Source organism: Malaclemys terrapin, chromosome 7 (genome assembly GCF_027887155.1).
Source record: "Malaclemys terrapin pileata isolate rMalTer1 chromosome 7, rMalTer1.hap1, whole genome shotgun sequence".
NCBI lineage: Eukaryota > Metazoa > Chordata > Testudines > Emydidae > Malaclemys > Malaclemys terrapin.
This window is the reverse complement of record NC_071511.1, coordinates 108,240,849-108,312,937: the sequence shown is the minus strand read 5'-3', so window position 1 is coordinate 108,312,937 and position 72,089 is coordinate 108,240,849. Positions and strand designations below refer to the sequence as shown.

Here is a 72,089-nt window from a genome sequence, read left to right as displayed (position 1 = left end):
CGCTGTTCCCAATTCAGCAAGCTACTTAAGCCTGTGAGTGGCCCCAGTGAATACAACAGGAGCACTTGTAGGCTTAAATCTAGGCATGTGCTTAAATAATTTACTCAACTGGGACCTTTACATGTAACTTTTGGGTTTTTTGAGTCTCTTCCAGAGTTTGGATCCTGACACATGAGTCCAGTTATATGGGTGACATAAGCTACCAATTGCCATGATGGCCAGGTGAGGTGTTACAGTAACCACACAGTACCTTGTAAATAAAATTTTAAAAACTCAGAGTAAAGCTATGCAGCTATGATACACATTAGATACAATTATTCAAAATAAAATGCTTGCCTGCGTTGCTAATAGCACCTAAACTATTAAACTGGAAAGAACTTTTAAAACCTAATGGACTTTGAGCCAGTTGCCCTGTACACATTTCACTCATCTGGGTCAGTGAAATTAGACACCTCATTTTCACATTTCCTCCACCTGAGTGCCTGCAGTGTGACTTTTGCCAAAGCTCTTCATGCAAAGCGATGTCAGGTTTGGGGTATATTGCTGTTTGGTGTAGGAGGCAAAGATGAAAATCCAATGAGCAGTGACAGCTATGAAATCTATTGTTTATGAAGTAATCTTCACATCAGTGGTGAGGCAGTCTCTTCCACTGTCTCATGCCCAGTGACAGCTGAGATTTCTGATCTATAATTGTATATGCTTCTTGGGAAAGCTATGGAAGCAAAGATACTTTCAATGAGGTAAAGAACAGCAAAGCCCTCCTGTTTCATGCCTTATTATATTTTTCTGTTGGCATGATGCATATTTGTCATAATTCTTTTATAGGGGATACTAGTCAAAAATGTAATTAGGGCTAGAGGAAAAACAAAATCGTATTTCTCCTTTCCTATCTCATTACGTGTGCATACGTGTTGCTTCCTCTTCAGTCCCTCCCCATGATTGCTTTAATGTTACCTAGTGTATGTTCTCATGCATAAGGATCCAAAGGGAAATCCTGACATGTAGAGAGATACTGGCAGCTGCAAGAACACAAAAATGTTATTCTGCTCTGAAAAGTGACTGTAAAATTGGCATGTTGGGTTCCATGTTTGTCATTTCTCAATAGTTTCCAGATCAAATGGGGTCTGTTTGCAAATAAAAAGCTGTTCTTTTCTAACTGCCAGCCCTTAAGACTGGGACCAGATAGTTAAACTTAGTTGTTTTCTTTTCTGATCATCATCAGTGATATGGGCTCTGCCGGCCAAATTTTTCCTTTAGTTACAACTCTGCAAACCCTTTGCCTGGAGAGTAACTGATTAGACCTGCAATTGAAACTTTAGTAATTAGTTCTATTGATGATGCACAAGCAGGTATGGGAAGCCAGCTGACTTATAGCCATGAACTGGCCAGCCAGAATAGCACTGCCAACCGGAGTAAAAATGAGGAACAATTTTTTCACTAAAACAAGCAGCTATGATTCTGAATCCACCCAGGTAACAGATCTATTGAACAACAAGGTGTTATTCTCAGGTCACTTTCAGAGTAGAATCACACTTTTTTTTTTTTTTTTTAATCCTTTGGCATTGAGGGTAGCTCTCACTCTATCTAACATGACTGGCAGGTTTAGCATATTGTCATCTGGATTTCCATATAGAAAACAACGGTCTGCAATAACTTATCTTTCCCATTAAAATATGTAGATCTGACAGTGATATTGCTGGCATATTGCTAATACTTATAGTGCAATGAACAGAAAATTTAGGCTTGATTCCTAGTTCCTTCATTTCTTGTGCTTGGGGTAGGGATGAGAGGGGAAAGTGAGGCTATGGAGGTACCTGCCCAGCCCTCAGTATAAATTAGAGCAGCCCTTATGGCTCAGGGCTGCTCTAACTTATATTCTGCTTCCCCGAGTCCCAGAATAGGCCTTGGAAAGCACAGAGCAGCTACAGTCTAGTGCACTCTGACCAACCCTCAATCTGCAGCTGAATTCAGGGGCTGGGATCAGGGCTAGTATAGAGTCCCTAAACCAGTTCTTACACTGGGTGGAGAGGGCTCCTCCATGGGGGGAGGGAGGTATTCTGAGGGGTCAGCTTCTGCCCATTGTAAGCCCCCTTCACGTTGTCAGAGTGGTGCAGACTTCTGCAGTTGCACACAACCAGACTTTCATGGGGGTCTGCAAACACAGAGCTCATTGCAAGTTCAGGATCCATCCATGGGCAGCATGTGAACCACTGGCTGGGAGAGGTTAGCCCCCAGCTCCACCCCTTCTGCCTGAGGCCCTGCCCCTTCTGCACCCCCGACAGACCAGAGCCCTCCCCCACTGCAGCCCTGGGAGAGCAGGCAGGTGGTGCGGTCCGAGCCAGGGCCACAGGGAGACTGGAGTCATGCCAAGCGGAGGCGGGGGAGGGGGGTGTCCGAGGGTGGAGTGTGGGCGGAGTTATGCCTGGCTGTTTGGAGAGGCACAGCCTCCCCCAGCCTATAATACTCACCACCCATGGAACCATCTGACTGAATGTAAATAGAAAAAAAAAGATCTCACAAAACTAAGTGATTGGGCAACAAAATGGCAAATGAAATTTAATGTGGATAAATGTAAAGTAATGCACGTTGGAAAAAATACAATATGATGGGGGCTAATTTAGCTACAACGAATCAGGAAAAAGATCTTGGAGTCATCATGGATGGTTCTCTGAAGACGTCCACGCAGTGTGCAGAGGCGGTCAAAAAAGCAAACAGGATGTTAGGAATCATTAAAGAAGGGATAGAGAATAAGACGGAGAATATATTATTGCCCTTATATAAATCGATGGTACGCCCACATCTTGAATACTACATACAGATGTGGTTTCCTCATCTCAAAAGAGATATACTGGTACTAGGAAAGGTTCAGAGATGATTAGGGGTTTGGTACGGGTCCCATATGAGGAGAGATTAAAGAGGCTAGGACTTTTAAGCTTGGAAAAGAGGAGACTAAGAGGGGATATGATAGAGGTGTATAAAATCATGAGTGATGTGGAGAAAGTAGATAAGGAAAAGTTATTTACTTATTCCCATAATACAAGAACTAGGGGCCACCAAATGAAATTAATAGGCAGCACGTTTAAAACAAATAAAAGGAAGTTCTTCTTCACACAGCACACAGTCAACTTGTGGAACTCCTTGCCTGAGGAGGTTGTAAAGGCTAGGACTATAACAGTGTTTAAAAGAGAACTGGATAAATTCATGGTGGTTAAGTCCATTAATGGCTATTAGCCAGGATGGGTAAGGAATGGTGTCCCTAGCCTGTTTGTCAGAAGGTGGAGATGGATGGCAGGAGAGAGATCACTTGATCATTACCTGTTAGGTTCACTCCCTCTGGGGCACCTGGCATTGGCCACAGTCGGTAGACAGGATACTGGGCTAGATGGACCATTGGTCTGACCCAGTACGGCCGTTCTTATGTTCTTAAAATGTTTCCCTGACCTCTGTCTACCCAGGTTCATATTCCATGCCCATCACAGTTTCTAGCTAAGGCCCCCACTACCATAGAATCTGAGTACCTCACTCCTGAATATATTTATCCTCCCAACTCCCTTGTGCTCCAGTGAAGTGGTATCTCCATTTTACAGATCATAGAATATCAGGGTTGGAAGGGACCTCAAGAGGTCATCTAGTCCAACCCCCCGCTCAAAGCAGGACCAGTCCCCAGACAGATTTTTGCCCCAGATCCCTAAATGGCCCCCTCAACCTCAACTCACAACCCTGGGTTTAGCAGGGCAATGCTCAAACCACTGAGCTATCCCTCCCCTATAAAGTGCTGAGGTCCAGAGAAAGAAGTGCCTTACTCAAAGTCACACAGAAAATCTGTGGTAGGGCAGAGAATTTAATTCAGGCCTCTGAAGCACCTTAACCACTGGACCATCCTTTCTCTCAAGTTGTATGAGAATGCTTTACTCTCCATTCACAGCTATAGAGGGGCTTCTGTAGATTTGAATCAGTGGTTCTCAACGTGAGACCCAATCATCACACAGTTGCAGCCCATGTGACATCTTCAGGACCATACAGGTAGAATTGGATGTGGCCCACAATGGTAAATAGGTTGAGAACCACTGATTTAGAGTATGGGCAGGGTAATTCCAGGGAGCTGGTGTGCCCTGCAACGCAGCTGTACTAGATTCGGGTCTCCCGCTCCCAACAGCAGAGGATCCTAACTCATAGCTGAGAATCTAGAAACTGTGGATACATCTACACAGCCTGTGGAAATGAGCCTCCCAACCTGGGTCAATAGACTTGGGCTTGTGGAGCTCATGCCACCATGCTAAAAATAGGAGTGTAGACATTGCAGCTTAAGCTGGAGCTCAGACTCCTGAAGCCCACCCTCCTTCCTGGGCTTCAGAGCCCAAGCTCTAGCCCGAGCTGCAACTTCCAAGTACTGTCTACACCGCTATTTTTAGCCTGGTAGTGTGAGGCCTGTGAGCCTAAGTCTGTCAACCCAGGCTGTGCGTTCTGCTGCCGTGAGATGTTTAGACATCCCCTGTACGATTTATCCGTAGCAATCCCAAAATAGCCTTTGATCTTTAGCTTTCCTCCCACTGTGATGCATTGTTCAGTACAGTGTGAGGCAAGTGCTCGAAAAGCAATTTGTACTGGGGAAAACCCTACAGTAAATTTTCAAAAATAGCCAACAGCAAAAGCTACTGCCAGTGTAAAGCTTTTCACACAGCTTTACTTGCCATGCTTCCCTTGGTGATTAATACTTCATTCTCCTTTACAAGGGATAGCATATTCCTTATTAGGGGCTGACATTTTACAATTTTCATAAATTCCTTCCTTTAGGCAGAATGCCACAAATAGTTAGGTTCGCTCACTAACGTGAACTGTCACATAAAGAGTAAGTAGATCAACAGATAGACAAAAGATTATAATTATCCACTTCTTTCTTCCTATTTAAGTATCTAGATACGTCTGGATCAATCTAGAGCTATATGTCTATTTATGGGTTTTCCATCACCATAGTATTTAAAAAGCTTCCAGCCATATGTAACAGCAAGTTACTAATAAGTATAAATAATTCTACCTGTTCATTAGGTATCAGTATTTAGAGCACACATGAACTAACATTGAAGACTATAGAATTTATTTGTCTGCACACATTACTTGTAGTTCTCTCTTGCACTAAACTATTACTATACTGTGTATAGATATTAGTATGTAGTATATACTGTCCCATACCTTTGACATCCCTGCAGGCAGTTAAAGGAAATGTGGGGCCTGATTCACACTGCTCAACTGTTTTATACACATATATTAAACTGACTTCAATGGAGTTACTCCCAATTTACACCAGCATAACTGAGATCTGGAAGAAGGCTTTGGTGTGCAACCTGCAACAAGGGTGAACACAAACCCACCAAGGAGTTGAGAGACAGACATGAGCTACTGACACATGCAAATTCTTCTCTTATAACCAAAGCCAAAAAATTCCAGTGCTTCAGTTAAACTGGCAAATTTCAGCTAATCAAATTCTTAGGATGCTCTGAGCACCACTTAATTAACACTTGATAATCATACCACGTACACATTCCAGGAATGTAAGATTCCAGGAATCAGAAGACTTAATATAATTTCAACAAAACCATTTATAGCAGTTAAAATAATTTAACCCATGCCTACCTGATTCATATCTAGGCAACATATTATGCAACTTAAATTCCATTTTGCTTATTACTATAATAACTCATTGAGATGGCTGATTATAAAATGGGCTCAGTCAGTGGAGTGCAGATCAAGGGTACTACTTATTTTGACCCATCTCTAGTCTTTTAGGGACGGCAGTTCTAAGACCAATTGAATCATGACAAATATTGAGATGATTCAATGTCCTATTTCCTGGCTATTGGACACATCTAGTGCCTTTTAAAAAGTATCCTATTTAATCATTTAATCTGCATGCTTGTATTTGTCATATTGCCATATTGGGTGAAATGTTACTATATTTACTTTATCACTGTCTGTAACCCTTGATCTTGCTTAATCCTTCCTTTCCCTACTACTAGTTATCCTCACTTATTACTAGACCCTGATCTGTAGCGCCATTGGACTTCAGTCATCACATCTTTCTATTTGTTTGTAGGTTATAAAAGTAAATAATAATGAGCTAAGGCGATTTACAAGTCTCCTATGTCAGAGGGAACAAATCAAATATTTCAGTGAATATTATCACAGTTCAAGGTAACTACACCTGTATTTCCCCTCCATGGTCCCTTCAAGGACACCCACTCTAGGGTCCTGGCTCCTCAGCCATCACCATTCCTGGATAGAGACTCATGTCTCTCTCCCTCCTGACCAGGGGATCTTTAAAAGCTGCACAGTTCTCTGCTGATACTATGATATTGCCAGCAAGCCAGATGGACAAAAAGACCAGTATCTGAACCTTGTTTTCTCTCCAGAGGCTATACCCAGTGTATTGCTCAAAGTTATAAGTTAACACACAGCTCTTTATAAGCAAGCACATCTATTCTCAAGATGAATACATTACAGAGAAAACATTAAAACAATTAGGAGGAAGAGATGAAAGTGACTGCAACAGTATTTTTGTTAAATGCACTAACCATATATGCAGTGGAAAGTGGCAAGAGAAACACCACAGATCTTATATGTAAACAAGGGACGCTAAGAAGAAATCAAGACTGCTTTTGAGAGTGAGTGATCAGGCAAGAGGGGTGTGGGGGGGAATGAAGTCTCCCAAGTGTATTCTTGGAGACTGAAAGGAGATGGTAGTGAATAGTTTTTAAGGGATTAAAAATTGTGTGAGTACTTGTATAATCTATGAACACAATTACACTTGGTAAAAGTAAGAAGGGACCTGGGAAAAATAGACCTGGAATTTTACTGCACTACATACTCCATTAAAAAGATCTAAGAAGATTTATAGAGAGATTGAATCTAGACATTACTTACTGTATATTTACATTGCTTTAGCAACAAGGTCAAAGCCGTGAGTTCAATGTTTCTGCTCTCAGGCTTTGTACAATTTGCTTACTGAGCTGAAAAAATACTTGCACACTGTAAACAGAAGACCAGACCCTAAGGATGTGAGAGAAGCTGCATCAGATGGAAAAGCCCCAACATAATAATCTTTTACAATATTAAAACCTAGACAGACACAGGGGATAGGGAGAGATAAATAAATTATACCAGGTATCCCCATAGGCGTGCTGCTTGAGTATTTTTTCTTTTTACATTCTTTTTGGGAAAGTAAACTGGAAGCCTATACAGGATGAGAGTCTCTTTAAAAGATCACTTAAACAAAAGGGAAAAAGCTGAGAAGAATGGAAACTCCTCAGTAATATAATTAACAGATGGAAAATTCATGTGAGGATTGTGAAATCATGTCTGAAAGTTACAAAAAATCGGTTTCACACATAGCTACTTGCCCCAATTTTCATTATTGCTGTTTCTCCCTGTGCATTACCATGGAGCAGTCAGACATGGTGCATGACTCTGCTCAGGGTTACGCTCTCTGCTCAGTGACTTGTACTGTGTTTCAGTATTTGATGGATCTGTTTTAGAAATCAAAAACATAGAACTCAAAGAAGGCCAAGGTGGGTGGGAAAGGGAAGGGATTTTTGTGGCACGTAGAAGAGCATATAAGGAGACCAGAAATGGTTGTGGAGAGTTCACAGGGTCCCAGAGAGAATGGAAGAATGGTGGATTGGAGCTTGTAGGAAAAGATGGTTCTGGAGAGACCCTGATTGGGGTAATTTTGAGCAAGGTTGAACATTTCAGAGACTTGTAAGGATCTGTTTTCCCAAGCTTCCCTAAAGGGGGAACACTGCACCACAGATCTCTTGGGGGTCAAATTTCAACCATTTTTCATTAGGGTACAGCTCTAGCTCCCATTGCAATCAATGGCAATCTTTCCATTTTCTTCAATAGGAGTTGAAACAGGCCTTTAGCCTTTAACTTGTGGATAGTAGTTTAGAGTAGATTTAAAGTCTCCACCACCACTTCATTACAGTAAATGAGGACCATCAATATGAAGAGAACATGTAATTCAAAAGTTCAACAGATATTTAGTGGACGGGGTGTGTGTTTGAGCCCAGCCCCTATGAAGTACAGTGCTCACAAAACAGTTGACATACATGGATACCATAATTCAGGACTGGTAAATGTCTAGGATCTTTTAAACTCCCCATATAATTTTGTTTTTGTTAAAAAGTCCATGAAAATTTCAGCAAAATGAAAATGTTTGTTTTACTTAAAGAGCCATTTTTCATTTAAAAAGTGTTTTGTTGAAAATATTTGGACCAGTTCTATGTTCCCGTGTTAATTGTGCTAGTGGATCCCTTTACCTTATACTTCTCATCAAATCACCCCCTGGATCTTTGCTTTCCATTTATTTCAGCTTCCAAAATGAACTAGGGAATGCTTACCCCTAGCAGAGTCACACACCAAGAACATGGCTCAAGCCAGTCAGGACCTCAGCTTGCTGACTTCAAGTGAAACTGTAGATGTTCTGAAAGACAGGACGTTAACCCAAAAGCTAATATTGATATTTACATCAGAAAAAAAATCTATGCATCCACTGTTCCCTTGGATCAGTGATGGCAATTGCATTCAAATTCATCCTTGATGTAAGTCCACTAAATTCAATAAAGAGAAAAGGTGAATTTGGCCCTTTGTATGTATTAGTCACAATGTAAAGGATGTCTAACTCTAAATGACTCCATGTCTGTTGATCAATAAGGAGAAAAACCAAACCAGAGAACCCAAAAGGAATTCTCTAAGTCTTTCATGTTTACTTTTCACTTGTAAATTTTGCTTTGACAGAGTGCTGTGAATAAATTCACCTTCAGTGAACCTAATATCCTCCTTTGACAGGCGTGACAGAATATACCCATGTATTCACACCCTACGTACTATTGTGATAATCTTTTTCAGTAATGACAAGCAAACTCATAATTTGCTTGTCATGATTGTTCTGATAAAATGTGCGTGGCAACATTGTATATGAAGTTATAAGATTTCATTGTATGATACTAACACATGTTTCAAAACCCACAGCCTTGAGAAAACTGAGATTGGTAAACAGGTTGGTCCTAAACAAAGAAATATGTGCTGTGCTTAATTTGCATTTAAGCAGTAAACAGAGTCATCAGGCTAGGAGGAGAAAAAAAAGGAAAGCTCAAACAGGTGAGAAAAAGCACCAGGAAACTCCTTCCACGCAGACTGCCTGTTGCCTTGCTCCGAGCTGGAAATGCTCCTCAAAAGGGGGGAGCAGGACTATGAAAAGAAGGGGGCAGACACCTGTCTCTTTCCCCCGTCCATCATATTCACTGTATCTGAAGTGAAAAAGGAAGCAAGAGTTGGATTCTGGGGGTATGTCTACACTACGGGATTAATCCGAATTTAGATAATTCGGATTTGAGAAACAGGTTGTATAAAGTCGAAATGAGTGCGGCCACACTAGCACAGTAATTCGGTGGTGTGCGTCCAAGTACCGGGGCTAGCGTCGATTTCTGCACCGTTGCACTGTGGGTAGCAATTCCATAGCTATCCCATAGTTCCCGCAGTCTCCCGCGCCCATTGGGATTGTGGGTTAAGATCCCAGTGCCTGATGGGACAAAAAACATCGTCGCAGGTGGTTCTGGGTACAGCCTCACTTCCTCCCTCCCTCCCTCCCTGCATGAAAGCAACGGACGGCAGACAACCATTTTCGCGCCTTTTTTCCTGGGTGGGTGAACACTGCAGACTCCATACCACGGCAAGCATGGAGCCTGCTGAGGTCAAGACAGCACTCATGAATATTGCAAACACCTCGCGCGTTCTCGTGGAGTTTATGCTCAGCCAGGACCAGAAAAACGAGGCGAGGAGGCAGCGGCGGCGGCAGCGCAGCGACAAGCATGATGAGGACATGGACACGGACACGGACACAGAATTCAGTGAAACCACAGGCCCCGGTGCTTTGGAGATCATGTTGTTAATGGGGCAGATTCTATCCATGGAACGCCGATTCTGGGCAAGGGAAACAAGCACAGACTGGTGGGACCGCATAGTGTTGCAGGTCTGGGACGATTCCCAGTGGCTGCGGAACTTTCGCATGCGTAAGGGCACTTTCATGGAACTTTGTGACTTGCTGTCTCCTGCCCTGAAACGCCAGAATACCAAGATGAGAGCAGCCCTCACAGTTGAGAAGCGCGTGGCGATAGCCCTGTGGAAGCTTGCAACGCCAGACAGCTACCGGTCAGTTGGGAATCAATTTGGAGTGGGCAAATCTACTGTGGGGGCTGCTGTGATGCAAGTAGCCAAAGCAATCACTCAGGTGCTGCTACGAAAGTTAGTGACTCTGGGAAATGTGCAGGCTATAGTGGATGGTTTTGCTGCAATGGGATTCCCTAACTGTGGTGGGGCAATAGACGGAACCCATATCCCTATCTTGGCACCGGAGCACCAAGCCACCGAGTACATAAACCGCAAGGGGTACTTTTCAATGGTGCTGCAAGCACTTGTGGATCACAAGGGACGTTTCACCAACATCAACGCGGGCTGGGCGGGAAGGGTTCATGACGCTCGCGTCTTCAGGAACACTACTCTGTTTAAAGGGCTGCAGCAAGGGACTTACTTTCTGGACCAGAAAATAACCGTTGGGGATGTTGAAATGCCCATAGTTATTCTTGGGGACCCAGCCTACCCCTTAATGCCATGGCTTATGAAGCCATACACAGGCAGCCTGGACAGGAGTCAGGAGCTGTTTAACTACAGGCTAAGCAAGTGCAGAATGGTGGTAGAATGTGCATTTGGCCGTTTAAAAGGTCGCTGGCGTTCATTATTGACTCGCTCTGACCTCAGCCAAAGAAATCTCCCCATTGTTATTTCTGCTTGCTGTGTGCTCCACAATCTCTGTGAAAGTAAGGGGGAGACCTTTATGGCGGGGTGGGAGGCTGAGGCAAATCGCCTGGCTGCTGATTACGCGCAGCCAGACACCAGGGCGATTAGAAGATCACACCATGAAGCGCTGTGCATCAGAGAAGCTTTGAAAACCAGTTTCATGGCTGGCCAGGCTACCGTGTGAAATATCTGTTTGTTTCTCCTTCATGAAAACCCTCCCCCTTTACTGACTGATTTTCTGTAAGGAACCCACCCTGCCCCTTCCCCCATCTTTCTTTCAAACCAAATAAAGTCACTATCATTTAAAAATCATTTATTCTTTATTAATAGATTAGAAAAAGAGGGAGGGAACCCGGGTGGTATTTGGGAGGAGGATTGCTGGGAAGGAAAAATCCACAAAGAAAAGGTTAAAAAAATGACAGCCTTTTGCTTGGGCTGTCTACTGGGGTGGAATGGGAAGGTGTACGGAGCCTCCCCCCCCCGCGTTCTTACACGTCTGGGTGAGGAGGATACGGAACATGGGGAGGGGGGAGGGTGGAACAGGGGCTGAAGCGGCAGTCTGTTTTCCAGCAGCCGTTCCTGAACCTCCACCAGACACCGGAGCAGCCCCAGCGTTGCATCCTTCATCCTCTGGTGTTCCTGCCGCCATCTCTCATCTCGATCGTCTCTCCTCTCCTCACGTTGGTCCCTCCTCTCCTCACGTTGGTCCCTCCTCTCCTCACGTTCACTGACTTCTTTCCTATACTTTGAAACTGTTTCCTTCCACTCATTCAGATGAGCTCTGTCACTCCTGCTGGATTGCATAATTTCAGAAAACATGTCCTCCCGCGTCTTCTTCTTATGACGCCTTATCTGTGATAACCTTCGGGATGGAGGAGGGAGGCTTGAGGAATTTGCAGCTGCTGTAGGGAGGGGAAAAAAGAGAGAATTGTTTTAAAAGCTACATTTTGCAGAACAATGCTTATACTCTTTCACGGTGACCAACACTGTTCACATTACATAGCACATGTGATTTCTGTGCAAGGTCGCATTTTGCCTCTTAATGCTGAGTGCCTGTGGCTTTGCTGCTAGAGATCACAGGTCTGGGCAACAGAATTCGGCTTGCATGCGGCCATGGTAAGCCATTGTTTTACAGCTTCTGCACCCTCCTTTCCCACATACCAAGCATAGCCTGTAGAGTGCTGCAGAAGCCTGGCCAATCTCAGCCAGTTGGGGGGGGGACAGTGTGGGGAGGCTTGTCTGGGCCCCTTCAGGCAAGTAGAGTACTGCGGATTTTCTGTTAACATTCAGCAGCACCAGAAAACAAACTAACCCCCCCCCCCCCCGCCATGAATTCTCTGGGATGATCACAGTACCCCTCCCCCCACCGCGTGGCTGGTATCAGGGAAGATCCCTGCAGGCACCAAACTACCCCCCCCCCGCCGCCGACCCCCCCCCTCGCCATGAATTCTCTGGGATGATCACGGTACCCTCCCCCCACCGCGTGGCTGGTAACAGGGAAGATCCCTGCTAGCAAAACGCGAAAAACTCAGGGCCAATTTCCCATCTGCGCTTGGCTAACTGCAGGGAAGGATTTATTTTCCGCCACAGGCAAACAGCCCAGTAGGAACGGCCACCTCTGTCCCCTTAATTAAGTTCCCGTATTTCAACCAGGTTACCAGGAGTGATATCACTCTCCTGAGGATTACACAACAAGATAAAGAACGGATGTTGCTTGAATGCCAGCAAACACCGGGACCATACGCTGCCAGGCTTTGTCAGGCAATGATACCAGATTACTTGCTGCAAGCATGGCGTGGTCAAGTGTCCTACCATGAAGGAGGGAATAAGGATGCACTGCCCAGAAACCTTCTGGCAAGGCTTTCGGAGTACCTCCAGGAGAGCTTCATGGAGATGTCCCTGGAGGATTTCCGCTCCATCCCCATACACGTTAACAGACTTTTCCAGTAGCTACAGACTTTTCCAGTAGCTGAACTGACCGCGAATGCAAAGTCAGGCAAAGTAATCATTAAAAACCGTTTGCTTTTAAAACAAGTTTTATATTTTAAAAGGTAAACTCACCTGAGGTCCCTTCCATGGGGTCAGAGTCTTGGGTACTGGCTTGGGAGGCTTGGGAGGGTACTTCAGTCAGGGTGATAAAAAGATCCTGGCTGTTGGGGAGAATGGAGTGCTGTGTGCTCTCTGCAAGCTCATCCTCCTCCTCCTCCTCTACCCCATCGGCAGAATCCTCAGGCGTCGAGACTATCCCCGACCCAGAATCCACGAACAAAGGTGGGGTAGTGGTGGCAGCCCCCCCTAGAATTGCATGCAGCTCGGCGTAGTAGCGGCATGTCCGCGGCTCTGACCCGGAGCGACCGTTTGCCTCCTTTGTTTTTTGATAGGCTTGTCTGAGCTCCTTGACCTTCACGCGGCACTGCTCAGAGTCCCTATTGTGGCCTCTCTCCATCATGCCCTTGGAAATTTTTTCAAAAGTTTTTGCATTTCGTCTTTTAGAACGAAGTTCTGCAAGCACTGAATCCTCTCCCCATACAGCGATCAGATCCAGTACCTCCCTCACGGTCCATGCTGGTGCTCTTTTTCGATTATCAGCCTGCATGGTTACCTGTGCTGATGAGGTATCTGTGGTCACCTGTGCTCTCCATGCTGGGCAAACAGGAAATGAAGTTCAAATGTTCGCGGGGCTTTTCCTGTCTACCTGGCCAGTGCATCCGAGTTCGGATTGCTGTCCAGAGCGGTCACAATGATGCACTGTGGGATAGCTCCCGGAGGCCAATACCATCAAATTGCGGCCACACTAACCCTAATTCGAATTGCTAAAATCGATTTTGGCGCTACTCCGCTCGTTGGGGTGGAGTACAGAAATCGATTTAAAGGGCCCTTTACATCGAATTAAATGGCGTCGTTGTGTGGACGGTTACAGGGTTAATTCGAATTAAAGCTGATAAATCCGAATTAAAGTCGTAGTGTAGACCAGGCCTGGGAGAAGTGATCCTGACCTACAGGGTTTGTTCAGTAAGACTGATGAAAGCATATGGTGAGAAACTTTGCTTGAATCTGATATCATTAAGTTAGGCATTAGTAAACATCTTTATTTTTCTTGTAACCATATCTGACTTTTATGCCTCATTACTCATAGTCACTTAAAATCTCTTTGTAGTTAATCAACTTGTTTTATCTAATCCAGTGTGTTTAAACTGAAATGTTTGGGAAACCATTTTGGATGACAAGTTGTGTGCATATTTTAAAAAAGAGATAATGGACCTAGTATAACTTGTATTGTCCAGGAGAGGACTGGGCAGTACAAAGCATATATTTCTGGGGGAAATCTAAGACTGGGGGTGTGTTGGGGTCACCCTACAGTATAACCAAGGCTGGTGAGAGCCAGAGTGTAAGTGTGGCTGGCAGGCTGCAATTACATGCAGACACTCAGGGTGTGGTTCACAATCCCCCTCCCGCTCTCTGAACTCCTCGGTCCCAGCTTGGAGCACTATCCTGAACCCCCCAACCCCACCCCAGAGCCCACACCCCCAGCCAGAGCCTGCACCCCAACCCCCAATTTCATGAGCATTCATGGCCCGTCATACAATTTCCATACCCAAAATGTTTGCCCACCCACTTATGTTAAACTGCCTGTTCGATTTTGTATTTAGCTGTGACACTCTATCTTTCCCAAACCTGAGGAAGAGCTCTGTGTAGCTTGAAAACTTGTCTCTCTCACCAACAGAAGTTGGTCCAATAAAATATATTATCTCACCCACCTTGTCTCTCTGTATTGGTTTAGCCTATTGGAAACAAACAGGAAGGTCATGGAATAGTTCATCAAACAGGGCCGGCTCCAGGCACCAGCTTCTCAAGCAGGTGCTTGGGGCGGCCGCTTGGGAGAGGGGCGGCAGGTCCAGGTATCCGGCTCGGAGTGAAGGACCTCCCGCCGAATTGCCGCCGCAGATCGCGATTCACTTTGTAAATCAGGCCCTACGGTCCTAGTTTAGCAACTTGCCCAACCAAGTGCCTAGTTTTCAGTATATATGTCGGTTGGACTACTCACATGTGTGCACTTAGACACACCCTTCAGTACCTTGCTGAATCAGAACCAGAGTGAAAGTTTCTCTTTTACACCAACTGTATGAAAAAGCAAACGTCATTATTTTTCCTCTCTGCATGAAACTCTCTCAAAACTTCCAGCGTCGATTATTTGTGTTTATAATTTTAAAAACAAGCATAATTGAAAACATTAATTTCAGCACTTTTACAACATAGACTGGGGGGTGTAGGATGGCTTTGAGGGTATAGAGGAGATGTTAGTCATATTAAATCCTTCTGCTCAACTAAGAGATATGAAAATATAATAATACTTTGAACTTAAACAGTGCTTCTTATCCATAGATCTCAATGCCCTTTACAGAGGAGACATGTAGCACTATCATCAGTTTGCAGGTGGCAAAACTGAGGCAGAGGGAAGTGAAATGACTTGCCCAAGGTCACACAGCATGCCCATGGCAGAACTGGGAATAGAATCTAGGACTCCTGGGAATGGGCGACAGGGAATGGATCACTCAATGATTAACTGCTCTGTTCATTCTCTCTGGGGCACCTGGCACTGGCCACTGTTGGAAGACAAGATACTGGGCTAGATGGACCTTTGGTCTGACCCAGTATGGCCATTCTTATGTTCCTCACTACCAGCCCAATGCTCTATGTACTGCTGTAATCATATCCCTGCCACTCAGGCACTGGTGTACCTTGGTTCCTCTTATACTTTGCCTGTGGCACATAATAGCCCAGTCTCCTGTGGGCTGCAATATTTTGGTCTAACTTTGGTTGTTTGGTTGAGTGTGTGGGTGCTGGGGTGGTGGTGGTGGTCTGTGATCTAAAGGATGTCAGACTAGATGATCTTGTGGTCCCATCTGGCCTTAAACTCTATGAATGTCATTTTCTTTGGGAAAGCCAAGAGTAAGTTAAGCATTTAATCTATGAATTTCTAAATGCCTATCAATTGAGCAACAAGGGTCCAGGTACACAAACATATTTTTCTGTCCAGCCAGACCTTACTCTCCACTCCAAAAGCCTTTGATGCAAGCATTATTTTTAGTCCCATTTTCAATCCTGTGCAAAATTCTGATACGTTAACATTTGTTTTGGATTGGGACAAAAAAATCAAAATATTGGGTATTTTTCCAGAACAGAAAGTTCAGAGAAGTTTAGATTCAGAAATGCTGAAACATTTAGTTTCAACATTTTTGATTGAAAAGAAAAGTTTTGACATTCCGAAACCAAGATGTTTAATTTGGATTTGTCAAACCAAACAAGCTCTTCATGTCAGGTTTATTTGACATATGTCTACTTGAGCCACCAGGATGCTTCACTGGAGTTATAAGTTTGGTGCCTCATGATCCCATTCTTCCATGGGCCAGGATCTCCAGCTAGACTACATCTCCTGTGATGTATCATAGTCATGGGAGACCACTCAGCCAGATGGGAGACCATTGTGTATCACTATCATCTGAGATGTAGTTCAGCCTGGGAGCCCAGTTTTAAACTTGTCCAACAACATTAGCTCAGTACGTACCAAATCCAGTTTCCAGAAACACCCACTTGAATACATTTTTTTCCTCCCTGTCCCCTCACATCTGCCTGGCAAACTTGAAACCTATGAGAGAAGAGCAAAATATCAGTCAGGATTCACCCCTCATTTCAGCACTGAGAGCACCTGCAACTACCTGTTCTGGCACTCCTTGTTTTTCACTGTTCGAAGATGGAGGATTCAAAGAGTGACATCAGTTTATACCAGCGAAGGATCTGACACTTTAACTAATTCTAAAAAGACAGAAAATAGCATAGGCCAAAGATTCTCATGTCAGTTCATACTCTGTGTCTGAACCCATGGTAGTTCTTGGAAATCTGGTCACATTGTGGTCATCCCTTCTTGCTTTCAGCTGATGAAACCACATTAAAAATCAGCTAACACCACACTAAATACGTTTTCTAATCTTGCTTTTTTCATGCAAGCAATTGCTACAGTTGCCACAGGGGAGTAGTGCAACCACAAAATGGAGGGGAAATCAGCATGGCTGTGAATGGAAGAGTCAGTGATCCTCAAGTCAACCTCTGTATTAAATGTGATCTGTGCAGCGAGTAATGCTGAGAACTCCTGCCATAGAGTGTGCCCTGTTTTTGGCATGACATTTTAATTACCTTCTATTATACAGTGTAGAAGAATTTTTCTTACATGTCTATATAGCACATATACCCTGGAAATACATCAGCCCTTATTTAAAATGCTCTGTGAAGTATATTTCTGATTAATTTCTAATGGCCATCTATGCCTACACAGTTTGTTAAATACTGAAGCATTACCTCTACTACAGAGTATCCTGAGGCTGATAAATTTAGGATAAGCAGCTGAATAAAATGCAAATGTACAATTAGAGTTTTTAAATTAACACTGAACTTTGTAATGTGTCTTAGCTAGTATATACCATATTGTTGATTATTTTATGTTCAAAACTCATGGCTAGAAGGAAAAAAGTGACAAATTCACTCACACACAGATAATACTTATTTTGTCAAAGAAGTATTTGCAATTTAGGAAGGTAATTCATATTTCTGAAGAATATACAACAAATCTTTAAGAAACGTGAAGCCAAAAGGTGAAAATATCATGATTTCCACTGGGTTAAAAAAGAAATCCCTTGTTTAGTAAAGGACAATGCTTGCATCTGATGAAGTGGGTTATAGCCCACGAAAGCTTATGCCCAAATAAATTTGTTAGTCTCTAAGGTGCCACAAGGACTCCTTAATGTTTGTTTAATCGAGAGTTAGAGCTCCCTAATGATGATGTGGTTTGTGCTGTATTTTAGGCTACGGTTTACCTTGAGCTTTGAGCTTTCAAATGTAGAGGACAGATCACAGTCTGCCCTACAGGGAACCAAGGGGCAGATCCTGAGTTGGTGTAAAAACTGTCATAGCCCCATTGAAGTCAATTGATACCTTGCCAAGGATCTGCTCCCCAGTGTGGATTACAGATAACAGTGAAGGAGGGGAGAGCAGTCAATGCAGAGCTGCTATTCCCCAAGGCATGTGGGTAGGGAGTGGGTGGAGCCTTGTTCACATCCCCACAACATATTGGCCAGCACAACTGAGCTGGTGTGTCAGGTGAAGTAATTTGTGCCAGGTAAAGGGCTAGTGCAAATGACTCCCTCGCCCTATTGAATAAAAGGGAAACTGGAACCAGACTTCAGAGTAGCAGCCGTGTTAGTCTGTATCCGCAAAAAGAAGAACAGGAGTACTTGTGGCACCTTAGAGACTAACAAATTTATTAGAGCATAAGCTTTCGTGGACTACAGCCCACTTCTTCGTATGCATATAGAATGGAACATATATTGAGGAGATATATATACACACATACAGAGAGCATAAACAGGTGGGAGTTGTCTTACCAACTCTGAGAGGCCAATTAATTAAGAGAAAAAAAACTTTTGAAGTGATAATCAAGATAGCCCAGTACAGACAGTGTGATGATAAGTGTGAGAGTACTTACAAGGGGAGATAGATTCAATGTTTGTAATGGCTCAGCCATTCCCAGTCCTTATTCAAACCGGAGTTGATTGTGTCTAGTTTGCATATCAATTCTAGCTCAGCAGTCTCTCGTTGGAGTCTGTTTTTGAAGTTTTTCTGTTGTAATATAGCCACCCGCAGGTCTGTCACTGAATGACCAGACAGGTTAAAGTGTTCTCCCACTGGTTTTTGAGTATTTTGATTCCTGATGTCAGATTTGTGTCCATTAATTCTTTTGCGTAGAGACTGTCCGGTTTGGCCAATGTACATGGCAGAGGGGCATTGCTGGCACATGATGGCATATATCACATTGGTAGATGTGCAGGTGAACGAGCCCCTGATGGTATGGCTGATGTGATTAGGTCCTATGATGATGTCACTTGAATAGATATGTGGACAGAGTTGGCATCGGGGTTTGTTACAAGGATAGGTTCCTGGGTTAGTGGTTTTGTTCAGTGATGTGTGGTTGCTGGTGAGTATTTGCTTTAGGTTGGGGGGTTGCTCTCTGAGATATAATCTGGTTTCTAGATTCCTTCTTGGGCAGCACAACTACATGCTGACACTTGTTGAGGGCTTATAGCAAAGCCTCAATTTAGTCCTTAAAACAGCACAATCTAGATTTATAATCAGTGCAGCTATGTTATAGCTGGCGTCTGTATGTTGCATCTTAACTGCCATTGTTACACAACAACAAAGTATAGAAAAGGTCAGTGAGAAAAGATCAGATCAGATCCAGTTAACTTCCAGACAATAAACTGTAACAAAATGAGACTTTCTACAAACATAAAAGTTATATAAAACCTGTTCCTCTTTCCAGGAGATGGGGACCTATCAATATAAACACTTCTACTGCACTCATAACCATGGTATTTGGGATAGGAGCAAAGAAAAAGACACGTTGAATGAAACAGTAGTGAGCATAGTAAATATGACTCCCTTCCTTCCTTCTAATGAAATGTAAATTTTATCAGAGGCAAAATCTGAAGATACAGAATTTGAGATTCATCAGCTAACTGGACAAGTATAATTATCCCTGTTTTCCAGAGGGGAAACTGAGACCCATACAGGTTAGGTGACTTGCCCTTTGGGTTCTCCTGCACAAGTATAAAAATCTATCACTGTGTTTTCCACCAGTGATGTTAATGGTGGAAGAGGGCCAGGAAGATAGATGTGCATGCCCACATTTTTGTACACACAAGTGGAGAACAGGTTGAGACTCCACTTAAAATCAAATTCTAAAATAGAAGTGGTCATAATCAACCCCCCCAATATTGACGTGCTCCATTCCCTCTGAATTTTTTGGAAGTTCATATGTGTATCTAGATCCAATGTTTGCATCTTAGGCAATAAAACAGGATTAAGTGTGCTTAAAACTCCATAAATTGGCCTGATTCTAATCTTACTTACACCTGAACTATCTCTTAGTGGAGGAAAAGGATTTAAAATGACTAACATCTCCTCTACACCCTCATAGCTACCCTACACCCCCGGTTTATGTTGTAAAAGCACTGAAATTAATGTTTCCAATTATGTTTGTTTTTAAAATTATAAACACAAATCATCCTGTTGTATACTGCTGGAAGTCAGACCCACTATATTTAAGTTTATTAAGAATTCAAAACAGAAGCACCGGGTGATGGAATTACATGGGAGAAAACATGCAAAGACTCAGTGATTCTTGAGCTGCTAAACAGCTTGTATTTGCCAACACATTCTAATCTCTGCCTATCTCAGTTTACAGCTTTCACAATGAAACTGAACGCAGAAAAGAGCAATAGATTTTGCAGTTGGGTGCAAGCAGTTATGGATTGTTCAAATACCAGACATGTGAGATAGCAAGTGTAACTGAATGTAGACTGATAATGTACAAACACCTGTTGAGATGAAGAGGAAGAAAGAGAGAAAGAGACAAAGCTCACACTGTCTCAAAAATAAATAGTAAATTAAAGTCCCTAAAATCTCCACTTAACACACACCTCTATTAAATGAGTGAAATGGCTGTTGAGATGCATTGCTGGAATAAAATAAAATAGAAATCAATTAGATGAATATCATATACTACAGTGCAAGGCATACTGTCAACACTTTATCTAAAGTACAGTATAGTATCTTTTGTGGTTAAACTACTTCAGGAAGGATGCATCAGCATTTACTTTAGATGGGTACAGCAAAGACGATCAAGAGTGGAAGCCTAAAAGATTTGAATTATAACACAAGATTAAGAATTTATTTTCCCGTGGAAATGGAAAGATTTTGACAGGACTTAGTTGAAGATTTTCAATTATGAAGGAGATAGGAGAAAATTGATTGAAGAAAATCCTTCAGGCTGGCAAAGAACCTAGCAGAGAAGGAACTTGTTACGAGTTGAAAAAGCCTTTAAAGTCACTTTCAGTGGCTGCCATCCATCTCTCTTTTGTACTCCATGGAGAGCAGCTATTAGGGAGATTGGGAAGCAGATATGTGAAATTTGGTGCTTTCAGTTTGCAGGGAGCTTGGCAAAGCATTTTGGTCTCATTTTGTATGGATTTCCATGCCTTGCACTGCAGTTTGAAGTTCTGGGATTAGAACAAACCCAAATTCTCAGTGAAATCAGCTGAACCCACCAAATTTTACCCAACTTCAACTTCGACTCATAAATTTCATTTTTTATGCAGATTCATATAAAGCTACTTTGCTCTCATGTACATCCCAGGTACTGAGACCAGGTACTGAGAAAGCAAAATCTTGTAAAAACGAACTGCATCATCTAGGTCTGAAGAAAACGAGCTATGGAGCTGCATGTCCTTAGTATACTGATGGCACTCCAGCCCAAAGCGTGAGACCTCTCAGAAAGGAACTATAGAGGGAATTGCTCTTTTTACTTATGAACATCTCATAATTAAACGTAACATGGCAGTGATGAAAAATCATACCATTCACTTCAAATTATGTGAAATGTTTCCTTTGTTTGTTTTGTTTCTCCTCTATAAAACCTTTGTGGCAACATTTGAATTTGAAGAATAATAGGATTTAATTGACATGCAGTCTTCTTCAAGCTGAGCTGTAGATTGGCATAAGGAGCTACATGCAGCAACTGTAATAGTTGTGTGTACATTGTGTGCAGTTAGTGGCTCCCATCTCCATTAGCTCATCGGTATGGCTCTGGAGAGTTAGCAGGGCAATCAGGTAGTAAAGTCGGGAGAGAGAGTGGACATAGGATCTTTCCTAAAATATGGGTCTAGATTGTGCCATAAGGGCACAACCCATTCCTAAGGGGGAAGTAATGATACACCACACCGGTAGAAGAACTATGCCCCCATGGATCTGGGAATTATGATCCAGCCCAGGATTCATCCCCCTACAGCATGCACTCCTCTTGCATGGGTTCATCTCAGCTTCCTAGTATGGAGCTGGGGGGAGAAGGAAATCAGGCCATAGATTTCCTTTGGAAAGTCTAGAAGCTTGCAGGAGTCTTCCCTAAGTACAAGGCCAGGAGCTGTGTCTGGTCCCTGCAAAAGAGCACAATGGGGAGGCAAAGGGCTCTTGTGCTGTCTCCTCCCCACTCCCAAGTCCAGCAACAGACTTAATCTGGGGGTAAATTCAATAACATCTCTGCATTTTCATGAAAACTCAGCAACAGAAGACGTTTGTCCTGATTGTCAGTCACCTCATGGTCATGAAAGTGTCAAAATTGCCTATCAGTTATTGGGGTATCTTCTATAAGGTGATTGGAAACATATGCCCTTTGACCTCCTACCTTACAACATCCACACCAATGGCTAATGAGTGCACACCCTAAAGTACCTTAATGCTATAAAGGAATTTGAGTTCTGAAAACAACAATGTTAATATCTTACCCTTAAAGAGGGAGCATAAATACAGCAATTTCACAATCATAATGATTTATCCATATGATGCATAAGACCCTACACAGGAAACAGATCACTACATAAAGAAATAAATCCAAGGAGAAAGCATCTATTTTATTATTAGGAGTTATAGGATTCTGTTCAAAAATTACAATCCATTTATGCTCCAATTTCATGTAGGTTATACAAAAATATCTCACAAATATCCTCTTATGAAAGTTATACAAAACTGAAAGGCAATTTATTCTCTTCTTGATGAAAAGCCCAATAAGGGTCTGATTAAAAGCCCATTCAAATCAATGAAACTCTTTCGGTTGACTTCAGATCAGGCCCCAAGTACTGTTTGCCATAGATGTAGAAGTCGCAAAATGAATAAAGAAAAGAAAGTGGAATTAGCATGAATGAATGAATAATGCTGAAGGGAAAAAAATTCCTAAAATGTCAAAAACACATTAGACCTCTGCTTCCCAATCTCCTTCTTACATGACAGATAACTGAAAATCACATATAGTAATAGTCAACCTCTCTCTGATACCTCCAAAATCACTAGGACAATATTTTTTCCAAGAATTAACTGATCTTGAACAGTTCTTCTGCACCATAGGTATGCACACACTTTTCTTCAGTATCAGGCTGGCATGCCTTTTGTTACCCATGTGTTTTCTCTGGAAAGCAATTTTTTATGCCATTGTAAGCAAATCTCACACTCCACTTATGTGTGACTTATCTTGCCATATTAAAGAAATGGTCAAATAGAAGTAGAAGTTTTGGAAGCAATAGGGAAACAGAACATTTAGGGATACTAGATCCTGAGCTCAGCAAACTTGAAAAAAAAACTAACCATGCAAACAAGCCACCACATTTTAAAAAGTTCTTCAAGTTTGCCAAGTTTTTCAAGACTAAATTCACTAAGTCAGACACAATGGGGAATTTAATAATAAGCAGGATCAAATATACCCAGACCATCCTTGACAGGTATTTGTTCAACTTGTTCTTAAAAACCTTCAATGACAGGGATCTCACTACCTTTTTTGGAAGCCTATTGCAGTGCTTAGCTATCCTTCTTACAGGGAGAAAGTTTTTGCTAATATATAACCTAAATCTCCTTTACTGCAGATTAAGCCCATTACTTCTCCTCCTACCTTCAGTGAACAAGGAGAACAATTGAACACCATCCTTCTTATAAAAGCCCTTAACATATTTGAAGACTTACCAAGTCCCCCTCAATCTTTATTCAAGACTAAACATGTCCATTTTTTAAAAACAAACAATTTCCTCATAGGCCAGGTTTTCTAAACCTTGTAGCATTTTGGTTGCTCTCCTTTAGACTCTTTCCAATTTGTTCACATCTTTCCTAAACGTGGAGCCCTGAACTGAACACATTACTTCATCAGAGGCCTCACCAGTGCCTCCTATGTCTTGCAGATGATACTTGTGTTAATATACCCTAGAGTTATATTAGCTTTTTTTTACTACTGCATCACATTGTGACTCATATTCAATTTGTGATTCACTATAACCCCCAGATCCTTTTTCAGCAATACTTCCCCATTTAGTAGCTGTGCATTTGATTGTTTTTTAAGTGTAGTACTTTGCACTTGTCTTTATTGAATTTAATCTTATTCTCCAATTCATTAAGGTCATTTTGAATTGTAATCCTGTCCTCCAAAGTGCTAGCAACCCCTTCCAGCTTGGTGTCATCTGCCAATTTTAAAAGCATCCTCTCCACTCCATTATCCAGGTCATTAATGAAAATATTGACCAGTATGGGACCCATGACAGATCTCTGCAGGACCCCACTAGATACATCCTCCCAGTCTGACAGCAAACCATTGATAACTACTCTATCAGTACACGCTTTCAACTAGTTTTGCACCTACCTTATAGTAATTCAATCTAAACTGCATTTTCCTAGTTTGCTAATGAGAATGTCATGTGGGACTGTCAAAAGACTAACTAAAAATCAAGATATATCATGTCTACAGCTTCCCCGGCTATCCAGTAGGCCAGTAATCCTGTCAAAGAAGGAAATTAGGTTGGTTTGGCATGATTTCTTCTCGACAATTCCAGGTTTCAAAGTTGATAGCAGAGATGAGGGCTGACTGGTCTATAGTTCTCCAGATCTTCATTGCTCCCCTAAGACAAGTACCATGTTTGCCCTTCTCCTGTCCCCTGGAACCTCACCTGTCCTTCCAGGAGTTCTCATAGATAATCACTACTGGTTCTGAGGTTACTGAGCCGCTTCCTGAAGTACTTTAGGGTGAATTTCATCAGGCCTGTTCTTTCCCTATTTTGGCTTGCATACCTTCTCTCTTGTTGTTAATATTAATACTAATTGCATTAAATACCTGTTCATAATTTACCTTTTTCTTGAAGATCGACACAAAATAGGTATTAAACACCTCAGACTTTTTAGTGTTGTCCGTTATTAGCTCTCTTTCTCTTTTAAATAGAGGACCTACACTTTTCTTCATCTTTCTCTTGCTCATAATGTATGTATAGAAACTCTTCTTATTGCCTTTCTGTCCCTTGCTAGGTATAACTAATTCTGTGCCTTAGCCTTTCTGATTGTGACCCTACATGCTTGTGCTATTCTTTTGTGTCATCCTCAGCAATTTGTCTGTTTTTTCATTTTTTGTAGGATACATTTTTTGATTTTCAGGTCATTAAAGCACTCATGATGGAACCCTATTGACCTCTTACCATTCTTCCTAGTTTTCCTTCGCATCAGGATAGTTTGCTTTTGTGCCTTTAATATTGTCTCTGAGAAACTGCCAGCTCTCCTGAACTCTTTTTATCCCTAGATTTTCTTCCCATGGGATTTTACCAACCAGTTCTCTGAGTTTGTTAAAGTTTGCTTTTTTGAAGTCCATTATCCTTATTCTGCTGTTCTCATTCCTTCTTTTCCTTAGAATCATCAAATCTATCATTTCATGACCATTTTTACCCAAATTACCTGCAACCTTCAGATTTGTATTCAATTCCTCCGTTAGTTAGAATCCAGTCTAAAATGACTGTCCCACTGGTTACTTCCTCCGCTTTCTGAAACAAAAAATTGTCCCCAATACATTCCAAGAATTTATTGGTCATTTTGTGTTTTGCCGTATTACTTTTCCAACAGATGTCTGGATATTTAAAATCCCCTATTACTACCAAGTCCTGTGTTTTGGATATTTCTGTTATTTGTTTTAGAAATGCTTCCACCTCCTCCTCCTGATTTGGTGATCTATAGTAGACTCCAACCATGACACTATGTCTGTTTTTTTTCCCCTTTAAGTTTCACTCAGAGTTTCAACTAGTCTGTCTCTTACCTCTTTCTGTACCACAGAACAAGTGTATATATTCTTGATGTATAATGCAACACCTCCTCCCGTTTTTTCCTTCCTGTCATTCCTAGACAAGCTATACCCCTTTATACCAATATTCTTGTCATGAGATTGGAATATTTCTGGAACATGCCTTCTTATCAGATTTCTCTTACTTCCAGATTCCTGCCTTGTAAGGCCCATCTTGTCAGGCACCATCTTGCTCCCTTTGAAGCAAAAGGCAGCAGGACCTGGCCCAAGATTCCTCACTTTTATACTGTTTATCTTGTGTAGAGAATTTGTCATTGTCTATTTGTGTGGGATGCACAGTGGAGTATACTTGATTCAGGAATTACTGAGTGAAAATCTATGATCTGTGTTATGTGAGAAGTCAGACTAGGCTAGATAATCAAAATGGTGCTTTTTGCTCTTAAAATATATGAATCTATACACAGTAGTGGAAGGTGCTACACATGTGTAACTAGAGTTGTAGAAAAAAAGAAAGTTAGCTATTATTTATTGTATTAGAAATAGGGGGACGGATTCTCACCTGGTGTAAATCATCCTAGCTCCATTGACCTCAAAGTAATTAAACTGATTTATGCCAGCTGCGTGTGTGATCATGGTTATTTTTTGATTATGCATCACACACAAAGGGCAGCGTTAGGCTTGCGCATGAACCTTAACTCTGGCATTTCCTGACTTCTGAGGGGTTAGCTGGGCAACCTTAACATACTCTAATCATGGTTGTTTTGATGGGGAGTGCATTCCTTCTAGCTCCACTACCTGAAGCCCTTTCTTTGTGCAGTGAAGCCACACAAACCTCACATGTAAAGATGAGGGGGACAGAATCAGGCCCTAAAACCACCAAACATATCCCACATCTTGTAGCCACATTTTTCATTCCTCCTTTTTATGATGTCCCTTTCCCACCAGCAGTACCTGTCTGCCTTTATGACAGAATGCAGGAAGGGAAAAGTCATTGTTCTTTGACGTGGTGGTGATGGGTCAGGGGATTAGGAAGAAAACACCCTCAGAACTGGAATAAAATAATTTTAGCAGAAATAGGATGAAGCCAAATATAATAAAGTACTGAAGGACTTTTTCTTCTTTTATGCATTGAAAATATAGTATCTCTTCCCACTACTTTTTGTAATCCACATTAAAAATACAAAATAGACAGAGAAAGCAGTGTCAGAATTTTTTAACAGAAATCCAAAAAGGCTTTATTCCTGGTTGAAATGAGACAGAAATGTTAAATATACATTAAAAACAGATTTGAAAGGTGTGCCCTGATTTACATCTTACATTTTAAAGTATGCCAAAAGTTTTCAATAAAATTTGCTTGACTTTTGAAGCTAAAGCCCACCTCTAATAGGCAACCAATTTTTGACTGTCCATGGACAGTAGTTTAAAATCATACATGTTAGCATTACGAGAAGCATATCTTGACAGATCAAACTTTTTCCTCAATGTTTTCATTTGCCATTTTTGACCCTGACTTGGTATTCTTGTGAATTAACTGAGGGAAGTCAAGAAAAAGTTACTTTATCCATATTCTGTTCCTCATCTCTGCCTTCACAGCCTCACACAGAGAAGTCTAAAATAATAATGTCTGAATAAAACTAGCACTGACATTGAAAAGACTTCAAGGGAAGCTTTGCATAGAGCACAGTAAAGTGAGAAACATCCCGCTACACCATGTCTGTTTAAATGTGAAGAGGGGCACTAACCCAAGATACCTATGAAACTACCAGAGGTATGGGCATTCTGATACCTGCAGAGGGACTGTTATCCCCTTTAGAAAACTGTATAGTAAATAGAAATGGGTCTCAATTAAAACCTTGCACCTGCACATTCTTGAACTTTGGGCTCAGGGTGATTGGAATCCAGACCTGGATCAGAATCTCCCAGAAGGACCCATCTCTGTTGTGGGCCAAATCAGAACCCCAGATCCAACCCTCTCACTTTCCCTCCCAAAAAATAAAATAAAATAAAAAAAACATTTGTGGGATTTAAAAATCCAGTTTCAAAAACCTTGGTGACCGGCGGTAGTAAATAGGATTTTGTATTTCTATAGAGCCTTTCTTTAAAGTCTGATTAAGACTCACAAAGCAGACAAGCAGTATCTTTCATTCAGCTCTGGAACTTGGAACTTAGCAGCTGTTTAACAATTATGACGGACAGTAAGGAAGAACGCCTTATCCACTTGAAATTGAAGGCGCAATTTAAATAGGCAAAATATGATTATTTGTCTGGCGTTAACACACCTAAGCTTTTGAAAAATGCCATGGAGTGTTTAATGACAAGTGGTCAGGACTCAGATTCATCTGAAAGATAATGTCTCCAAGACCATATTGTCTATTGCTCCTCCTTCCTCAACATAGAGACCCTGGAGCTTCAGTGCTGACTCAGAGGAAAAATGCCTTTTCTAGGTATTATTCCTGGGTCTTTCATAGAGGTCTCCCATTCAGCTATGTACCAAGCCTCACCCTGTTTTGCATGAGACCTGAAAGGATTTGATCAAAAAACCAAAGCTAAAAAAATCCTGGGTGAAATCCTGACCCCACTGAAGTCAATGGCAAAACTCCCATTGACTTCAATGGGGAGAGGATGTAACTTCATAAGCGTGTGAGGTGATTTTCAGTCACATCTCATATTATTTAAGGTTAAATACCCAGCTCTCTTTTTGTTACATCTTTGCTCATTCTCTTTCTTTGAGTATAGCAGCAGCTGTTACTTTCCAAAAATCACATTGTATAATGATCAATATTGCTCTATATGGTTAGTGAAAAGTCCATTGTAGTTTTGTCCAACAGTGTCTGTCTAGGAAAGTGCAACCCGAAGTTTTAATATACAAAATCCAGCATTTTCCAATGGGTCAATAACAAATGTGAGCAATCGAGAAAATGTGCTTTGTTACTGGAATTTCTTAGGATTAAAAGCTCAATTTAGATAATATATCATCACAATTTTTTTCTCAGGATCTAGTCACCTTCCTCCCCGCCCCACCCCGCAATCTAATGGAGCTTCCCATGGTGAAAATCATCCAACATAGTGCTTAATAAAGTCTCACAGTAAGTAATCTTATCCATTAGAGAATAAGAAGATAAAGGTATTATCCTTGGAATTGACTATATATGAAAAAAAAAGAGCAATTTACCAAGAAAGGCCACAGAAGCAAAGGAAATCATTATGTTCAAGAAAGAAACAGAGTTTTATTACAAAAGAGAGGGGTCCAAGAAGCATGTACAATTTGGGAAAAGACAAGTATCTCTGGTCCAGCTACACGGGGTTCAGCTCAGGACTGAAGTGGAGGTGAAGGCAAAAAATGGCTGCAGGCTACCTTTCATGACTCCCCAATCCAAGGCCCAATTATTAGTTGATTTTTGTCCCTAAAACAAATTAAAGCAACCTCAGGGGTTTTTGAAATTAAACCCAGTTGACTTTGGCCCCAAGGGATGTTCCAACAGCTGGGGGATCAGCAGAGTGCAGGTTTGCACTGGCCATGGCAAGATCTGAAAAAGGGTGATGAACAGCTAAACACCAGCTCTACTACACCTAGGGATGTAGAATCCTCAGATAGCTGGTTAAGTCAGTATTTCATCCCCTTTGCATGACTAGAACAGTTGCAGCAGGACCAAAGATCTGGCCCATTCTATCCAATTGTGCTTGATGCTTATTACAGGCATTGATAATTCAAACCATTTTATGTATTTTCTGAAAAAAGAAAGTAGAAGCCTTGTTCAAATTATAGATTACAAATTTAGTGAATTTCACTAAGAAAATCTAATTTGATTTTGAATGACACACATGTAAAAACTTTGTCTCAATAACATGTTTCTGTTCAGTGTTACTGTCACTGAAGTTTCATGTTTGTGATGCTACAAAGCTGTGTCAGCGTTTTCGTTATGAGCCCGTCTTTTCAGTGGTATATTTCTTGTCAGAAAAATTACTCTTAAGGCTGAGAGATTTGGTATTCAGCCCATGGGGTCTCTCTCTTATTGTAAAATGTCATTAAAATGAAAATATTTGTTTCAGATGCTTTATAGCTCAGTGGAAAAACATAAATGTATCCAGGATTCTGGGTTCCTGAGCATGTTTGGTTTGGATCTGCTTACTGCTGATGGACGCAGGCTGCCTATAGAGTTACACCCTCAGTAAATTAATCCAATCACACTGTTTTGTTGATAATGCACACAAGTTTGTCATGGGTTTGTCTTATCATCATTTCAGAGTAATGGCCTGAGCTGTCAGGTCTAACTCGGTTTTAACGCAGCCCTACCACAGGTAAATTCCCATAGGTTTTTAGATTGAATGGGAACCTCAAGATTTAATTTATAGTAACTAAAAAGGGAACCATATTCATCAGACAGAAAAAAAAAAAGACAGAGGAAATGTGACTGCGGTGGGAGCTTACCCTAACCTTGTCAAACCTTATAAAAGCATTTATGTTCAGTTCTAGAGGCAGGCAAACACTCAGACAGGTCCCTACTCTATTTAAACCACTCCTCTAATTTTGAATTATGAACAAATATAATTGATGTGTAAATAAATATTGGGCCAAACTCTCAAACTGGGTTATGAACCTTATGTGGCTCTCAGGAGGGAACCAGAGGCTGTAATCCACCTGCAAATGACTAGCAGAGAAGTCCCCCCGGTGTAGGATAATTCACTGCTGGCTCATCTGAGTTGTATTCCACTGCCCCTTCCCTGCAATGATGGTAGAGGAGGTGTATGTTGAGGCAGGTGTGTCAGGATCAGGCAGGCGACATGAGCTCCACTGTGGCCATTCATCATTAAGGAAGCATGTTGGTGACAGAACTTAGAGCTGCCCGGGAGTAATTCTAAGCATTGTCAAGGCTGGCAGAACCCGGAGAATCAGGGAGCTCATCATAACCAGCCTCCCGTTGCCCCTACACACACAGTGCTGAGTGGAGCTCTGGCACAGTGGAGAAATTTCCCCAAAATGTCTCCAATACACTCTGAAATCCACACAAGCACTAGCAGAGAAAAATCACTTGATGTATCAACTTTACACAAGAACGTGGGTGATTTCTAGGCTAACTTGCATGTTCTGTTTAAGTAAATACAGCCAAGGAGAAATATAATGCTTTTCACAGCATATTCAAGTACAATACTTCTAATATATACACGCATGTACTGTAGCTGTTATAAATCTTCAACTGCTAGACTAAGTCATTAACATAATGATGTGTCTTCTAAGAAGACAGATATTACTAAACATGGTCTCCAGGCTTGACATGTGGATTAAGACGACTAAGATGTGTGATATAAATAACATGCCCCCAACACAGTATGGGCCAGATCCTGGCTCCCAACAGAGTCTCTTTTCTGTTCTATCAGCGCAAAGGGCTGTAAAGCTGCCACAGCTGACAGCTGAGGATTCTTCCGGCAGAGGGAGCATGTTAGGGTGATGTCCAGAATGCAGCTGTGCTCCAGAGCCCTCTGAGTGGTGTAATGGCCCCCTATAAACCTTAAACAAGATCATTAGCTGGTCATAGTAGTAGATCTTCTGTGTGACAGACACCAGAGGACAACCTCATTCATACATGTAAAACAGCACATTCCACCTCAAGTGCTTCCTCTTAGGTCAGCATCAGTACTGCTTTGTGAATCATCTGGCAGAAGTTATCATGCAAATACATACTCCATGTGTCCACATGAGCCACATGCACCTGAACTCTCTTGGTTGAGCGCCTGAGACGCCTTAAGGGATTATCCCAAATATCAGTGTGCTCTGGACACGGTTGCCACACTTCTACTCTGTCAAACTGGAACAAGAACCATTCTCAAAATGGTGGATCTCGTTCAAAGTCTTTCAACAAAATACCTTCCTATAAAATAGCAAATAAAAAAGTGAGTCGAAATCATCTGGCCTAGAGTAATTAGCGTGCAATGCAGCAGCTAGATCTAAACAACTGTTTTGAAGGGTCTTTTGTCTCTTTAAGACAGTCAGTGACAGTCAAGTCACTGACACTTGACTCTATGCCCTGACAGTTTATGTCAAAAGTTTTTCTGAGCACAGCACATGTAATTTATACTAATTGGATTGAGCTTCTATTCTTACCATATGTTCTCCAGCTCAACTCATTTTTAATACTGTTTGCTTCCCTAGAGATAATATTGAAGAGGAGACAGATTCTTAGACTGTAAAAATTCTATTCAAGCAAAAGACAAGGAAAATTATCAGAGGTCAACCTTAATTGTTTCCTTCCACTAAAGTGCAGGGCATGTTAGGAAAAAAGTTATAGAAACCAGCATGAAGTTACATAGTTGGTACCAAAATAGGGAGGTTAGTAAGAACTCTAAAATGGCAACAGAACCTGCAAATAAGGTTTTATTACAATCAAACTACCTCATCACAAAGAATTTCTGACTATTCCCATTGTAAAGATTTTTTTAAAAAGATGGTTATTTCATTTTGCAGAAAGTGAACTCCAAAGAGAGGGAAACATAGCTAAGTACTTCCCTTTCATCTGTATTCAGTGACTGGGGCCACTGGCTTGACCCTGGCATGTGTTGAACACTTCCTGTGGATAGCCGAGCTCCCTTATCTCCCATTGGCCCAGAACTGAAGCGGGAATTACTCCATTAAAGTCAATGGAATTGTATTGGTTGTCAGGCTGCTAGGAAAGAGAGGGCAGAATTCTTTTCTTCCCCCAGAGGAAAATTTAAACTTTGTATCAAACCCCAAACCATTTTTTGGTTTGTTTTAGGCCAAACCCCCAATTTTTTAAAGTTTGGTTTTCCAACAAAAGATTTTTTTTTAAATGGAAAAGCAGACACTTCCTGTTAAAATTTTCATTGTCAAAATCCCAGTTTTCCAGATGAGAGCTTCATTGAGAGTTGAAGATTCTCACCATCTTGCGGAAATTACTCAGCAACTCACAGGCTCCCTGCCTCCTCCTTTCCCAAAAGTCCCCAGACCATTGACATACAAGATAGCGGAGGCAGTTTCTGCAGCAATTCTGCTAACACACCCCAGAGTACTATGATAGAGGTTACCAAGGGAGCAGCAGCCCCTTCTAGAAGCATTGATCAACACCACAACTTTGGACTCCGTTTTCTTTTGTTGAAGAAGATGGCTCTTGGGCTGTTTGCAGTCATGGACATTTGTGACATAGGACGGCGTCCCTGATATATATACTGCTGATGCTGAATCATTACCCACAGAAAATGTTTATGGTTCCTCAGGGTGACAAAACTCAACCACCGAGTAAGGAAACAAACAAAACCTTTTTCATTTTCTTACTTTCTTTATCATCTGATTTTAGAGCTAGATTGTCAACTGTCAGGGGAAATTAAATATTTGAAAAGACAAGACATTTAACACTAAAAAGTTAAGGCTGTTGTGATATAAAGAACATCACTGTTCATGCCAGAGATTTTGTCCTCACATGCCCCTTCCACAAAGCTGAAATCTTCTCTCTCCCCCTCTCTTTTTTTTAAAAAAAACCTTTCTTTCCACTGGTGCTTTAAGCCTCTCTCCCTCTCGGGAGAGACATAGTTATTCCATACAAAGGTTAAACATAGTAGCCACTAGACACAGAAACAGTTTAATCAAATATGGAGTAAAATCTCCTCTGCCATTGCAGTAACTTTAGAAAGGTTGGAACACTCACTTCATGAGAACAACACACTTATGTGTGGCAACGTATCCATAGGAAAAATAAACTGAGGCTACCCCAAACTATTCAGAGCATTCTCAGGAAACTAATGATTCTCCAGTACTACTATGCACTGTATAGCTCTCCAAATTGCTCCGTGGATGATCTATTTTACCACATGGTGGGTGATCTGGGTCTTTGCATAATTTTTCATTTAGTTTTTAGCAATTTTTACTTAGGATTTTAGGGCTGAAAAGACAATGTCTAGAAACGGCTCATGCCTTGATGCAGTTCATTTAAGTAGACACTCATTTCCCTTGCTGTTCATTTTGTTTGCTATTTCATCACTTGTAATTATTTTAAACTGTTTCTATGTTTAAAAAAAGAATTCAAGAACAAGTGTCATGGCAGGAGATTATATTTAATAGCTGCCTGGAACATTGGCTAACTGCCAAGACCATATGACAGTTTTTATTTTCCATCCACTTTTTTTTTATATGAATATGAAAAGGGAGGTAGAGGAACCATGTCAATTTATTGAACCGAGACAGCAGGGGCAGCTAAGAATTTTGAATAAATATGATGCAGTGCATCAAAGACGTTCTTTCCAGCACATTTTTGGATAAGCTACATAATAAGGGGAAAGGCTGCACCAAGTGAATATTTCCCAAACTAGTTTGGTTAGAATGGTAGTATAAGCTATATACTGTATCTTCTATGTCTGTTATTTTGTGCTGCATATTTAAGTTTGTAATGGTCCAGCTGTGAGGCCCTCCATTTCAGAGGGCACTTTCAAGTCAAGATGACTGCTATTTTGGAATAAGTCATACACACTGTGCTCTCTCATGGAGACTTTACCTTTGTTCTTTCTTGTCTGGTTATGTTCCTTAATTTAAAAGACCCCTGACTGAAAGTATGTGGTTGCCTTTTGTATAGAAAAACCATAGCAGCTAACATTTTTCTCATTACCTGATATTTCAAGCTTTAGAGGTCACCATAAATGATAGAAACTTGAAATGTATGTTGTTCTACTTTCATGTGCCTTAGTAGTTTGTCACATGGAAAATATTTGCAGAACAGTATGTAAAGCAGCCTTTTACGTTTTTGGATTAAAAAGGGCACTACTTAACTTTCTGGAGTGCAATTTTTCCCCAAAGGTGCATTGTTGTACCTGTTGGGTTAAATTTATTCCTGGTATAAACCTCATTGAGCTGAGATTAGTGGCGTTATACCAGGGATTAATTTGGCCTGTGATCTTTAACAACAACAACAAAAGTAAGATGAGCCTCACTGTATATTGCAGCCTCAAGCTATCCATTTCACATTTGCTAGGAAGTTTTCCCAGTCCTCCTTATGCTGACTCAAGTTTACCCATTGTGCCTTTTTTATTTCCCATGTATTAATGAAACTAACATTCAGAATTCCCATTCCCAACTTACTAGGGATGTCTACTAGCCTGATTTCATGCAATGAAAGTAAATCTTCAGAGCTCTGCTGCCCAGAGTGCAATGCTATCAGCTCACAGATATCTGTAAATGGATGGCCTGTGTGAAACGAGTTTGACAATTTCAGTGTAGTCGCCAGTGAGCAGGCATCCATATTGCCAAAGCCAACACAACTGGGAGCACAGCAGTGAGGGCAAGCACTGTACAGGCATGGAAGGTGAAATATCATCTCACTCCAGAGATGGCCCCTCCAGGCCATGTATCAGACACATTATCAGTATTAAAGCGTTCAGGAGCATGGGCGGCAGGTATAATAGGCCAGGGAAGGCTGAGTCTGCCATGGCACAGTTGCGGCTGCCGGACACCAGCTGCAGTTCTGGCAGGCAAAGTTTTTGCTTATTATTCCGCATGCAAGTTTCGGGGTGGACAAGGAGGTGGTATCTTCTATTCAGCTTCCCGGGTTCATCAGTAATCTTCCTGGACTCCAGAGAGATTACTGATGAACCTGGGAAGCTGAGTAACACCTACCACCTCCTCAGCCATCCCGGAACCCGCATGGGGCATATCAAAAGCTCAGGTTCTGCTCCCGGAAGAGAAGAAACAAGAGCTTTTCCTGCAGAGTGGTTTGGGATCTGGAGAGCTGTGGTGCACCTGGGGGGGCTCTGGCTGGCCCAGGTATCCTCTGGCCATGGGGTGGGGGAGGGAGTCTTTTTCAGGGCTCCAGCTGGCCTGGGGCTCCTCTGGCCACGGGGGGTTCAGGGCTCCAGCTGGCCCTGGACTCCTCTGGCCGAGGGATGGGACTCAGGGCTCCTGTGGGCGGGAGGGGGATCATGGCTCTGGCCGCAAGGAGAGCAGGGGGTCACAGGGCTCCGGCCAAGCGGGGGCACATAAGCAGAAGGGGCGGAGCTGGGGATGTATTACTAATGCTATGTACACACTGCAGCTTATGTCCGTATAAGTTGTGTTGCTCAGGGGTGTGAATAAGCCACACCTCTGAGCAATGTAAATTACACTGACCTAAGGCACCCCAGAGCTTCTCCAGCTGACACATCTACTGTTGCTCTCAGGAGCTGGAGAAATTAAGTCAACAGGTGAGATCTCTCCCATTGGCTTAGAGTGTCTGCATTAGCAGCTACAGTGGTGCAGATGTACTGATGCAGCTGCACTGCTGTATGCTCTGTAGTGTAGCCATAGCCTGAGTTATCAGGAGGCGGTTGTGCTCCATTCTTGCTGTAAGTTAGTTGGCCCAGCTCTGCAAAAGGTACTAACAGTAGTGTAGCCACAGTAGCACAGGTGGTGGCAACAGAGTCCCGGTTTAGCTGTCCCAAGTACTAACTTGCCTGAAACTCAGGGTATGTACTTGACCCAGCTAAGTTGTGCCTCTGCAGCTACCATCCCTGCTACCGGGGCACTACTACTATTTATACTCACACTAGCTTGATGAGAGCTAGAGCGAATATATGTACATGAGCAGGGGAATCACACCCCTAGTTAGTAGTGTAAGAGGTATGTATGCCTACGTCTAGTGTACTCCTATTAGCACAAAAGGAGGGATGCTCCCCCCCTTCCTCCTTATATACCTCCTTGAAAAAGGGGGAGTAAGTTCTACCCTTTGCTTGTCTCAGTGCATTGTTCTTGGCCTCTTTTCTCCCCTATAAAAACCCATGTGTCTTCAGGAATACCACAAACAAACTTGACTCTCTGAAGTTAGTGAGAGTTTTATCACTGACTTCAGTAAAAGAGGGATTTAGACCCACCCTGAATTTTCATGACTGAGACCTGTACTAACAATGGGTGATGCCAATGGTTCAGACCCTTGAATATCTGTCTGTGTCTTTGGGACATGATGAGGTCCAAGAAGAAACAAGGATTTCAAACTCCCCAGCAGGTGGTTGGCCCTGCCTTTGGGACACAGGACAATCCTTAAAATTAGAGCTAGTAAATGAAAAGCTTCTTGCGATGTTGGGTTTTTTTGTTTGTTTGTTTGTTTTTGAGAAAATCAGTTAACATGGTAAAAACACATGAATAATTGATAACTGTATCCCCTTTCTCAAGCGGGCCCATAACTGAGCGCTTTCAAACCAAAGGAAGCTAAACAAAATGAATTTAAAGAAATTAGTCTGATGCCATTATCGTATTCCTTGGTAGACAATAGCCTTCAGGCAGTTTAAATTAATGCTTGATCTGTAACTTTTTGTTCAGTGTATTCAGATCAACTACAGAAGTTGCCTTTTGTGTTTGCTTAGTCAAAGAAGTCCAAGGGGCACACTCCTAATTGCTCAGTGATATTCCCATCTAGGCTGATATGCCACCGGCACTTCTATTGCCCAATGATTTTGATTTTGCTTTAATTCATTTTCAGTGCCACAGTGCTTTCTGACTTTTATACTCCAACTCCTCCATCAGGGCTTATAGGTCAGATGTGGTGGCTTTTCCCTGAGCCATATCATAGCATCTGAATATTTCAGGTACTGTACCCTCAGTTGCTCTCCAATTAATTTCATAAGAACATAAGAACATAAGAAAGGCCATACCGGGTCAGACCAAAGGTCCATCTAGCCCAGTATCCTGTCTACCGACAGTGGCCAATGCCAGGTGCCCCAGAGGGAGTGAACCTAACAGGCAATGATCAAGTGATCTCTCTCCTGCCATCTATCTCCACCCTCTGACAGACAGAGGCTAGGGACACCATTCCTTACCCATCCTGGCTAATAGCCATTAATGGACTTAACCTCCATGAATTTATCCAGTTCTCTTTTAAACTCTGTTATAGTCCTAGCCTTCACAACCTCCTCAGGCAAGGAGTTCCACAAGTTGACTGTGCTCTGCGTGAAGAAGAACTTCCTTTTATTTGTTTTAAACCTGCTGCCTATTAATTTCATTTGATGACCCCTAGTTCTTGTATTATGGGAATAAGTAAATAACTTTTCCTTATCCACTTTCTCCACATCACTCACGATTTTATATACCTCTATCATATCCCCCCTTAGTCTCCTCTTTTCCAAGATGAAGAGTCCTAGCCTCTTTAATCTCTCCTCATATGGGACCCGTTCCAAACCCTTAATCATTTTAGTTGCCCTTTTCTGAACCTTTTCTAGTGCCAGTATATCTTTTTTGAGATGAGGAGACCACATCTGTACACAGTATTCAAAATGAGGGCGTACCATCGATTTATATAAGGGCAATAATATATTCTCCGTTTTATTCTCTATCCCCTTTTTAATGATTCCTAACATCCTGTTTGCTTTTTTTGACCTCCTCTGCACACTGCGTGGACATTTTCAGAGAACTATCCACGATGACTCCAAGATCATTTTTCTGACTTGTTGTAGCTAAATTAGCCCCCATCATATTGTATATATAGTTGGGGTTATTTTTTCCAACATGGATTACTTTACATTTATCCACATTAAATTTCATTTGCCATTTTGTTGCCCAATCACTTAGTTTTGTGAGATCTTTTTGAAGTTCTTCACAGTCTGCTTTGGTCTTAACTATCTTTAGCAGTTTAGTATCATCTGCAAACTTTGCCACCTCACTGTTTACCCCTTTCTCCAGATCATTTATGAATAAGTTGAGTAGGATCGGTCCGAGGACTGACCCTTGGGGAACACTACTAGTTACCCCTCTCCATTCTGAGAATTTACCATTAGTTCCTACCCTTTGTTCCCTGTCTTTTAACCAGTTCTCAATCCATGAAAGGACCTTCCCTTTTATCCCATGGCAGCTTAATTTACATAAGAGCCTTTGGTGAGGGACCTTGTCAAAGGCTTTCTGGAAATCTAAGTACACTATGTCCACTGGATCCCCCTTGTCCACATGTTTGTTGACCCCTTCAAAGAATTCTAATAGATTAGTAAGACACGATTTCCCTTTACAGAAACCATGTTGACCATTGCTCAACAGTTTATGTTTTTCTATGTTTTTCAATTTTATTCTTAACTATTGTTTCGACTAATTTGCCTGGTACAGACGTTAGACTTACCGGTCTGTAATTGCCGGGATCACCTCTAGAGCCCTTTTTAAATATTGGCGTTACATTAGCTAACTTCCAGTCATTGGGTACAGAAGCCGATTTAAAGGACAGGTTACAAACCTTAGTTAACAGTTCCGCAACTTCACATTTGAGTTCTTTCAGAACTCTTGGGTGAATGCCATCTGGTCCCGGTGACTTGTTAACGTTAAGTTTATCAATTAATTCTGAAACCTCGTCTCTTGACACTTCAATCCATGACAGTTCCTCAGATTTGTCACCTACAAAAGCCAGCTCAGGTTTGGGAATCTCCCTAACATCCTCAGCCGTGAAGACTGAAGCAAAGAATCCATTTAGTTTCTCCGCAATGACTTTATCGTCTTTAAGCGCTCCTTTTGTATCTCGATCATCAAGGGGCCCCACTGGTTGTTTAGCAGGCTTCCTGCTTCTGATGTACTTAAAAAACATTTTGTTATTACCTTTGGAGTTTTTGGCTAGCCGTTCTTCAAACTCCTCTTTGGCTTTTCGTATTACATTCTTGCACTGAATTTGGCAGTGTTTATGCTCCTTTCTATTTGTTTCACTAGGATTTGACTTCCACTTTTTAAAGGAAGTCTTTTTATCTCTCACTGCTTCTTTTACATGGTTGTTAAGCCACGGTGGCTCTTTTTTAGTTCTTTTACTGTGTTTCTTAATTTGGGGTATACATTGAAGTTGGGCCTCTATTATGGTGTCTTTAAAAAGCGCCCATGCAGCTTGCAGGGATTTCACTTTAGTCACTGTACCTTTTAACTTCTGTTTAACTAACCCCCTCATTTTTGCATAGTTCTCCCTTTTGAAATTAAATGCCACAGTGTTGGGCTGTTGAGATGTTCTTCCCACCACAGGGATGTTGAATGCTATTGTATTATGGTCACTATTTCCAAGCGGTCCTGCTATAGTTACCTCTTGGACCAGCTCCTGCGCTCCACTCAGGACTAAATCTAGAGTTGCCTCTCCCCTTGTGGATTCCCGTACCAGCTGCTCCATGAAGCAGTCATTTAAAGTATTGAGAAATTTTATCTCTGCATTTCGTCCTGAAGTGACATGTTCCCAGTCAATATGGGGATAATTGAAATCCCCCACTATTATTGAGTTCTTAATTTTGATAGCCTCTCTAATTTCCCTTAGCATATCATCGTCACTATCACCGTCCTGGTCAGGTGGTAGATAATAGATCGCTAATGTTATAGTCTTATTAGAGCATGACATTTCTATCCATAGAGATTCTATGGAACATGTGGATTCGCTTAAGATTTTTACTTCATTTGATTGTACATTTTCTTTCACATATAGTGCCACTCCCCTCCCCCCCCCCACGACCTGTTCTGTTCTTCCAATATATTTCGTACCCCGGAATGATTGTGTCCCATTGATTGCTCTCATTCCACCAGGTTTCTGTGATGCCTATTACATCAATATCCTCCTTTATCACAAGGCACTCTAGTTCACCCATCTTATTATTTAGACTTCTACCATTTGTGTACAAGCACTTTAAAAACTTGTCACTGTTTATTTGTCTGCCCTTTTCTGATGTGTCAGATTCTTTTTTATGTGAATGTTTATCATCTGATCTGGCCCCTACTTTATCCTCTTCCATCCTCTGCTCCTGACTATAACCTGGAGATTCTCTATCATTAGACTCTCCCCTAAGAGAAGTCTCTGTCCAATCCACATGCTCCTCTGCAGCAGTCGGCTTTCCCCCATCTCCTAGTTTAGAAACTGCTCTACAACCTTTTTAATGTTTAGTGTCAGCAGTCTGGTTCCACTGGTTTAGGTGGAGCCCATCCTTCCTGTATAGGCTCCCCCCATGCCAGAAGTTTCCCCAGTTCCTAATCATACGGTTCTCCCGGTCATCACAAACCGAGCTAAGTTTCTAATGATCGAATCTCCCAATTCTAATACCTGCCTTTTCCTAGCAACTGGAGTTCCCTCCCCCGGAGAGGTAACCTCAGTGCGAGAGGCAACCCCAGCCTGGAAGGAGGGTCCCAACTATGGGAAGGTTTCCCTCTGCTCCCGTTGACTGCTCTGCTTCCCTGGGCCTTTCATCCTCCTCAACAGCGCAGGGGCTGTCTGACCAGAGGTGGGACAATTCTACAGTGTCCTGGAAAGCCTCATCAACATACCTCTCTGCCTCCCTTAGCTCCTCCAGTTCTGCCACCCTTGCCTCCAAAGTCCGTACATGGTCTCTGAGGGACAGGAGCTCCTTGCACCGAATGCACACATACGCCACCCACCCACAGGGCAGGTAATCATACATGATACACTCAGTGCAATAACCTGGATAGCCCCCACTCTGCAGCTGGGCTTCTGCCTGCATTGTCTCCTAGTTAATGAAGGGGTTGTTTAAAGCAAGAAGTTTTGAATGTAGTTTGGTTTATAGGTTTTAAGGGGAATAAAGGGTATAAGATAGAACCGGCAAGGGACCCGCGCTCCCTTCCTGTTCCCCTTCTAAACTCCCTTGCGAAACTCCCTGTTAGCAGCCCCTGGTTGCAAAAGCTCCCTGGTCGCTTGTGCGCTGCTTTATAAAGCCCTGGCCTGGGTGAATGCCCCGCCCACTGATTAAGGCTCAGCCAATTACCAGAGGCTTCTAGCCTTCAGACCTTCCTTTGAAGCTCACAGCTTCCAACTGCCAGCCACAGCACACGGTCCTTCAAACAACCAACCAAACAAACAGAAATTTCAGTTCTTTTTCTGGAACACATCCTCTATGCAAAACAGGAAAGGATCTAAAGGTACTATTTATTTTTCTTTTACTTCTGGTTTCTTTCTTACAGCAGAGCTGTGGCTTAGGGCAGAAAAAGAAATGCTGTATATGGAAATTAAATCAGACTAGAAATACCTTAAAGTACTATGGTTCCACAAAGTGAACAAGACAACAGTTTAACAGCTTAGCCATACACAATGTTTCAGAAAAAAATTAAAGCAGGAGAAGTGAACTGAATTGTTGATAAATTCTTTGGGGGGTACTGACCATGTTTCATTATGGATGTGTCCAGTACATAGCACAATGGGCCCCCAATCCCTGGTAGGGGCCTCCAGGCATTACAATAATATAAATACATACACATCATAAAAGGGTGTTGCTCCCTCTAGTCATTCCATTGTAGAGAAGTTCTGCTGGAGAAAAGGGGACTATTAACAGTGTTAAGGTTCTGTTCAATGTTAATACGGGTGAGTGAATTGGACCTTAAGAGGTATTTTAGTCTTGAAATTTTGCCACCTGAAAACAAAAAGATCTTTCTTAAACAAGTATCAGTGCTGCATTTCCTTTTACAAAAGCAATACCAGTATAACTGAAGCTGCTGCAAGGTATTGTAATACATTGTGACAGTTGTAGTTCAGTCCAAGAATCTGCTGATTGCAGACGATGGACAATTACTTGCTCAGAACTAGCTTAGTATCCAAAGATGTAAAAATAAAACACACTGAAAAAAAGCTCAATTTTCAATGCAAGAGAACTGCTTGGTTCAAACTGAGCACCTTTCAACATCCAAACAATATAAACAATTTAACTATAAAATGGCTGAGTTAATAAAAATATGCTATTTCTCATTAAAATCATTTACTATGCCAGAGAGAAGCAAATATTTTACCTATTTTTAAAAGGGAGGTAGGGCTGATCCTGAGAATTACAGAGTAGTAAAGGCTTATTTCAGTACAAGGCAAACTGGATAAAACAATAACCAAAAATAGAATTATAAAACATCTAAAGATCATGGTATGAGAGGGGCTAACCATCATAGCTACTGTAAAGATAAATTGTACTTCTTTAATCTATTGGAATTCATTACCTAAAATAGAGGAGAATAATCCAAAATAGAGAACAGGTTAATATTTATTTGGACTTTGAAAAAGCCTTTGACAAAGTCCCTCACAACGAGCTATTTAAGGAAACTAAGCAGTGACAGGGTTAGAGGTAATGTTCTGATATGGATTCTAAACTGGTTTAAAGACAGACGACATGGTAAAAGTAGATGGAATTTTCTCTAAAAGAACTGATATTACTTATATTATATATTAATGGGTAAAACAGTTAGGTGGCAGAATTTGCAGGTGACACATAATTATTTGAATCTTGAAGTTCAAACAAAGCTAGATGAGTGGGCAACATGACAAATGCAAACCAAACCACATTAGAAAGAATAATCTGAACTAGTCATTGTTGACAGATAAGTGAAAACCTTTGTTCAATGAATAGCAGCAGTAAAAAAAAGTTGCACTATCTTGTCATGAGGTCCCATCATGTATGCAAACTTTTGTGTGCCCTATCCTGTCTTAAAGCAGGTGCACTGTACAGCTAACGTATTTCCCCCCCACCACCACCATGAACTTGTAACAAGAATTGTATTCCAAACAGTCCCAATTAACATAGCAACAAATAAGTAAAATCCAAAGAAATCTAGCTAAATCACAAAATAACTCCTGTCTCCAATGTTATAATGGAAATGTAATATAGCTATACAGGTCAATACATATAAACATTCAGTTAGAAATAGTCTGATGTATTAAACAGAAAGTAAAAAGATAATGGATAAGGAAAGGTCTACAGGTGTGGGTACTGTATGTAGTAGTTTGCAAAAAGAAATGCATATAATCTAGGCATCATTTTTAAAGACTTTTTGTTGTGGGCCTCCATTTTAGCCCTTCTGATTGGCAAAAGGCATTCCCAATATAAAATAAGCCTAAATAGAAATACCAGGCACACTTCTATAAAGGGCAAGGATGACAGATGTGATTTATGCTGTAACTTCTTGAAGAACTATGGGGCAAACAGGAATACATGGATTCTGACTCAAGGAATATGGATGTGACAGATACCACTTTGTTATCAGAAACTGGAAGTGATATAAAATATAATACTTGGCAGTCATGTTCCAAATTCATCCCTGGTGAAACTCCATTGACTTCAGATATGAATTTGGCCTTATATATCTTTTTGTACCAGTTTTCAATTGCTAGCTCTTTCTATAGATAGTGTTTTTTTCTTACCTATTACATTCCCACTCTCACAAAATAGCAAACCCTCCTTTCTGTGGATAACCTGAATCTCAAAGTTACTGATGTTCAGTAAGCAACATGATCTAGTGGATAGTGCACTGGCCTAGGAGTCAGGAGACCTGTGTTCTAATCCTGCCTTTACCAATAACATACTGTGTGATGTTGGACAGGACTCTGTCTACTTAAGAAGAGGTTTTTTAAAAGCACTTAAGGTATTTAGGAGCATATTACCCATTGAAAGTCAACATTTCCTTATGCCCAGACTTTCAATGGGACTTTAGCTCCTAAATCTCTCAGACGCCTCTGAAAATCCCCTCTCCCTCCATGCAGGACAAGGACTGCCCGTTAATATAGGTATATAAAGTGCCTAGTACAATGGGCCCTGATCTTATTTGGAGCCTCTCCCACTACTGTAATAGTATAATAGCATACTAACAATAACATCGGTACTCACATTTAGCAAACACGAAATGGAGTAGGAATTATGCCAGGATTGAGTCCCCAAAGTTCAAAATACAGCCCTAATACAGCTCATATTGTTAGATCCATTTACATGAAAGCTCTACACTTCACCTAGAGCCCCCGTGCATCACATGAGTGGCAGGCCCAACAAAATGGGCACATGCACCACTTCTGGCAGCTGAATTCCAACACTCCTGTAGAGACAACTTTAATATTTCATGCTCACTATCTTTCCTCATGGGGAATGTACTTCAGACCCTCACCAACCTTGGCATTTGTTCTCATCTTCATAATAATTTAGACAGAAAGTGAAATATGTAACTTTATTAATACCAATACATTTTCAATGTTGACAAAACTAATTTTTTCAATGAAAAAAAATATGGTCAGAAAATTTCAACCACCTCTCATCAGTACATTATGTTTGGGGATAAGCCACCTAAGACAGTCATACCTGCCACATCATCTTATTTAAAATATGTTAAAATGTAATTTAACATTCAAAGAAATAACAGACTGCAGTTCACTCTTGAAACAAAATATCAAAAATTGCAGTAATAGTGTACAATGCACTTTTGAAATAAAGCAGAGGTACGACTTGGCAATATTTACACTACTGACAATACTGTACCCGTGAGATTAAAAATATATATAATTTAAGAACTAAATATTGCATTGGCGCTACAAAAATCTGTGTCAGTATCATCTCTCATATTTACATAGATAATGAAGACAGCTACATTTACTGCCATAGGCACACCGAGGAATTGAGCACAATTCAGCCACTGACTTGGTTATAGGGAATAGAGCTCAGAAATTATTCAAACACAGACCACAGAAAGAGCAGTGCCTTCCACCCACACACGTACATCCACCCACAGAAAGTTCCTGAGTCAAAGATTCATGTGGGTTGCTGCTGCTGCTGGATTGATTTGATTCCCTAGTCTACCCTAAGAGCCCTTAAAAAAAAAAATCTATGCAGCAGGCAGAACAGCCAGAAGCAGCATCCGTGTGCCTGAAGACTCGATGTTTTTTTTAATTCCATGAAGCAAACTAATAGTTAGTGACAACCTGAGCATTAATCATTCAGTAGAAGAGCTTTAGTAAATAACATTGTAGTAATTGTCACTGCACTAGCATGTCTCAAATCGTGCAAGTATAGAGCTGGGTAGTGAAATATAGAAAGGGTTCTCTATGTAGTTTCAGCAACCAATGGCTCATGGGAAAGCAGTGGCTTATGAGAACTTAAAAATTGATTTCAAATGCAGGCTATAGTCCACAAGTGATATTCTCAGAACAATGCAGTACATAGAGGAAGGGGAAATAGGAGGGAAATCATTGTACTCAATAGTCATGCATCTCTTTATGACACATATTTCAGTTTATAAAGAGGCACCAATACAAAGATTCCAGGCTAAAGGCTTTGGTCTCCCTTTAAGGCAAAAGCCCTTCACTGAGGGCAGCATGGGGGTGCACCAGGGAGAGGAAGTATGAGGGATTGCGGCCAATACAACACACTTGAAGAAGGTGCAAAATTCATTCACCTCTGCCCCATGCTAGCGGTGCTGGCCACAGTAGTAGGGGAACCAAGGAACCATGTCCTCTTCACCTTTCCATCCCCATTGAAGAGGCTAACTGCCTTTTCCTCTCCCACACTTGCCAGTGCTTTTCAGAAGGTTCACAGCACTTCCACTATTGTAGTACCCCAGTATGCAAGTCCTTGCACAAACAGAGGAGGAAGGGTTCTCTGCTGCTTCTGACCCTTTCATCTGAGAAAAGGAATATTCATCTGTGCTCTCTGCCACATTTAATCTGTCCATCACCAAGTAAGATGTAGGCATCATGAAAATCAGTACTCATGTTATCTGTTGTAGATATACTACTAAGGTGAAAATTCTGCCCCTATTGAAGTCAATGGGAGTTTACCATTGACTTAACAGAACCAAGAGCTTACTCAGCTCATTTGAAAAGAGTTAATACACATCATGTGATACTTATATGATCAGAATAATAAAACTGTTACTCAGGTACAGTTTAATTGATCATAAACTGGGTTTGTGCAGCAAATCTAATACATACTGCCAATTTTCAAATATACAAATTAAAAATCATGGTTGACAGAGGCCAGAGGAAATGCCCATATACCATCTCCAGATATGCTGATGTCTGAGAGAGGCTGGCAACATTTGAACTGGCAAAGATACTGCTGCTACAAGATGAGCAAACTCCTCTAGTCATCAAAAATATAAGGTACCTGTTTTAACGTTTCTGACATTGTTAGTGGAGGAGGAAAAGTGGTGGGGAAAAGTGCATTTGGAACATGAAAGTGGGACCAAAAATAAGGAATTTCCAAGTTGCAATAGTCATTCCTATGAAATACATCTAATCTTAATGAACTCTTCACTGTAGAGCCCTAATTTGTTTTCTCAATTGTTTAGACACTTAATTAGTTTCTTATAGAATAAATGGCTTAGAGGTTTTAATCAGTTAGGGCCACTTTTTCAAAAAAGAGTCTCCTAAATTGTACCATTAAGGACCCAAATTCGCTAATTTGCATTGAGCAATTTATTTACCAGTAATATAATCCAATTGCATTTTCCCCCCAAAGGCTTTTGAAGATCAAAGAACATTTAAACTACAGTAATGAACCCTAAATAACAAAGATTTAATTAGCTTCATGCCTTAGACCAGTGCCTAATATAGACAAAAATGTTATGGAAATGGTTTTGTGAAGAGTGAGAAGTTAACCTCTTGCCCAGGCAAGTTTCAAAATACTACAGTGGTTCTGCTATATATCTAAGGTGATGTCTAGATAAAGAAAGCGGACCCTCAGAATAATTATGATATATTGTCACATAGCAAAGATATTAATTATATGCCAATGCACAAGAAAAAGATGTGTGGTATACAATTATGGACTGTACATTAATGATGATTATTTATTATTGGTATTATAATAGCACCTAATGGCGCCAACTGAGATCAGGCCCTTACGGTGCACAAACACATAGGTACAGACATTGTTCTATTATTATAATCTTATTATAATATATTAAATGCCAATGGATTGTTGATTCCCTAAATCAAGGTCTACCATGTTTTCAGATGTCACTGGTAAATAGTTGGCTTAATGTTCTAGATATTCATAATATTTATATGGTTGCATGGCTATATAACAGATGAATAAAAGGTACAATCTCTTCCCTAAGGAACTTACAATCAAGTCTTACAGCACATTACTGTCTCTGCAATGACAGGATATTCACAGCACATTTTTCCCTTTCTACATGCAATATGAACTTTTTGTGGATCCTATCACCACCTCTTAGCTATTAACTGCTAAATCCAAAGACAGTAAATAATAACCCCACAGCTGCAGAGATAACTAAAAGAGGGAACAGGTATGCACAGTATCTGGACTTCAGCAATTCATCATATGTATTGGAATTTGAGTGAATGATAGACAGCAAACCTCAGCTCTTTGTTGAAATCTGTATTTTCAATTGGAGTACAAGAGCTTTGCTGTAAATATATATCATTTAGACCAGTGGTTCTCAAAGCCGGTCCGCCGCTTGTTCAGGGAAAGCCTCTGGCAGGCTGGGCCGGTTTGTTTACCGGCTGTGGCCGCAGGTTCTGTAGATCGCAGCTCCCACTGGCTGCGGTTCGCCGCTCCAGGCCAATGGGGGCTGCGGGAAATGGCACGGGCCAAGGGATGTGCTGGCTGCTGCTTCCCTGAACAAGTGGTCGACCGGCTTTGAGAACCACTGATTTAGACCTTACACATAAGGATGGTTTCTTTACTCTGGAACCAAACAATTTATCTGCTATAACGAAGAATGTGTTTGTGAATTCAATAGATTTTAAAGTAGTAAACCTAGGAATACTTCACAGAGGGAATGTTTACCTCACCACTTTCACACAAAATGCAAGACTCACTGTTCAGTGTAGCTTTCCCACAACAACAATAACAGCAGTAACAACTTACCAATGGGGAGAGGTAGGGAAAGAGAATCAGGGATCCATATAACTTTAGGATTTGTAATATGGAGCTCAGATACCATAGTGATGAGCACAGCATAAAGAAGATAAGACACAGAGGGCTTTTTGTGCTTGATAAGTCCAGCCCTAGTGGGTAGACACAGTTCCTCATTAGGAACGTATCAGAGACACAATGTAAGAGACAGGATGGCCACAAGGCAGTAGTCAGCAAGCAGGGATCATAGTAATCACTAAAGCCAGGACTGTTAAGGAAGAGTCAGGTTGGTGTCAGAGGCCGGAGATCAGAGATTGTTACCAGGCTGGAATCAGGATGCAAGAGTCAGGATCCAAGTCAGGCTGGGGTCAGAGGCTGGAGATCAGAAAAAGAGATGAGATCTGGAGTCACAGGCTGCCAGAAATCTGCATGATTACCCCAGCAACTTCCTGGGGCACCTTCCAGGGCTAAATAGTGACCATGGGCCACTCAGAGGGCCGCAGGGTGCTGTCACTCTGGACCCTTTGGGCAGTACTTCATGCAGCACCTAAGTGCCACATTGCTCCTTGGAGGTAGCTCTGCAAGGCCTCTGAGTGGTGATGTGGGAATGTCAGCTCCCCCAGGCTTTGCAGACCCAGGGTTCTAATCCCAAGAATCCTTATAGACAACACCCCCAAGAACTCCTGGGCATGAAGGAGGAATGAGTCTGCTACTACACCCCTTAACATGCACTCATCTTCTGCTGGTGGTCAGGTCTGTCACCTAGTGCAGAGAGAGATGAGGTCCTTATCCCACCCTCTCCTCACCCATTTGGATTGTCTCACACCTATGGGGGTGCTATCAGAAAGCAATGATGAACTCAAAATTGTGCTACAAATGAGGTTGTTCTGGTTGGTTGGGGAATGATGTGCTTTTCCCTTCCATGCCAGAGAGAGGCCACAGAGCCAATGCACACCTGCTTTAGAAGCCTCTCAGCTTCAATAGCTTGCATGGCTTCTGTGCCCCCAGTACACTGGGTGAGGGTTGGCTCGTGGATGCCTATAGTCATTGATCCACTTCACACTACCCCCATTACAGGTGGGCTCCCTGCATCATGCTCCCTCTACACATTGGTCTGCTGATGTGGGGGTAGGATTTACCTCACTCTAAGTTACTTCTGAAGTGCTCACTAACCTTTATTAGCTGAATTGTCAAGTAAAATAGTGGTAATGGCCTACACTTCCTTGGACAATAGAACATACCATACCAGCAGAGGGCATGTGAGCAGGACAGTGGGTTTCTCCTCTGCACTTTATAACCCGTGCCGTATGGGTAGCACCTACACAGACAGTCTCATTTAATGTCTCATCCAAAGGTTGTCCCTCCAACACTGCAGCCCCCTGTTTAATATTAATAGCTCCTAGAAGCTGTTAGGAATTCTGTTTCCTTCTTGCGGAATACATTAGGAGCAGCAGCAGTAATTCCACAGTTAAGGCTGGGTTCTATTTTGCAATTAAAGCAAGTGTTCAATCTTTGTTTCTGGTATGAAAAAGAGTGTATCTGCTCCAAAATTTGAGGACATAATCTCTGAAAAGAAAAACCCTAATTCAAACTCTAACACCACTCTTACTGCAGACCTACTGTCCCCTACCACTGCCAGCCCACCCTACCCTGATCCTCTCCACCATCACCACCTAAGTCCCTTTTCTTTTTCTGTCTCCCTCATTCAAACCCACTCCCCCACTGGGCCTCTCCTGACAGACTGACACACCATCTTTCACCATTGTCAAACCAGGCCTGCTTGCATCCAGGCCCTCCCACCAGACCTGACCCTGATGTCCCTCTTCTGTCTCTCATGTAGCCCCAACACATTATCTTCCCATTTCTATCATCCCCCGAAAGACCCCCTTTCCCGTGGTATCCTCCCTCTGCTCCACAGAATCCCATTACCCTGCTCATCTTGGGTCTCCTGCTGTCATACTCCATCGGTCTTTTCTGACACTCCTGCTTCAGCTGGGCAGGGAGGTATGCTGGTCCCACCCTGGGCCTCTTTGGAGAGATTTATGCCAGGTCTTTCCCAGTCCCTACTATCCCCCTAACTGAGCAAAAGTCCCCCTAACAGGAGGCACTACCTACATGCTGCTGTCACATGGCCCTTGGTCAGCTGACTCAGTCACAGACCCGAAATTAGAGTCTTACTCCCTTACAAGCACAATTCACCATGTGACAAGGATGTTTAACTTTTGTCCTGGTGTGAGGGAGAGCACTGTGAAATTAGGGCCTCTTTATGCTCTGGACCATTTGATTCCGAGTTTGCCTTTTGTCTAGGTAAAGGGCCTGTGTCCTCTGCCCAATGTTAAAGGTAAAGGAGCCCAGGAACTTTAATGGCATGTTCATATGGCTTAGTAGGTTAATTTTTTTTCTCTTTCTCTTTGTTAAATCTGTGTTAAGCAAGAAACACCTGGATGGAATAATATGGGGCCCTTCTCTAATACACAAGCCATTGATAGAGTAGATGGTGACAGCTCTTCTACTGTGTGAATTAGAGGTTGGGTATTTTTAAAATGAATAGACACCGTAAATCAACCATGAACTGTACTGTGCAAGTGATAGAAGTAAGCAGTAAAAAATCCTTTTAAAAATGTAGTCCCTGCACCCACAGACTGTACTATGCACTTATTAAGCCACCATAACCCTGCAGCAGGGTATATTTTGCATTCTTATAGCAGGAGTATTAAGAATTGACTGCCTTGTTCAGAATGCAGCATTGCTTGCTTGCAACATTTAAGCATTTTAATTAGAGCAATTTTAAAGTGACAGGAAAGGAAACCTGTACCCATAAATCTCTTTTAATTCCTTTGATGATGAAACAAATGTTGTCATAGGGAGTCAGGAGACCTGGGTCCTGTTCCTCTGCTACTGACCTGCTATGTGACCCTGGGGCAAGTTACTTTACCCTTCTGTGCCTTGATTTCCCCCTTTCTAAAAAGGGGACAAAGGAGTACGCTGCTCAGAGATCCATGGGTGAAAAGAAGTATAAGCTATAGAATTATGATTGTTTCCCTATAACACTGTAAGAATAGTAATAGAATACCTTATCCTGACCCTCCTTTTGAGCACAGCTAATCCATACAAAGAAGAGCCTGTGCCTTAGGTGAACACTAGTGACTGTGCAAACAGATGCCGTGAAATGCATGAAAAATACTGGAGTTTAGGAACTCAGTTACGTGTCTGTTGTTTGTAAATTAATGGCTAAATCGATTAAATAGAAGCATGCGATTTCTCCTGAGGAAAGTCTAGTCACTCTTGCAGCTTTCTAAGGGGCGAGGAGGGACGACAGACCCATTAATGTCTGCGAAGCACCAGCAGTGTGCATGCTTTAATCAATTAATCGGGGTTTTATCTGTGATCCTAAAAGCAGGTTAGATTCAGCCTGAAAGGGGTGGGGGGAGAAGGAGGAGGAGAGGGAGCGTCTAAATGCACTCGGTGAATTGCTGGGACTGATAATTAGGAATCTCAGGAGAGCCGCTTCTCAGAACAACCTGCTTCTTTTGGATGGAAGGAGTGGAGACAGTGGTTCAGTCCTGCTGATGTTTTTTAAGCCCTCCTCGCCGTTTGACGGGCATTCCCAGTGCTTTTGTGCACGTCTCTGAAAGCGTTGACGTGGAAAGAAGCAGCGGAGGGAGGGGAGGGTGAGGTGGGGGGAACTGCAGTTCTTCTAAAAATACTGAGGGCATGCCGGAGTGTGAGCAGGCAGGGGAGGAGGAGGAGGTGAGAGTGCCTCGCACCATGTTCTCTGGGTGCCCGCTGGGTGCAGTTTGGGAAATGTTCCTCCTGTGAATGGACGCACCATGAACATTTGGGAAGTGATCCTGGCTTTCTTGGTTGTGGTCCTGATCCTCGTGTCATTGCTGTCCAACGTGCTGGTGCTGATCTGCTTCTTGTACAGCGCCGACATCCGCAAGCAGGTCCCGGGATTGTTTATCCTCAACCTGACCTTCTCCAACTTGTTGATGACGGTCTTGAACATGCCCCTGACCCTGACTGGGATCATTTACAAGAATCAACCGGGGGGAGATCAGTTTTGCCACATGGTGGGATTCCTGGAGACTTTCTTGACCACCAACTCCATGCTGAGCATGGCAGCGCTGAGCATAGACAGATGGATAGCTGTGGTCTTCCCTCTAAGTTATCATTCCAAAATGCGTTACAAAGATGCTGCTCTGATACTCAGCTACACGTGGCTACACGCTGTGTCCTTCCCTATAGTGGCAGCTTCTCTCTCCTGGGTGGGTTTCCATCACCTTTATGCCTCCTGCACCCTGTACAACAACAGATCAGAGGAGAGGACACAGTTTGTGATTTTCACGGGGGTCTTTCACATCCTCAGCTTCCTCCTCTCCCTCGTAGTGTTGTGTTTCACCTATCTAAAAGTGCTGAAGGTGGCACGGTTTCACTGTAAACGGATTGACGTGATTACTATGCAGACACTGGTGCTGCTGGTGGACATCCATCCCAGGTAAGGAGATTGTATGCTCAATGAATGAGGGGGTCCCACTGCAAAGGAAGCCAGATCCGGAGCGTCAGCATCCTAAATAGGGTCCAATCTGTATCACAAGGAAGGCGAGGAGGGTATTGGGGAAGGGAGGACAGGAGGAGAGCATCTAAAATATAGCTCTGGTCTGCTTATAATCAGCATGCTTATTTGAGTTGCGCTCACATTTGCTGTTAAATTCATTGCCAACAACTCCTGAGATGGGAGAATGGCAAGCAATGTCATTTAACCGGGTTTATGTCAGGTCCGGGGAATTGCATTGGGGTGGAGGGCACCGGAGCAGCGAGCTTTGGATAGGACGGCCCTTCCATTGCAAATAGTTCTGTGAATGTTGCCCTTTGGCTCCGATGAGCACGTGCCGAAGTTTTGCTAACGACGGTCTAAAATGTGCTTGGGTACCACTGGAGGTGGATTAAACTGAAATTGAGCCTGCCCTTTAACTTTGCGCCGAATGTAATGTCTTTGCTCGAGCCTTGCATTGTCAGCGCGGAGTCAGTAACTTTCTCCCCCTTGAAGGAAGAATGCTTAGGCAAGACTACGTACCAGATAAACACGAGTGAATACCTAGATGTAAATCCACACCCGCGAGCATTCAGTGCCAGCCTTAATCTGACAAGCAAAGGGAACGGGAGTTAAATCTGCCCCCGAGATCTTCCATCAGCCCATCCTGCCTAGGTACAGAAGGAATGGGACGCTGGAATACAGCGGGATAATGATTCTTAGATGAGCATAGGGGCGTTGAAGGAGTGTGTGGAGGGAGTGGGGGGCAGGTTCAGAAGAGGGTATTTGCAGCGTGTGAGGAAGGACTAACTCGGGGGATCTGTGAGGGGATGGATCTGGCCCAATAGAGAAGTCTGGAGGGAAGCAGATTTTTGCTGGGGGTTCTTCCCGGGTCAGTAAGAAAGGAGGGGGGGGGGCGTAGTGGAGGCTGGCGGAGAGGGAGTCTAGCTGGGAGAAGACCATGGACAATAGTCAGGAAGGGAGTGACTCTGGCTGGGTGAGTGTGTCTGGCTGAGAGGCAGGGACAGACGGGCAGATGCCTGGCCGTGGGGAGAGCAGAGAGGGAGAGGTTTGGGTGGGGAACAGATCTAGCCAGAGGAGGCGGACAGGATGGGAAAGAGAGGACCAAACTCTTGAGAGGTCCGGGTCTGGCTGGAGCTAGATGGGTGTGGGGCTGGAGAGAAAGAAGAGAGCCCTTCAGGCTAGAGTGATCTTCCTGGGGGGGGGGGGACAGGTATTCAAATCTGTCTGTCTGGGGGCTGTCGTGGAGAGATGGGTCTGGTGGGTGGCGGTGGAAGGGAATGGGTCTGGCTGGCAGTGTCCTGGTTTAGGATGTAGGGAGTCTGGCTAGTTGGAGCTGGGTGGGAGAAGGTCTGGTTGACTGGGGTGGCTGAGGAGAGTGCGAATGGATAGAAGGATGAGTTCTGGCAAGGGGAAAAGTAGGGAGGAATGGGTCTGATTGATTGGGCTTGGGGGGCCCAGAGGAACTGGTCTGGCTTGGGGGTTCTAGCAGAAGTGTGTCTGGCTACCTGCAGTAAGTGATTGAAGGGGAACAGATCTGTCTAGAGGTACATTCAGCTGGGGGAAGGGAGAAAATGGTCTGACTGGGGCTGGGCTGAGGAAAGGAGGTCTGACTGGGAGTCTCTGGCTGGAGGTGGACAAGGGGAGGAGGTGTATAAAGAGAGTAGATCTGTCTGGGAAGGTCCATCTGGGCGTGGTGAAGGGGAGGAGCTGGGAGTGGGGTGGAAGGGAAGAGATTTTTCTGGGATATCTGGCTGTGGGTGGGTTGATTGGAGGTCATCTGTCTGAAAATGTGTTGGAGGGGAGAAGACCTGGCTGCGGGAGAGGAGGTCTGTATGGGGATGGAGAAAAGGTTCCATTCCATTCCAGTCATCCACAGTGACATTTCTTGCTATTGATCAACCTCAGCCTCTATCCCTGCAAGACAAACTTAGGGGCTCCCCTTGCTGGGACAATATTCAGCTTGCAGTTAGCTAGCAGCTGAGCTCCAGAAGGGCAAGACAGCTTCTTCCCACTGGTGAAGATCCTGCCTTCATGGGGACAAGAACATGAATCAAATTTCTGGTACCGCTGAGTCTTGGGTCCCCAAGTACCAAAGGGATAGGATTTCACCCATCTTTAGTGCCTGCTTTAGTTGCAGTTGACTTAGATGAGAGAGAAATGGAAACCTTAGCTCAGAAAATCTTTCCTTTTTCCACTTAAGTAACAATTTAGGGTTGTTTTCAACTAAGGATGTGGGGCGGATAAGGGAGTATCTCCTGCTGGCATTAATGAGACTCACGAGCATAAATCACTCCCTTATCCATAGCTCCATAGTAATAAGGGTTCCCCTACCATATGTGCCATTTGGTTGATAAAAAATAGCCAAATAGTTCTTAGTATTATTTCTTGCAAACACTACCAAATGTAATGGTTACTTTCATGAACAGTGCCATAGACTACATTGGGACCAATTAAAATAGTCATCACTGTTCTTGACTCTTTGGGCAGTATTGGGCCCTAAAATAGTTTCTACAGTATTTAGAAGATTATAAAAATAAGTGTCCAAACAAGCATTTTCTGTTTGTGAAAAGTTTTCTCATTTTTAATATGACTTATCATGATTTTCTCTAGCCTAGGTTAACTTGAGGATGTTTCTGAGCTAAAACATTGAAACAATGGTTTCTAGTTACCAGGGGTTGATCCAAAGTGGTTGTAAATGTTACACACCTTATCTTGCAAACTGACAGGGTAACATGGAGAACATCATGTCCATTCGTGATAATTGTAATCCATCCATTATATCAAATCCCTGCACATTGCACAGTAAAATGAGTTTTAAATCCTGTTGTAAATAACAGAAACATTGGCTGACTTTGATCTGTAGCTTTGCTGTCCCGCACTGCTGTAACAAATGGATGGAATTACTGTATATGAATCAGTTATACACTGTAACAGCTCCTATAATATGAAGCCTATAAAAAAGCCAGAGACCCTCTTATCTCTGCATATGTCTATAAAGTGCTAGTCCAGCAAAGCACTTCAGCAGATGCATAACTTTAAATATATAAGTTCTCTTATTGATTTATCTTGTGGATCAAGGCCTAAGAAATTAGGTTGGGATTTTCAAAGGAGTCTATGGGAGTTAGAATTCCAAATCCCCCAAATTTTTCAGTTCTAGCAAGATAATTGGACAGGGTTACCTTAGTATCAGCTGTATTCCCTTGTGCTTTCTGATATTTATTGTGGGAATATCTTGAATACTGCAACTACTTTACAGTTATCTAAAGCAATCTGCAATTTTTAAGGGACAACACTATTACTTACTCTCCTCCAAATAGTGCTACTTAGTTGGTTAAGAAAATTGAAAAACAAAATACAGAATATAGCAGTTATATTCTGACCTAGTTTATGCAATGGTGAACTAAAAATAATATATGGTTGTTATTTTATAACAGTTTAAAAAAGGTTCAGAAGTAGGAAATACCCTTTTTGGAATAAAACAATATAAATACATCATATACTTCACGAACTCTTTTGAACTGCAGTGTTTAACATAGGATTCTGGGTCCACAGTTAGAAACCAAGTGTCTTCGATTATATCTGATACATCACCAAATTATAGCACACATAGTTATGAACTACTTTTCACCCCTATAATAGTATTCTGAATTTGTCAAGAATATACTGTATACCTCCAGCTAATCCTCATCCACCATACATTTAGTAATTATTATTCTTACTGTAACACCTATAAACTTCAAGAATCCATGGTTGTGATTCCTAGGCTCAATATTAGTAACAGTTATAATTCTATTAACAGCAACAACACATGTAAGGGGAAACAGATATGTAGAGAGAGTAAGGAAGAGGGGAAAAAACAATATAAAGAAACTGTGGAAAATGAAAAAATATGGCAGGAATATAAAAGTGGGAAATACCTGGAGCTGAGAAGACAATTGAATGAGAGAACAAAAGGGAATAAAGACAGAGAAGGAAAGAAAAGCAAGAACTCCCCCACCACAGAAAGGAAGTTCCTTAGGAATGATTAAAAGACGTCAAATAGGAGGCACAAAGATGTAATGGTGTCATCTAGTCATCTATATATTGTTTGGCAAGACCTGAATAATTCACCTGTTGTTCACTACGTATGGAAAATACAGTCATTTCAAACATCCCACATACTCAAGAGACCATTATGAGGCACTGTACAAACTACTAGCAAAAAAGACAGTATGAGTTCCAGACAGCTACAATGTAGGCACAATACAAGGCATAATCATTACACACACAGATCTTTCCATTTTTTTAATACTGTAACCCCAACATCTCTCAGTCTTCATTTGATTCAATCAGTCAATCACTCTCCATCCTCCATGCCCCCCAATCAGCCCTTTTCTACCTACATTTTCTCCATAATGTCTATCCTCCAGTATCTCCCTCTCTCTCTCTCTCTTTCTCTCCCCTGCCCCTTCTGTCTACCTCTCATTTTCCATAACAAATATTCATTTTCCCCTTTGCATCCTTAATCTGATCTACAAATGTTAAATTTTTGTAGTCAAAATGATGGTGAACCCCAGCATACAAAGGGGTTCTTCCCACTCAGTTATTTTCCCAAAATCTTGCACCATCTGTGTTATACGACAGTACAATATATGGCCTGCATATGAGATTTATACAAAATCCCAGTTTTTATTGCATTATCTATATGACGACAAACAGAGACTATATGTTAAGGAATGTGAATGAGGGTACAAAGTTCAAGCTGAGTGTTTGTCCTTCACTAAGCATTTCCTGCCTTGCCAATGCCCAATTCCTCTTTTTGGATGGAATATATTTAGGCCACAATCCTGCACTGAGAAACATGTACACACATCCCTCTGCCCCCTGTGGTTCATAATTCAGGATTGGGATCTTATTTACCAATATATATATATATATGTATTTTTTGAAATTTATTTTTATGTACACACAAGGGTGCATAATGCTGGAAAGGATGGCCACATTATTCCTGAATTGTAAAGCAACCGGTACTCTTTGAAGATCATCCAAAATGAGTGCCAAGAAAACTTTTAAAACACCTCACGTGATCATGTGTTTGGGGCACACCTTTAAAAAATTGTTTTACATTTTTATTACTATTGTTTTTCATCTCTCTACTCATAAAGCCATGTTGGCTTACTTATATACTGGAGTAGACAGCTAGAAAATTTAGAAATCTCCCCCCCCAAAATTAGCTTCTATATATCACATTGTGGTTATTTGAAAGTCCATTATCTCATAAACTTTCCATTCTAGAATGAATTGCTTTATACCAGCTTTCCAACAGAGTATAGCATAGTTGTGAAATTTCCTTAATTAATGATCTCAGTGATCTGAAGAAACATTAATGAAAGGTAGATGATGAGTGCAGTTCTATTATCATTACTGAAATATATGTCTATGTATATATATTTATATATATACACATTAGTGCTGTTGATTAATCGCCATTAACTCATGCGATTAACTAAAAAAAATTAATCATGATTAAAAAATTAATTGCGATTAATCACAGTTTTAATCACTCTCAAACAATAGAATAACAATTGAAATTTATTAAATATTTTGGATGTTTTTCTACATTTTCATATATATTGAACTCTGTGTTGTAATTGAAATCAAAGTGTATATTCTTTTTTATTACAAATACTTGTACTGTAAAAATGATAATCAATAGAAATAGTATTTTTCAATTCACCTCATACAAATACTGTGCAATCATTTTGTCCTGAAAGTGCAACTTACAAATGTAGATTGTTTTTGTTACATAACTGCACTCAAAAACAAAACAATGTAAAACTTCAGAGCCTACAAGTCCACTCAGTCCTACTTCTTGTTCAGCCAGTTGCTAAGACAAACACGTTTGTTTACATTTACAGGAAATAATGCTGCCCATTTCTTATTTACAATGTCACCTAAAAGTGAGTACAGGCTTTACATGCACTTGTGTAGACGACATTGCAAGATACTTACATGCCAGCTATGCTAAACATTCGTATGCCCCTTCACGCTTCAGTCATCATTCCAGAGGACATGCTTCCATGCTGATGACCCTCATTAAAAAAATGTGTTAATTAAATTTGTGACTGAACTACTTGGGGAGAATTGTATGTTCCCTGCTCTGTTTTACCTGCATTCTGCCATATATTTCATGTTATAGCAGTTTTGGATGATGACCCAGCACATGTTCATTTTAAGAACACTTTCGCTGCAGATTTGACAAAACGCAAAGAAGGTACCAGTGAGAGATTTCTAAATATAGCTACCGCACTCGACCCAAAGTTTAAGAATCTGAAGTGCCTTCTAAAATCTGAGAGGGATGAGGTTTGGAGCATGCTTTCAGAACTCTTAAAAAAGCAACACTCCGATGTGGAAACTACAGAACCCGAATCACCAAAAAAGAAAATCAACCTTCTGCTGGTGGCAAGTGACTCAGCATAATGAAAATGATAATGCATCGGTCCGCACTGCTTTGGATTGTTATCAAGCAGAATCATCAGCAGCATGGACGCATGTCCCTTGGAATGGTGGCTGAAGCATGAAGGGACATATGAATCTTTAGCGCATCTGGCATGTGAATATCCTGCAACGCCGGCTACAACTGTGCCATGAGAATGCCTGTTCTCACTTTCAGGTGATATTATAAACAAGAAGTGAGCAGTATTATCTCCTACAAATGTAAACCAAATTTTTTGTCTGAGCGATTGGCTGAACAAGAAGTAGAACTGAGTGGACTTGCAGGCGCTAAAATTTTACATTTTTATTTTTGAATGCATTTTTTTGTACATAATTCTACATTTGTAAGTTAAACTTTCATGATAAAGAGATTGCACTACAGTACTTGTTTTAGGTGAATTGAAAACAAACTTTTTTACAGTGCAAATATTTGTAATAAAAAATAATATAAAGTGAGCACTGTATACTTTGTATTCTGTGTTGTAACTGAAATCAATATATTTGAAAATGTAGAAAACATCCAAAAATATTTAAATAAATGGTATTCTATTATTTTTTAACAGTGCAATTAATCACATGATTACTCGCAATTGATTTTTTTAATCGTGCGATTAATCTCAATTAATTTTTAATCGCTTGACAACCCTAATAAACATATAAGTGCATTTGCATATGGAAATATACATATACACATAAATACACATATATAGTATCTAAGAAAAAGAGTGAAAGAAAATATATTAAGATGTGATGTGTTTATCACATGCTTTTAGGATGGTTGTGTTACTCACAAGTTGGGACATCTTGCGTGACATATGCAGTGTCCCAGTTGAGTGTTAATAAAACCTGAATACTAAATGGTTCCAAATATGCCACATAACATAGAGAAAAAATATTTTAGAGAGTTAAAAAAATTGATGAGAATTGGGGGTTTTTTTGGATTAAGTTCCTTCACCTAGAAAGCCAGGTGGCTGAGTTGCCATGAGTTCAGCTGTACAGGGCAAAGAGGAAGCAATAAAAACCTCTATCAGTAACCTAAAATAGATGGTCTAGATCTAAAATGCCACATATTTAAAATCCAATTTCCCAGTTCCTTCAGGACTGAAAGCAAATCCTGGGTTCCAGTGGAACCCTTTCCCAAAGGTATAAAAATTCCACTTTTACCCTTGAAGAGATCAACAAACAAAAACAAAAAACAAAACAAAAAGAGAATTTGCACGTGGCATTGTTGAGATATGATTCTCCCCATCCTGGGCAGGAGTATTTTTTTCAGGAATGGGGGTGGGAATCACATATTTCAAGGGAGGAAGAAACTTTTTTTTTGGCATGTTTGTTTTAAAAACAGTGACTGAAGATGTCCAGGGAGCTGGCAATATAAGAATTTATTTCCAACTGAGAACGTAGGAAATCCGTTCTCTAACAAAACCCACGGCAAGCCTTGGAACTCATTGCCACAAGGTAGCAATGAAGGACAGAATTTAGTAGGATTCAAAAAAGGATTAGACACTGAGATGATAATGAAAATCTTTATGGTTCCGTTAGCCTTAAGTGCTATCAGAATCCGGAGATGGGAGTAAGCCCTATGCCTGTTACTGTATACATGTTTGGAACTCAGACCCAACAATGCATTTACAATAAAATTATTGATAAATGACAATTACAGAAATGCTGCTCCTGGCTCGAACCGTGAAGTCCTAACTTAGGATCAATGGTGGCTCTGCTGTTAGTCCTGTGCATGAAACAGCTTCCAGTTGTGCTGCCCCAGGAGCAGAGCAGGGAACAGATTGACTCAGAGCCCCAATCTGCCTCCTGGTTTCCCTTGCTCAAGGGGGAATGTGCCTTTGCCATAGCATATGTAGTCATGCTAGTTGGGACATTGAGGGAGATGGGGCATTTTCCCTGCCCCTTTCCACCCACATGCACAGTGCAGACGTAACAGCCCTGAGAAAGGGCTCTTCTCTCCATGTATAGATGAGCAGAATGGGCCTCAACTGGATCCTAAATACACTCACTCCTCATTTAGGTGAATTGATACTGATTTCAGTGGAAGTTTTGCCAAGTAAAACCAAAGGCTCATTTCAGAAAGGTGCTGAGGATCCTCACTCACTTAATTTCATTTTGAGGTGAGCTCCTTAGCAACTCATAGGTGGCTCATAGAACCAGGGTTTCAGATCACCTCCAGATCTGGCCCAATGTGAGTTTTAAGAAGCAGTTCATGTGCTACAATGGCAAATATTATACCGAAGTAAATATATACGGTAGTTAATTTCTTTCTACTTGTCTAGTCAGTCCTTATAAACAAAACATGCAGGTTTCAGTCCAGGGTTCAGGATGTTATAGCTATTTAGACTTGATATTTAATTGTCTGTTTTGCAAAGCTACATAAACTTTTTTCTAGTATTATGCATAGAAATTTATAAGTCATTACAAAGCGTATGGCCATACAATTCATATCTATGTGATAGAATGATCTTTCTAATGTCATACAAAACTTTCACAGTATGTTATATTTTTTCAGTTACATTTTTATTGCTTTTAACTAAGGTATTAATATACTGAATATGTATTGGTTATCACTTTGGGAAGTTCTGATCTCCTTTTTTCTCCTCCCCTATAATATGTTGTTTAAAATGTTCTTTCTATAGACTCGTGTTCCATATGTACCATTTTGGTTTTTTTCCAAATTCCATTGACTACAAAGGGCCAAATTCAGGCCTGATGTAAGCAGGTACAACTTCCACTGATTCCAAGGAGAGGTATAGCTACTTTCACCAGGGATGAATTTGACCCAATCTCATTATAAAAGAATAGAATTTAGTGTGTGTGTGTGGGGGGGGGGGGGCGGTGCGGGGGAGAATATGAGTTAAGGGATACAATGAATTAATAGATAGTAGTGTCCTGTATGACTAGAACGTTTTCTGGGAAGACTTGTATAAGCCACTCCAGGAGTAAAACCATTAAAATCTGCTATTTGGTATTGTGATTCATGTTATTGTTTGTGTTAAATGTTACACAGTGTACGAGAGCGTTGTCTAGAAGAACAAAAGAGACGGCGGCAACGAGCAACAAAGAAAATCAGTACCTTTATTGGTACTTTTATACTTTGTTTTGCACCTTATGTAATTACAAGGTAAGTTCAAACCTACCTACTGAAATTCCATATGCACTAACTGAGAAAAGTTAGATCAATCAATCAGAAAACAAAATATTAATCCACAAGTCTCCTATTCTCATCAAATTTTTTGTCAAACATTTCCACTGTTATGAAGGTTGCATTTACTGTAGTAAGGGTATTCTATATATTTTATAGTTCTTATTCTGTCCAATTCTCAGTCAGGCAACAGGTCAAACTTTGATCTCAAAGTCCAAATAGGCCAGGATTCTTCTCTCATACACATCAGAGTAAATCAGGAGTAACTCCACTGAACTCAGTGGGTCAGATGGGTCTGCTGTCCTTATTCATGCTTAGTTCAGTACACAAATTGTCCCTCTGATTTCAGTGGGACGCTTTACAGAATAAGGTACTACACAGCCTGAGTAAAGCTATGAGAATCTGGTCAAATGAGATCAGAATCTGGCCCACAGACTTAAATGGAAGTTTTGTCTCAGTGGATAGAGCTCTTAATAATAAACAGAATATCAAAGCTTTCGTGGCTCAGAGCTAAAACAAAAATTCTTGTGATTTATGATCAGATGCCAGTTTCCATCTGCTATCTTATCTTTAAAAATGGTCCTATAGGAAACATAAAATTAATCCTATGAGATAAAAATGTTAAAGCATGTAGCCCAGATAAACATTCTGAAGTTACATATATTGGAAAGGAATGTTCAACTTGCATTCATTATTAAAGGACTCCAGACAAATTTTGGTGCTGGAACTGGAGAAGGAAATTTCTTCTTGAATATTACTGAATGCTGTTCTAGTGAAAATAAATTACTGGAAAGTCAGACCCAACATATGTGGGCACAACCTAAAAGGTTAAGTTAATTCTTTTGGAATATTTATGATATTTGGTATATATATATATTTTTTTAAATAGGCTTAAAATCTCTTGGCAGAACTGGAGGTTTGAGTGTCATTCATGATGTTACGTCCACGACAATAATGACCATTAAATACATGGTGTTTATTTGTAACAGAACGTGACTGTATTTATTGATAAATTCCACTTAATAACAGCAATAAGATCTTCTAGGCAACACATTCTGACACTTTTTAGATTATTAGAATCACTTAGTCTTCAGTCTCATGCTTTACAATGTCAGAACTAGAGTATTTGTCTGATTTCAAGAGGCTAACTTCATTTTATACTAAAACTTTGAATTTAAGGCTGAATGGTGATTTTTAAGGTTCTTCTCCACAGTAGCCTATGGCTCAGTCTTGCAAGGCGCTGAGCAGTCTGTCCTAAATCCAGCAAAGCTCATTAGGTACATGCTTAACTTTAAGCATGTGAGTAATCCTGTTGAAGTCAATCGGTCTATCAAGTGATCAAAGTTAGGCAGATATCTAAGTGGGAACAGAGTTCTCAACACTTTTCAGAATCGAGCGCCTAGTCATTTTTCTAAGCAAAGAGTGAATATAAGGTATGCATGGAAAGAGAAAGTTAATCACTCAGGCCCTCTTTCAGCAATCCATTCCTAATTCAGCAAAGCACTTAAGCACATGCTTCAATTAAATATGTGCTTACCTGCTATGCTGAGTAGGGATGGTTTTAAGCATGTGGGTTAATGCTTTGCTGAATTGAGGCCACAAAACTGTAAATCATGAGGCGTGATGATTGATCTGGGTTTAGAATAAGGGGATCTCAAAGTAACTTTGGTTTAGCCAGGGAAAAGCTAATCTAACTGGGGTTAAAAACCAGTACTTTCAGTGATTCAAACAAGTACTGTAGGCAACTGTTTGTTTTTAGCTCTGAAGTAGAAACATGCTATTAAATACTTATTAAGGATACGCCCCTTTAATTTATAACAAACCTCATTAGGTCCAGTCACTGACATGTATCAATACTCCTTGTTTCTGAAGGGCTTTGGTCCATATTTCTAGACTTACTAACATAATAATATGATAGCTGTACCTTTCTATATTATATGCTAATATACTTTGATTTGCAATAATGCTGCTAGTCCATGCTTCCGTTCCTTATATCTTTATATTAAGATATGTAGCTATACCTACCATTAGATAACATTCTCACACATCCCTTTATTTCCTCTCTGTAGATTTTCAATACAAATATTTTTATTTCAATTTTTTCTGGCGACCTATTGCAGACTCTAGGCCCTTCATATTATTTCATAATATTCAACATTTACTCATGTGAGTAAATTCTGTGTGTCAATAATCAGGCCCTAAATTAATGAATTATCCCATAACATCAGCAAAAAATAGCCCACAAGCTCTAACAAACAAATTTTTAACGAAAAAAGGTAAGAATTCTCTTATGTCATCGTGGAACATTTGACAAACAAACAATGCCACATTTTTCAAACCTGCTTGTCTGATCTTTGCAGACAAAATCCTGTTTGTACAAATGAGTATTTGGGGACAGAATTCCAATGAGGGGTTCCCACTTGCCAGTTTGTGCATATAAATACTCGATTTTCATAATCAATTTTGGGCAGCCAGTTTTGAAAAAAACAGCCTTCTAGTCTCAGTTGAAAGCCTTAATTGATGTGAAGTGGAGATATGACAATGGCTAGAAAAAAAGGCTTCTGGGGCTCACAGGTCAGGTTATAGGAATTCACATGTCACTCTGATTCCTTGCAGAACATGGCAGGTTATGATACATACACACACTGAAGAAGCAAGACTGACTGTTAATAAGGCTGCTCACAATCACTGAGAAGCAGTCATTTTCATACTTTTGGAGGTTATCCAGTGCAGTGGCTATTAAAACAAGCACTTTGTCAAAAGGAGGACATCATGCTAACAGGCTCCCATTTTACCAAACAATAAGGTGAAGAGCTGCGTGCCTGGAGCTTCTTTATAACAATTAACACAGAAATCAACATGTAGCATCAAAACTTTCTGATAAAGCCTTGAAAATAAAGATCTCATCAGTACAACATATTTAATCAGAAACTATTCAGGTCAAATTCTGATGTCAATGGGAGTTGTGTGCAAATATCTGAGGGCAGAAGTTGGCCCTTAGCATTTCGACATATACTAAAACAATAAGAATTCAGGCTAAATGGAGGTAATACACTAGAGACAGTCTTAACCAAATTTCTGGAAAATGAATGGATTTGTTCTGATACGATCATCTAAAGACCCAGAAAATATCTGTTTTGTCTCACTGTTTAATGATAAAATGTTTGAGACTGTCTGTTCTATACTGTGTTTTTTCCTATAACTGTTCTCAGATTACAGCACTGAAAATCAAGTATGTTGGAACTACATCACTGTCTAAGCTTCTTTAGTGTGTTTGCAGTAAAAGCTTTCACTACAACAAATGTTTAGACACAGAGGCATGCACTGATTTGACTAATACAAAGGGGTTTCACTAGAGTGCCTAAGAGATTAATGTCTTAATTCTCAAACTAAACAAACATTCTCTCCTGTTTACTGGAAGTGAAGTTAAAAGATTTATTATCTACATGACATCCTTTCTAATAATTCTAAAATTCTAAAATATTAACAAAATATTACAAGGAATACAGCTTTGAAGCATTAAGGCATTTGGAATTGTGTAGATGATGCTGTGGAATTTAATTTACAGATGGCACTAAAATATTAATGCGACTACTGAAAATGTCACTTTTTGGCTCTAATGTTTCATGAAAATTGAAACTGGATGCATAGAATGTCCCTCATCAATGGGAAACAAAATCTTCCTTCAAAGATGATGACAAATACAATATGTCTTGAATATCCATCATGGAATTGTCTGTGTATTGCACAACATTCAGCATTGGGCTCTGTGTACATTTCTATGCCTGTGATTTTATTACATATGTTACATCTGTAATAAAAACACAGGCATAGAAATATATATATAGTTGCCAAAAATAATGCGCTATGTATTATGCAAATTGTAAGTTTCAAGGACACCTACATATAATTTAATAAACTACTAAAAATTCTGTTGATAAATGTGAGAGATTTCTAATAGGCCTCAATCATTGAAGAAAAAAATAGCAGTGAATCTTGGATAGCTTCCTCTAACTGTCTACTTGATGTGCTTTTAGAGAAGATTGATTATAATTCATGGAATTGATTGACTCAGGGTCAAACACAAAGTTCACATCTTGGTTATTGAAGGCATCCACTGAATTTAATGAAGTTCCATCAAACTCTATCAGAATATGAAACGTCTCACCCAGTAAAGTATTCTCTAGTTACCAGAGTTTGAATGACTCGTCCTTCTCCTATCTGATCTCTTGACCTCTTTCCCACATTTTAGAGCACTTTCTCTGTCTGAGAAAGAAGTATACAGCTTGTTACCAAACAATTTTAGAATGGCTATATGAAGAAAAGATTAGAGAACCTGAACTGAATTTGTTAATGGGCATCTTCAACATGAAGGGGTCCTGGTTATGTGTGGGAAAGAAAATCCCTTTTGAAACTTGACAGCTATGCAATAGCCAATATGCAATTATTTGAAAGGGAAACTAATCTACAGTACAGCACTTTTTGGTTTAAACTCAATAGCCAAACATTGTCTTCACTTGCTGCCCTTGGACAATGATTCCATTTAATTGTCTTAGTTCATATACATCTAAACATTCACAGTATTGGCAATAGGTGATAGTAACAGCTCACAGACTGCAAGTAATTATACTGTTCAATGTGCAGACCGACAGACATTGAAGTCATGTTTGTCAACTGATTTTAAAATGAAAAGTCCCTCTATGGCTTATGAGAGGTTTATCATCCTGATATTGACTGGGAAACTATGAGAGCAAAAGTGGTTTTCACAGCAAAGAAAAAAATATGCTGGAGAGTATTTCTATCATGGGGTCCACCTTTCTGCTGTGTCGCCCCTTAATTCCCTTTCTTTCACTGTTCCTGCAACATCTAAGATCACACTAAGAAACTTTACCATCCATATAAAGAAACACACCCCCATACAAAATAGTATTTAAATGCTAGTGTAAAAGACATAGAACGATCTTCATTATTATCTACATTACAGTAGTGTCTAGAAGCCTCAACTGAGATCATGGCTCCATTATACAGCCTCAAAATGACTTTGACAAGTTGGAGAATTGGTCTGAAATCAACAAGATGAAATTCAATACAAATGCAAAGTACTGCGCTTAGGAAAGATGCACAACTCCAAAATGGGAGATATCTGGCTAGATGCTAGCACTTCCAAAAAGGATCTAAGGGGTATAGAGGAAAGTAAATTGGATATGAGTCAACAATGTGATGCAGGTGCCAAAAAATCTACTATTCTTGGATGTATTAGCAGGAATGTCACATATAAGACATAGGAGGTAATTGCCCTGCTCTATTTGGCATTGGTGAGGCCTCAGGTGAAGAACTATGTTCAATTCTGAGCACCACACTTTAGGAAAGGTGTGGATAAATTGGAGAGAGTGCAGAGGAGAGCAACAAACATGAAAAAAGGTTTAGAAAACCTGACCCATGAGTAAAAGTTAAAAAACTTGGGCAAGTTTAGCACTGAGGAAAGAAGACTGAGAGGGGACCAGATAACAGTCTTTAAATACTTTAAGGGCTGTTATAAAGAGGCCAATGATCAATCGTTCTCCAGGTACACTGAAGGAAGGAGAAGTAGTAATGGGCTTAATCTGTAGTAAGGGAGGTTTAGGTTAGATATTAGAAAAATCTTTCCAACTATAAGGGTCATTAAGCTCTGTTAGATTTGGGGTTAGGCTTCCTAGGGACATTGTGGAATCCCTGTTATTGGAGGTTTTTAAGAACAGGTTGAATGTTTGTCAGGGATAGTCTAGGTATACTTGGTCCTGCCTAAGCACAGGGGGCTAGACTAGATGATCTCTCGAAGTCCCTTCAAGCCCTACATTTCTATGATTCCGAACAAGGTGCTGTACAAACACATAGGGCTTGTCTACACTTTCAGCACTGCAATGGCGCCTCTGTCATTCTTAGTGAAGACGCCTACCCGGAGCTTCTCCCATCGGCATAGGTACTCCTCCTCCCCGAGAGGCAGTAACTACATCAATGGAAGAAGTTCTTCTATCAACACAGCACTGTCTACAGTGGGGGTTAGGTCGGTATAATTACATCGCTCAGGGGTATGGATTTTGTTTACAGTGTAAGTAGGCAGGACAAACAAAAGGTGGGAAGGGAAAGAGAAACACGGAGAGGTGAAGTGACTTGCCCAAGGCTAGTGGCAGAGCCAATTAAGGAACCCAGGTCCCAATCCAGTGCCCTAACCTCTGGCCCATGCCGCTTCTCAATTCTCCTTGAAAAAGCATGATTGAGGGAGGAATTAAGCAAGAGATTAATAAACCAAGGGAGAAGACATACAATCTGTAAGATGATTGAGTCAGACAAAGCTACTTTTAATACTGCTTCAAAAACTGTGCCTCAGTCATGCTCTCTGAAACAGTACTGACAGTTTTTTTCCCTGCAGGAACACTAGCAATAAACCCATTTGCTATACATGTTCATGGGGACCTGCTGCTGAAAACTTTCAGCAAAGATTTAATTGCCCAATGCAGATCAGGGCATTTTATTCTCAGATAGCAGGACATGCATCTTTTGAAATACTGTTCTGGAAAAATCAATTGTTTTTCAACAATTTTGGACACATATTAAGCAGAACTGCCCTTCGGTGCTTCTCAAAGACATTTCAAGAGAAAAGCTTGCAAAATATTCAATATTGTCTTATCAACATTGCCTGAAATATCACAAAATGAAGTATCTGTATTTGAATCAGCATAAAATGAAGTAACTTAGTTGAGAAACTCTTTTCGCTGCTGCTTTGAAAAATTCACATCGCTATATTGCACATGTGTACGTTTTTTCCATTAAATGACGGATTTATTAATTCAGAACATCTCTCTAATATTAGCATCTAGATGATCTCTCAGTGATGAATTTTCCTGCATTGCCCCCTTTTCTTAGAGACAGATCAAATGTTGAATGAAGACAATTGGAATCTTTCCATTACATTTAATAGAAATTGGATGTTTCATCCATTATTTTAGAGCCAGATAACACTCGTGATACTTGCTACTGTCTAGGGTCATTAGCCAGGCTGCTCAAGAGTTGGTCCAGAACAGCTGGAAGAGGTATATGGTTCCTCTGTGACAACAAGACAATTTCCAAAATGTCTAATATACAAAAGTTATCGAGAACATTACAGGAACTACCAGGGCCACCCGGGGTGGGGCGGGGCAAGTGGGGCAATTTGCCCCAGGCCCCGGGCCCCGCAGGGGCCCCCATGAGAGTTTTTCCTCACTCCGGGGGTCCTTCACTCGCTCTGGGGGCCCCGGAAAACTCTTGCGGAGCCTGGGCCCCCAGAGCTTCTTCCACTCCAGGTCTTCGGCTGCAATTCGGCGGCGGGGGGGTCCTTCTGCTCCAGGACCCGCCGCCGAAGTGCCCTGAAGACCCGCGATGGGGGGGGGTCCTTCCGCCCCAGGACCCGCTGTCGAAGTGCTGGGTCTTCGCCGAAGACCCCAGGCCCCCTGAATCCTCTGGGCAGCCCTGGGAACTACCATCCTTCAAGATCTAGGATACATCTACACTGCAAAGACAAAAACACAACCCCTGAAGCAACAAGTCTCAGCGCCTAGGTCAACTGACTCAGCTTCATGAGGCTTGCACGACAGGGCTAAATATAGCAGTGTAAATATTCCCACTTGGGCTGGAGCCTACGTCCTGACACCCATCGAGCTGGGAGGGTCTCAGAATCTGGGCTTCAGCCTGAGCAGGAACACTATACACTGCTATTTTTAGACCCATATTTCAAGCCCAAGTTAATTTAGCTGGGCTCAGACTTGCTGCAGTAGTTCTTTGTGTTTTGTGTTTGGTTTTTTTTTTGCCATGTAGACGTACAGCTAGTATTCTGCACATGCAATCCACTCGCCTGAGCAATGGCACTCCTCTCGGAGTTGAACTCTAGCATACTAAAAACGGTTTTAGGACAATATTTAGAAAATTATTTTGGACAATTTGGAAAAAAGGTTCTTGTAAGAGTTGAGATTAATTCGTTGTGCACCAGTGATTGTGTGATAATAGCATGATATTTAACAGGAAATTTTCAGTGAAGACTGTATTCATTTCATTAATTAATTTGTGACTAAGCAAAACCAAAAATAAACATGAAGCTGATGATACACCACTATTAAAAATAATTTCTGAAGAAAGCCAAATGTAAATTCATGCTTTCCTTTACTAGACCAAGACCTTATAGGAATAAGCATCCAGTAGCGATCAAAGAAAGCAATACACCTTCTCAGGAAGGGCATACAGATAGGATACAGCCTACAGAATCAAAGAATAATTGTTGAATATCTTTTATGAATCATAAGATTTGTGTGAGGTCCCTAAATGCTCAATGTGAGACCCACACTGAAAGGGACCTGCTCTAAATCAACAGGAAGTACATTCTTCATTTTCTTTTCTCATTGTTACTAGAAAAGCCATGGGAGAGATCATACAAGTAAAGTCATGTTCATATCAATATTTCCAAATATCAAGCTTGAACAGTAAACATATCCTTGCTTCAAATGGATGCAACTTCATTGAAGCCAGTGGAATGCATTTACTTACAGCTGGGCTATATGTGGTCCAATATAGTGAACATTTCTGCTCAGGTCAGATCCAGAGATGATTCCTCAGGATTTCCGACTACAGTAAATGCAGCTTATCTGAGAAAGGACTGAGTAAAACATGAGAATTTGGTCTCTTGCATTTAGTTTAAAGATCTTGGGGAGGTGGGCTCATGTTTTTTTCCCTTCTTGATGCTATCATTCAGTAGCTTCAAGATCCCAAGAAGGCAGCTGTATATGGCTTATGTGTGAGGGAATGTGGTTTCCACAATAAAGAACCACCACATAAAAAAACAATACAGCTGGTACTTGGTCTGTGTGGGTTTGTTCTGTTGTGCACAGAACTGGTCATCCAGTTATAGTCCTCTGCTAACCTGCACAGGGAGGTATGCATGTAACTTCCATTTATAATAAAGGCAGCTGTATGTAGAACCAATGTGCTATGTTGAAATTGTAGTCCCTTGCTCTGCTAAGAACTGAACAATACAAAGAAAATTCCTCTCCCTGATCCAACTGGTGTGCCACTAGCAGTTTGCTCTGTTTCCATCTGTACTGTTGTTATGTCTCTCTCTCAGTAACACTTTTCCCCGTTTCTTGGCAGACTGGTAGAATTATCATCCGTAGTCCCCATCAATTCTCACTGGGGAGTCATTTCCAAGTGCTTGGCTTACAGCAAAGCTGTTTCAGACCCTTTTGTGTACTCTTTATTACGACATCAGTACAAGAAGACGTGGAAGGACATAATAAACAAGATTCTTAAAAGAAGCTCCATAAATTCCTCAGCCCTCACAAGCGAATCGCACAATCAGAATATATTGCAAACAACTGAATGAGGAAGCCAGCACAGAATCTCCACGAAAGATGGAAGAATACAAGGTGGTTGGGGGGAGTAACATGTAGCTATCATTAACTAACAATGGTCATGAAAGTTATTCACTGAAGCTCACAGTCTAGCTTGTACCTCATCAGCAGCCCATGTAACAACTTTCCTAGTGAAGCTGGCTGCTTCACATGTCCTTCTTTTGACATGAAGTGTTGTAATTGATACCTGAACCTGCCAGCTCTCCAAACGCAAATATCCCATTGACTTCAATGCAAGGTGATGCATCCATAATGAGTCAAACCCTGTCCTTATTTAAGGGAGCCATAGAAGTGGCAGGAGCAAAACTTTGCAGGGTCCATTTTAATGCTACTCTAAAAAGCTGTAGTGTGTATCCCTGGCTTGCACATGTTGCTGGCTCCATGTGATGCTCCACCCGATCCCCCTTGCTAGAA

The 72,089-nt window shown here is 41.3% G+C and overlaps 1 protein-coding gene across 1 annotated transcript; it reads left to right on the top strand.

Moving 5' to 3' along the window:
- The first annotated feature begins 51,909 nt into the window (after positions 1–51,909).
- GPR26 (G protein-coupled receptor 26) lies at positions 51,910–71,647 on the top strand. The gene is made up of 3 exons (XM_054033320.1): positions 51,910–52,577; positions 62,128–62,241; positions 71,416–71,647. Exons 1-3 carry the CDS (start codon positions 51,910–51,912, stop codon positions 71,645–71,647), a joined length of 1,014 nt encoding a protein of 337 aa, XP_053889295.1.
- The last annotated feature ends 442 nt before the right edge of the window (positions 71,648–72,089 follow it).

Bases quoted from the DNA above. Each gene is read 5' to 3' on its own strand.
- GPR26 (XM_054033320.1), top strand. From the start codon at position 51,910: ATGAACATTTGGGAAGTGATCCTGGCTTTCTTGGTTGTGGTCCTGATC. The intron at 52,578-62,127 runs GTAAGGAGATTG...AATGTTACACAG, and splicing joins CTGGTGGACATCCATCCCAG to TGTACGAGAGCGTTGTCTAG. The intron at 62,242-71,415 runs GTAAGTTCAAAC...GTTTCTTGGCAG, and splicing joins GCACCTTATGTAATTACAAG to ACTGGTAGAATTATCATCCG.